Below are 72,089 nucleotides of genomic sequence, written 5' to 3' on the forward strand. Positions count from 1 at the left end.
GCATCAAAAGGCTTATGTTGTTTATCCATCCAAATAATATTAGTGCTATTCCTAAGCAATGTTGTAAGATGTGGAGCAATAGCATGCAACCATTCTATTGCATTGCAAACTTTATTATAATTCCTTCCTTGAATATAATGAACCCCAAGTGCTTGCTCTTTTTTCCGTAGAGCTTATGCTCTCATAAGGTTCCATAATAACCTCCAGACAATGATGATATTCAATAGGTTTGGAGCAAACCAAAATGGTAGATATTCATAACATTATGAAATAAACATCAAGTGCAAATCAATAATACTCTATTCTTCAAATCTAAGTTAACTATAAGGGCATGAATTGAAGTTCATAATACACATTGGTAGCACTCACTTATTTCCTTTTTGCAAATGTTTAAGGATCTAAACTTCAATAAATTAAGGCCCCAAATAAACTCGTAATGTAATTGGCCAGCAAAAAGAAGATCTCCACTCTATATAAACTTAGGGATATAGGATTCACTTTAGATGGTCATTGCATGAAAGCATTTTTCAATGTCCAATCCTTAGGACATTATGATACCATACCAGGGATGGATTGGCTTACCAAGAATGATGCCCATCTCACATGTGCTTATCTAGGGCAATTAACTTCAAATTATGAGTAAATATGGTCAAGCCCAATAAACGAATGTGTGGGATCCACAAAGAAACCAAATGGATAAGTTTAGAATTGACTTTGGACCATCATGGCTTCAGGACTATGATGAGATTTTCCTAGATTTTTCAAAATCGCCATCTATTAATGAGGTTGACCATAATATCAAATTGACATTTGGAGCAAGAGCAAAGAGTCCTTATATCCAATTGCATAAGCAGACGCTATTAGGCTTAAAAGGATTCATTAGTTGTAGTTTATCACCATAAATGGATTGCACTAGTTATCTTTGAAAAGAGGTAGAAGAGCCCCTTACACTTTGCATTGATTATTGTGGCTTGAATTAAGAAATAGTCAAGAATAAACATCATGTTTTCAGAATTGCCTGGTACGGTTGTTATTTAATTTCAAACTGTATCATTTAAACTAACCAATGCAATTGTTGCTTGCAATAGACTTGTGCAATAAAATTTTTTCCCCCGTACTTGTACGAATATGCATTTGTCTTATTTGATGTCATTTTGGTTTAGAAGAAGGAAGAATCACTTAAACATTGCAATGGTTATTGCGGCTTGAATTAAGCAATAGTAAAGCTAAACCAAAATGACATCAAATAAGACAAATACATATTCATACAAGTATGGGGAAAAATTTCTAAATTCTAAATTCTAAAATATTGTGAAACATAGGTTTGCATGTAGGTTGAGGAGAAGAGTACCAAAATTGAAAGCTTTACACTCTCAACTTGTAACATTGAGGTGTTTACTAGTTTAGCTCACCCCAACATTGGCATTGTCTAGGTGATGAGATTGTTACCTCAATAGTGATGCCATTGAGGTGATGAACAAGAAGGTGGTTTCCATTAAAGTGATCTTCATATCAGGGTGAAGGTTTTATCAATATGAAAGGTTGAAAATGGCCTAGATTATGTTGGTCTAATCCTAAGAGGTCTTCATGCCATCATACTAAGTGATAAATTCCCTTGAGTATCTTAGCCTTCTTGAAGTTAGTCAAAACTTGCCACCAAGGTGAAAACTTTCACATCAATAATATTGTAATAAAGGTGAATAGTTCAAATTGTCAACATTTTTCCAACATAAATGTGAGAATTTGATAATTAAATTTTTGAACTCTTATTAATGTTAGTTCAGATACATCATTGAGAACCTTTGTGTAAGGAGAGAAGGGCCTTTGACTTTGCTAGAGGAGCTAAACGCCCCAAAATCAAGGTGAAGGATTTCACCTCTACAATTATTGTATGGAGGTGAAGAATACACCCTACTATAGATGTTGCGTAGAGGTGAGCAAATCTTCTCTAGAAATGTTTTAGCTAGGTGAATGGTTCACCTCAATAGACACTCTTACAACAAAGCATTCTCTTCAATACACACACTCTTGATGAAATCCTCACATCGAACTTGAAATGAATCAAGATTCAAGGTGACTAGTTAATGAAACTATGTAAGCACAATGACAAGGGAGTCAATGTTCTCATCAATTGATGCTAGTTGACTCAAGGGTTTTTACATACATATTAACTTCTTTATGAAAGACTTTAATAGATAAGTCCATCGAATTCCTATCCCTATTATGATTGTGGTGCCCTCCTTTCTAAGACCATCCATGACGTAAAAATATATGACAATGTTTGATTTGTCTAAGGCATACAAATCTTAATGCAATGCGTTAAACACTCAAGAATAAACAACCAACTATTACCATTTTGAATTGCTAATCATACATGTCTCATTTGTGTATCCATTTTGGACAGCGAATCATCAATTCGATAAGAAAAAGACCTAAAACAATTGTTTCACATATGAGAATTTGTTTGTTTAGGTTAACACAACATGAAGATTTTGAAACCCATTGAGTTCAAACCATTTCATGGTTTGCAAATTTGAAGATGCCTTCACACTGCTAAGATATTTGAAGTTAACCATTGATTTCAAAGAATTTAATTGTTTGGAATTTCAAAGATGAATTTAGACTTGGAAGCCATCCAATGTTTAGAGAGAGAGAGAGAGAGAGAGAGAGAGAGAGAGAGAGAGAGAGATTCGTAATACATTTTTCTATCAATCTCCACTCTAGAGTGAACAATCAAGCAATCAAGGTGTTAGGATGACAAATGAATGAATGAGAGAGAGAGAGACAAAGAGAGAGAGGGGGGGGGGGGAGGTCTTTCGCTAGAATGGAGAGTCAATATGCATGCAAGCTGTGATGCCTCAACTAACAACAGTAAAAACAAACCACAAAAATGTGCAAGAGAAAATGATGGGAATACTTTTGGGGAATCTATTATGACTTGTTTTGCAAAGGTGATGCAACTATTCTTCTTTTTTTGGGCTTTCAATGAAGCAGTTTGACTTAAAAGTAGTTTATGGCAAGCACATACGCAGATTTTCTGGTAGGTTCTTATGATTACCAGGATTTCGTTTATCACAGCACAAATAGATTTTTATTTATTTTGTCAATATCAGTTTTCTATTATTTTTGACATTTTGTTTGCTTGTCTCTCAACATGGATGGGAACTTTACTCAGCTGTCTTCCCTCAAGCTTTGCTTGTAGTGAGCTTCTCTCTCTCTCTCTCTCTCTCTCTCTCTCTTCTTCTTCTTCTTCTTCCTCTTCCGCTGCTGCTGCTGCTGCTGCTGCTGCTGGTGGTCTATATGTTTCCATATCTCCTCCGCCATTTTTTTCAAGGACATCGGAGCACATTGCTTCCCGTTTAAGCAAGATCGTAAGCTCACCTTACATCGCGGCATCATCAGCTCCATCGCTAACGCCTCTTCTGTCCAGTAAGTCTCTTCCACGTTGTCTTAACGTTCAGTTGTCAGTCTTCCTGTTGGAAAACATTTACTGTTCCTTCTGCATTGCCACATTTACTGTGAAGTAACAACTGCTTCCCCTCCGAAGGATCTCGTTCTTATATGGCTCGAAGAGAAGCTTGCACCTCCCTAAGAAGAGCAATGAGATCGTCTCCATAAGCAGAGCCAGTTTTACTTTCTCTTGTTGATCATTTTTCGATCGCCTATTCCGTAAATGCCTGTGCATCAGCCATTACTTATTTTAATTGCTCTTTGATTCTTGGTTTTATCCCTCATTTTCTTCACTAGCAGCATTTAGCACCAATAACTTGTCATGGTGAAGTTAGGATTACCTATTCATGCCAGGTTATGTCCAAGGACAGAGCAAGTCTCTGCTCTGCACCAATGAAATACGGTTGCGATTGATCTATTAAACTGACACGTGAAGCAACATCTAGTGCGCAGGTAGATAATTGATTTAGCGGTAGTCCTTCCCTGATCTTTGTGCTGCGACAACAATCTCTGGATTTGCAAGGCGTGCCAGAGTCTCTAGCACCACATGTGGACAAGCGCGCGCACTGAAATAAGTCGCTGTTTAACTGGCACACACAATAGATGAGGAAGATACTAAAGGCTTTTCTATTTCTTCCGTTTCTCCTTTTTCCATGTGACTAGCAGAGACTGTAGCTCTTGATCTGGCTGCTGGTAGCAGGAACAGACTGCTGGTTTCAGCATAACGTGATTTTAAGATTAGATCATCAGTGGGACCTCAACTTGCTTCCATGATCAAGTGGCTAGGCTTAAGATGGAGATATTACGATACATTTACAATACAGATATATTTGGCAGATGAGAGTAATAAACTCATTACAGATGAACCATTAAATGCGTTAGTCCATTTGGTTCAACTACGCCCCTCCATCTTTCACATGCAAAAGGAAAAGAGAGGAACGCCTCTTTTGCTCCTTTTCCAAGCCATTGCAAATTTTCTATTCTTTATAATGATGCAAGCGAGGGCATTCTTTTCTTTGATTTGCATCTTTGAAGACATTGAAAGCTTTGTTCATCAAAGTATGTCTGATGATTTGCAGGTGTGGCCGGAATAGTTGCATCTTTAATCTCCAAGAATGCAGTCTTCAAAGTCTCCAAAAATGGAACCTTCAACTCCCCGGTCCAGCCTCAGGATACGTACAAGGTACAAGTGTTTGTATTTTGAGTGCTGACATGGAAAACTGATTCAGGAGCTTCATGGCATCAAGTCAGCTGCTGGCTATATCTGAGAACATATTATTCGATTTGTCATTATTACTTTGTATTATAGGCGTGATTTATATGTTTGTGTTTCTATTATCTGCTTATAAGATCCGAATAGTTCAGTGTTTGATATATAAACTTTCAGATAGTGGATCATGTGCTATATATTTGACATATATTTCAAATAGTTGGGCATGGTTGTATCCTGGGTCCTGGCTTTTTAATGTGTCATGGCTGTGCTTTTGCTCGCCTTGCAGCCAATGTTTCAAAAGTTTGATTAAATTTTCCAGAAGAAATTACATTGTTATCGTTTTGTTACTAGGTTTGACTTTTTATGAGATCAGGAAGACTAATGGTTTTGACCAGGCAGAAAAGGATCTGTATATTCATCTCTCTAAAAATGAAGATCGTCAAATATTGCACAAAAACAATCCGCTTAAAATTCACTTGAGCTAGAGGCTTAAGTGTGCTTGTATTTTTGAAATTATTTTGGGATGGACATAAGTAACTCAAACCTATTGTAGGCTTCTATCTTAAGCTGAAAGACAGGTGTGGCAATGCTGGACTGGGGTGGGTTAATGATTTTTCTAGTTTTACTGGTTTTGCTGTTGCATCTGTTTGACCATCTTTATCTGAATTTTGTCAAAACTAAAAGAAAGTGTACAGTTCAATTAAAATTGGATTTTAAGGCACTGCAGGGTCCTACCACATGTCATGTACTTCATTTGTTGGGAAGATGAAAAAATCACAACTGAACTGTTCACCTCTGTGGCAAATAAGATAGTTGATCTTTGCAGAAAATGTGAAAGGGCTGGCTGAAGAGGTGCAGCATGACAAGCAAGAGAGTGCTTGACATTGTGCACATTGCATTGATTTTAGGAAGGTCACAGAAAGCACTCTGAACAGAGAATATCCCATTCAAGGGACTAAGTTAAAGGAAGAGAATCTGCATCGCAACAACACAACCCTGCTTAAATGTTGGAACACTTGCTATTTTCACTCATTCCACAGATCTTTCCCTTAGTTGCACATCTATTTCCACTTTAGAAGCAGTTACCAGAACTGTGGTCTTAACCGTTTTTGTGATACTCATCTTGTTCCAGCCTGGCATTGGTTAGTATTACTTCCAGTTGGCAGCAAATATGATATGTGGCAGCAGATGGGTGTTTTGGAGAGTCAGAAATGCTATCCTAACTTGAATAAGAGTAGCATATAGTTTAATCTTTCCATCTGTGTAGAAACATGTGGGTGTTTCTGAGAGTTAGATAAGAGCAGCATGCAACTTTAACTTTTTCTTTGTGCTCACAGCTTTCTCTGCAGTTTTGAACACACCTTTTGCACAGGTGCACTCACATACATATAGAAGGGGGCCTGGGGGGAAGTGAGGGAGGGAAGGATGGAGGAAGTCTCACCGGTAGGTATTTTCAGGGACTGGAGCGGGACACAAAATATGGACGATCCAGATGGAATCTTTACAAATGTTGCCCAAAGCATCGAGAAACTACGGACAAATGTATCAAGTCCCAATGAGAAGGAAATTATTTCTAAGCAGCTTCTTGAGCTTACAGAAACCAGGAAGGAAGCCAGGACGGCCATAGGTACTCACACTCAAGCAATACCTTTGTTTGTAGCGTTAGTCAGGTCAGGAACACTGGCTGCAAAAATTAATGCTGCAGGCATATTAGGGGCACTATGCCAGGAGGATGAGTTGAGAGTAAAGGTGCTACTGGGGGGATGCATACCTCCTTTACTTGCCTTGTTGAAAACTAGCTCCAGAGATGCTCAACTTATTGCTGCTCAGACCATCTTTGCTGTCTCCCAGGGAGGGGTTACAGATCATGTTGGCTGTAAGATTTTTGCTACAGAGGGTGTTGTACCAAAATTGTGGGAACAGTTGCAAACTAAACAGAGGCTTGAATCCTCTGTTGAGGGCCTCATTACAGGGGCATTGCAGAATTTGTGTGATAATACTGAAGGGTTTTGGCCAGCAACACTTGAAGCAGGGGGTATTGAAATCCTTGTGAGGTTACTGCATCATGGAAGTTCAAAAGCACAGGCAAATGCAGCATCTCTCCTTGCAAGTCTTATGATGGCTTCACAACACAGCAGCCGGCAAGTTCTTAGCATGGCTGCCATTGAACCACTTCTCAGGCTTGTCGGTGGTGGTAATGATTTAATAGTTCGAGCAGAAGCAGCTGGGGCCCTCAAGGCATTGTCACTGACTTCTAAGGAAGCCAGGCGTTCTTTGTCAGAAGGTGGTGCCATTTCTATCTTGATTGGTGCTGTGGTGGCACCTTCAAAAGAGTTTATGCAAGGGAGATTTGCTCAAGCCTTACAAGAAAATGCCATGAGTGCATTAGCAAACATATTTGATGGAATGTCTGCAGTAATTCTGTTCATTGCAGAAAATATTGAGTCTAGCAAATCAGATGCTCTTATGGCTGATATAACTGGTGCCCTGGCCTATGCCCTTATGGTGTTTGATGATACTGCAAATACAGGTGGTAAAGTGGATGCAGATGTGATTGAACACGTGCTAGTAAAGCTGCTAAAACCAGGAGTCCCACCACTGATTCAGGAGCGTGCTATTGAAGCCCTTGCAAGTCTTTATGGTAACTCCATTTTGCAAAAAGATCTTACCCACTCTGAAGGGAAAAGAATGCTGGTTGGTTTGATCACGATGGCCAACGTGGATGTTCAAGAAGACCTAATGAAGTCTCTCCGGAATTTATGCAATGGGGGCATGAACCTGTGGCAAGCTCTCCGTGGGCGGGAAGGTGTTCAGCTTCTTATATCTTTATTGGGATTGTCTTCTGAGCAGCAACAAGAGTATTCGGTTGCTCTGCTTTCTATCCTCACTGAAGAAGTTGATGGTAGCAAGTGGGCCATCACAGCTGCAGGTGGAATACCTCCATTGGTACAATTACTAGAGACAGGATCGGCAAGAGCAAAGGAGGATGCTGCCCTTATACTGGGAAATCTTTGTACTCACAGTGAGGATATCCGGGCCTGTGTTGAAACTGCAGAAGCTGTTCCTGCACTTTTATGGCTATTGAAAAATGCAAGTTTGAAAGGACAGGAAATTGCTGCAAAGGCATTAATACAGCTGGTACGTGACTCAGATGCTAGCACAATCAGTCAGCTGGCTGCTCTACTTCTCGGTGATCTGCCACAGTTGAAACTTCATGTGCTAAATGTTCTAGGGTGCTTGCTTTGTGTTGCCTCTGAAGATGATATCTTGAAAGAAGGTGCTGCTGCATATGATGCACTTCAAGTTGTTCTACAGCTGCTCAGTTCAGGAAATGAGGAAACTCAGGAACATGCTGCCTCAGTCCTGGCTAAGGTCTTCCATGCTAGGCAGGACGTTCGTGAAAGCCCTCTCATTGTTGGTGGACTGGAATCCCTCATTCGACTATTAAGTGGGGAAACTGAGAGAATCGCGAAGCAAGCTGCAAGAGCCCTTGCTGCACTCTTCATATCTGTTCACAAGAATCAAGAGGTTGCCCAACTTGCAAAAACATCTATATTGCCATTGATTGCCTTAGCTCGATCATCTGATATAGCAGTTGCAGAGATGGCTGCAACTGCACTTTCCAACCTTCTGATGGATGCAGACATGTTTGAGTATATGCCTGCAGAAGACATGGTCATGCCTCTGACCAGGGTTCTATGTGAAGGCACTTATGAGGGAAAGGAATATGCTGCAGGAGCATTGGCACGGCTTTTGGCATTTCATCCCGTGGATAATATTTTGTCAGAAACTATACAGAGCTGCAGCACTGTTATTGCACTTGTGGCACACTTGTCAGCCACAAGTCTTGAAGCGTGTGAAAACTCAGAGGCTTTAGAAGCTCTTGCATCTTTGGCTAGGGCAAGGTATGCTGGAACTTGCACTAGGCCTCCTTGGTCAGTCCTAGCAGAGGCCCCGGGCAGCTTGGGACCTCTTGTGACTAGTCTGTCTGTAGGAAGACCATGCATGCAGGAAAAAGCAATTGAGGTCCTTTCTAGGCTCTGTCGAGATCAGCCAATTGTCCTAGGTGACTTGATAGCAGGTACCCCAAGGTGTATTGCTGCCCTTGCAGAGCATGCAATCAACTCTACCAGGACTGAAGTAAAAGTTGGAGGAACTGCTCTTTTAATCTGTGCATTTAAAGAACACAGGCAGAAAGCCATGGAAGGTTTAACTGTGTCGGGTTTTTTCTCTCCTCTAATCCAGTCCTTGATTGATATGCTTGGTGTAAAGACTTTTGAACCTCATCCAGAGAGCAGTTTTACCGATTTTCAAGATGGATCATACATGAGGAGGGGGGAGAAAGCTACACAGAGTTCCACAGATGACTCTAAATTCAATCTGGAGCATGATCCTGCTGTCATGCTAGGGGGGACAGCCGCACTATGGTTGTTGTCCATTATAGCATCTCATGATGACCAAAGTAAAGTTGCAATAATGGAGGCAGGTGCGATTGAGCTCCTCACTGAGAACCTTGCAAATGTGGTCTCCAATTCAGCTCAGGTAAACTGCTGACTTTTTATTTCTTTAGACAAGTGGATTTTCTCTGACTTGTAAACACCAGACTATACAGCATATTTAACTGCAAGCCTTTTACTTCTCAATACAGATCTGTTTTCCCTGCAAGCTTTTAAATTGTACTCCAGGAGGTGCTTTTAGTTATTACTATATTCCCTTATCACTGTGTAGATTTGTTGATGTGGAGAAGGAAAATTAAGAGTCACAAATTGTTGAGAAGATAGCCCAGTTGGAAAGAACTATTCTTGTGTACTCTCATATATTCATGCTTTTTCCTCTATGTTGTTTCAAGTACATCAATTGAATCCAAAATTAAGTCAATGTTGTCAGACGTCTCAGATAATAGAAAAAATTTTGCAATTGCAATCTGTTTTCTGTGGTTGTTTTTTGATGTGTATCGTGTGAGACTTCTGAAGCTTCAAGAGGAAGTATCATGTTTTGCTTCAAATTTTTTTTGGCTTGATGTTCAGCATTGTGCTTCTCACTTTTCACGAATCTGATTTATTCCTGACGCTTATGAACAGGTAGATCCTGAAGACATTGGAAGCAGTTGGGTGAGCATGTTGCTGCTGGCTATACTTTATCAGCATCGGGATGTTACTCGCTCTCCTGGAACTATGCGTGCAATACCTTCTCTTGCCATCCTTCTCAGGTCTGAGGAAGCTATTGATAGATATTTTGCTGCACAAGCGCTTGCAAGTCTGATTTGCAATGGTAGTCGTGGCACTCTTCTTGCTGTAGCAAACTCTGGGATAGCTGGGGGCCTCATATCTCTTCTTGGAAGTCTGGAATCAGACATAGCAAATTTTGTTGCTCTGTCGGAAGAGTTCTCACTTGTACCAAATCCGGACCAGGTAGCTCTTGAGCGGCTTTTCAGAGTGGAAGACATCAGAGTTGGGGCAACTGCTCGCAAAGCCATTCCTTCTCTAGTCGATCTGCTGAAGCCGATTCCTGAGAGACCTGGTGCACCTTCTCTTGCTCTTGGCTTATTGACACAGCTTGCAAAAGGAAGTAACACAAATAAGCTCGCAATGGCTGAAGCTGGAGCACTTGATGCCCTTACTAAATATCTGTCTTTGGGTCCTCAAGATGCAATTGAAGAAGCTACAGCTGATTTGCTGCGGATTTTGTTCACCAGTGCTGAGCTTAGAAAACACGACTCTGCATTTGGAGCTGTAAATCAGCTTGTTGCAGTGCTGAGGCTAGGGACTAGGGGCTCAAGGTTTAGTGCAGCAAGGGCACTGCAGGGACTTTTCACTTCCGAGAATATCAGGACTGGAGAAGCAGGAAAACAGGCTATCCTGCCTCTAGTAGAAATGCTCATCTCAGGTTCTGAGAAGGAGCAGCGTGCAGCAATTGGAGCACTTATCAGTCTCTCTGCTGATAATCCACCAAAAGCTCTAGCAATTGCAGATGCTGGAGCAAATGCAGTGGAGGGCTTATGCCATGCCTTGACATCTGATTGCTCACTAGAGCTGAAAGAAGATGCTGCAGAATTATGTCGGGTTCTTTTTGGTAATTCAAGAATTCGCTGCACCCCGGCGGCATCAAACTGTATTGAACCTTTGCTGTCACTTTTGAATATAGAATCAAGTTCTTTACAATGTGCTGGTGCACGTGCTCTGGACAACTTATTGGATGATGAACAGCAGGCAGAGCTAGTTGCTGCACAAGGTGCTGTAGTTTCTCTTGTTGGGCTTGTAGGTGGTAATAACTATGCGTTACATGAGGTTGCAGTTAGTGCACTAACTAAATTGGGGAAGGATCGACCTTTATGCAAGTTAGACATGGTGAAACAAGGTATTGTAGAAAGTATTATTGAGATTATACCAGATGCTCCAGATGGTTTATGTGCTTTGATGGCAGAACTGCTTCGTATTCTCACTAATAACAGCAGCATTGCTAAGAGTGCGCCAGCAGCAACAGTTGTTGAACCCCTTTTCACTCTTCTAGGTCGTCCAGGTCTCAGCTCAGCAGGACAACATAGTGCAATGCAGGTACTAGTTAACATCCTTGAGAAGCCGCAACGGCTGGAAAGTCATAATTTGACTCCAAATCAGGCTATAGAGCCCCTTGTTCCATTATTAGACTCTCCCTCTCAGACTGTGCAACAGCTTGCAGCTGAACTGCTTTCACATCTTCTTGTACAAGAACAATTTCAACGAGATATTATCACGCAACAGGCCATTGTTCCTCTTGTGCGAATTGTTGGACTAGGAGTACAGAGTTTGCAGCAGAAAGCAATAAAGGCTTTGGAGAGAGCTTCTAAAAGTTGGCCTAATGCTGTAGCTGATGCAGGGGGAATTCTTGAGCTTTCAAAAGTTATTGTCCAATCTGACCCACAACCACCTCATGCAATGTGGGAATCAGCTGCTTATGTACTGTCAGACATCCTGCGATTCAGCTCACAGTACTATCTGCAAGTGCCTCTTGCAGTACTAGTGAGGCTGTTGAAGTCCAGTTCTGAGGCCACGGTTGTAATCTCACTTAATGCATTACTTGTTCTAGAGAGGGAGGATGCCTCTAGTGCAGAGGAAATGGCTCAGGCTGGTGCTGTAGAAGCCCTGCTTGAGCTATTGAGATGCCATCAATGTGAAGAAGCAGCAGCACGGCTACTTGAAGCATTGTTCAACAATGTAAAGATACGGGAGATGAGAGGGGCTAAGCTAGCTATCTCTCCACTTTCACAATATTTATTGGATCCTCAAACAAGGGCTCAGCCTGCTCGACTTTTGGCAGCTCTTGCACTTGGTGATCTTTTTCAACATGATGGTCTAGCCCGTACAACAGATGCAGTCTCTGCTTGCCGTGCTCTTGTCAGCCTTTTGGAAGATCAACCCTCAGAAGAAATGAAAATGATAGCAGTATGTGCACTACAGAACCTCGTTATGCATAGCAGGTCAAACAAGCGTGCAGTAGCAGAAGCTGGGGGAGTTCAAGTGTTGCAAGAGCTGCTAAACTCGAGCAATACTGAAACAGCTGGTCAAGCAGCAGCCTTAATCAAGTTACTTTTTTCAAATCATACTATTCAAGAATATGCAACCAGTGAAATAATCAGGGCCCTTACAGGTGTGCTTTATTATCTCAGTACATGAATTGTCTATTGTGGTCTTGCATACAGGTGAGCTTACATGCACATGCATGTGTATGCCCGCGTGTGCATGTGTGTGTGTTGGGGGGGAGCAGGGGCAGAGAGAGAGAGAGAGAGAGAGAGAGAGAGAGAGAGAGAGAGAGAGAGAGAGAGAGAGAGAGAACCACTGTCAATTAAATCATAAGTCACTGATTTTGCTTTTGTGGAACCAATGCTCTGATTTGTGCTGTCGTGTCGTGTAGCTTCTCTGGAGAGAGAGTATTGGGCTACTGGAACTGTCAATGAAGACATGCTGAAGGCAATGGACATCCTCTTTTATAACTTCCCAAGGCTTCGAGGCACTGAAGCAGCAACATTGTGCATCCCTCAATTAGTGGGTGCTTTACGAGCTGGGACCGAATCTGCCCAGGAGGCAGCATTGGATGCTTTATTGAACCTAAGGGATGCATGGTCATCCAGTGGTAATGCAACTGAAATAGGAAAAACACAGGCCATGGCTATGGTTGATGCTATTCCTGTACTGCAGTTATTGATTAGATCGGGTCCAGAGCACTTTCAAGAAAAAGCTGATGCATTATTGCAGTGTCTACCGGGCAATTTGGTGGTAACAATAAAACGTGGTTTTAACCTTAAACAATCAATGGGGAGTACAAATGCATTCTGCAAACTTACGCTGGGGAATGGAGCTCCACGACAAACAAAGGTATCTCCTTTTTGGTGTTTGCGGAGATAGTGGCCCTTCTAATAGGTTGTTTGGGGATGGAATTCCTAAATTAAACTCGTACATTGGAGAATTGTTTGAGAATATGAGATTTCTGTATTCCATCATATTTGAAGAAAATTGAAGTTTAATGCTCAAGGACCTTATGTGACACTGTTAGATAATACAACTTATATTCATGGCTGTTTTGCAGGTTGTGCCTAGCAGTAGTTCTCCAGAATGGAACCAGGGGTTTGTGTGGGCTTTCGACACCCCACCAAAAGGCCAGAAGCTTCGGATATCGTGCAAGAGTAAAAATGCGTTTGGAAAGGTACCAGTGAGCATCTGATGGGACACACCCACCTGAGATCCATCATGTTACTTGGATCTGTTAGATGTTTCAATTGGCAATAACCTCTTTTCTGCTGGTCATGGTCTTACAAACACAACTCACTAAATAATCAGGATCTTTACATTGAGTGGATTGATGTTTGGATTTCACTGGTTTAAAGCTTTGAAGCTCATCTTAGGCACTGCAAAAGTAGCTAGTGATGCTTTAGAACCTTACTTTGTGGAAACTTTCTTGAAACCTGAAGAGGAGTGTAAAATTCAGCGGATCCATCAATGGTCAACTGCCCACTCAGTATCTTAGAGCCAAGAGGCTTTGTTAGCAAGGCCTGCCTGCCTTTGTAATGTTTCACTTGTATTTGAAGCAATCAGCTGACTGCCGCCTTGCCTAATTGCAGCTAACCATCCACCACCTGGAAGTTGAAAGGACAGACCTTGCATAGTTGTTGCCCTCCAATCCCTACATGCTGATGTTTAACATCTGCAGTCCACCCACCATGTTGTTGCAGCTGTCCTTGCCTTGTCATTGTCTTCCATGCAGTGGCTCTATATCTAGTCAGGTGTTTTTTTTGCAACAATGATACAGACATAGCACTTGTTGAGCAATTGCCTTGTCATTTTCACTACAGTGGCTCTATATCTAGACAGGTGGCCTTTTGCAACAATGATACTGACTAACACTTGTTGAGCAAAGAAGTTAAAGGCCTTAATTATTGTGAAATATCATGAGTTTAGGCCTACTTTAACTCCAGGAAAACAATGCTGATTGCTGTGGTGTACCAAGTTCTGTTCCCATCTCAGCTACCTACACCAGAGGACTGTTGGTGCTGCCTACGTGATCTCTCGGCTATAACATACTGTTGGAACTATTCATGGTGTCTCTGACACTCTCTCAGCTTACCTCTACCCCAGTCCTCAAGACACAGAGGCTCAAGGCCCTTTGTATCATTCTCATCTCTATACTCCCTTTCTCTTCGTTGAGCATTCATCTCTGACAATCTCTGTTCTCTTCGTCTCACAACTTCAAGGTATTCATCACAGATTGCCGAATAAAGAGCTTGTTGGGAGAGATTCCCTTCTTCCCCGGGTTGGAGAGCCAGGGTACAAATCTCTTAAAGAGTCTATAATGAAGGGCAAGTGGTTCTGTAGGAGTAGTAGGAGTAGGCTTTGAGGGAGTGCTTTGGTGAGGTTGGTTGAGATGTATCTATAAGTGTTTTCGTGTGCTCTTAAAAGCTTTCTGGATCAAGGCTTATGTGTCACTCAAGAGCACCCGGTTTTGATACCATGTAAGGAGAGGTTGTTAAGCTCAAAAAGGCGCATCACACATAAAACCTTCATTAGTTTATTAAACAGCCCTAAAACTCAAATTCATTTAGTGTGTGTCTCAATGTCCCATAAGCCAACTCTCCCATTCTTGGTTGGTCCTCATCTATTGTATCCCTTCTTTTGCAGGTTATCCTAGTCGATCTGTAGTTCCTCATTGTGTGGCTTCTAGCTTTTCCTCATGTTGCTACCCACTCATTTCTCATCACCTCCAGCTGCTGCCATGATTATTTGTAGGCTGCACACACTTGCATTGGGTTCGAGCTGCTGTCACCATCACTCCAGCCCTCTCTTCAACTGCTGCAGCCCTTGTTTGAGTGTCCCTAGTTGCTACCTACCTGTAAGTCGCAAAAACGGGATTAAGGTTGGATGGAGGGTAGCATGTCTATTTATAGAAAGTTTGGGTCTTGCCAGTTAGGGTTTGTCCTTACGGGACACAAGCACTCTCTAGGAACATATTTCTTTTCAATAAAAGATTTAAATTATTACTTAATCAAGTTTTGGGGTTGTTTTAATAAAGCTAATGCATTTTTAGCTCAACATCAGTGACTAGGCTTCTTCGTTCTAGGCATTGAGGAAAAAGTTTTGCTCTTGTGAAAATCCCTTTACGGGCTAAAGCAAGCTCCCCATTCATGGTACCATAGGATGCATCAATCTCTTAAAGAACATTCTTTCTATCCATGCTCCTATGTTGCAAATCTTTACATTCATCACTCTTCAAAGGGATATGCTGTGTGCTTTTGTATGTAGATGATCTTATTATCATTGCCTTAGATTTTGCTACTATATCTTCCATTATAGCACAATCAAGCTTCGCATTTGAGATGATTGACCTTAGTCACCTTTCTTATTCTTGGGGCATAGAGATTGTGTAGCACTCTTGATGGTATTTTTTTGTCAAAACAAAAATACACCATTTAATTAGTGGATGAATTCCTCCCTTAAGTTGTTCGTCTGGTGGCTACTCCATCGGATGCAACTTTCAAATTGAGGGGTTTGGATGCTCCACCTTTTGATAAGTATAACTATTGTTAGGTAGTTCGGAAACTTTTTTAGCTTTTTCACATTCATCTTGACCGTTCTTATGCAACCTCCGTCCTTAGCTAGTTTCGATGTACCAATTTCCAAAGCAGTCTCATTGGAATAGTTGTTTGTGTGTTTCGAGGTATATTGATGGTACTTATGCTCATGGCTCGCATTTTAGTTAGGGATTAATGTTGCAAGGCTACACCAACTTTGATTGGGCCAAGGACTTGGATACTTGATGCTCTCATAGCGGCCCCATGTTCTCTCTTGGGTCAACATCCATTTTATGGTTAAGATGAAAGTAGGAGATTGTTGCTGTATTGTTTGCTGAGTCTAAGTATTGGGGATTATATGATGGTGCCATGGAGGCCGTTTTCTTGAGGAGGTTCATTGCAGAGCTGCAGTTTCCTTGTGAGGCTCCTTTGGTGCTCTACTACATCAACTAAGGTGTTGTAACACTTGTTGGCAACCCTATCTTCTGCAACAAGACAAACCACATGGGGACTGATTACCACTTCACCCAAGAGCACGTCGATCAAGGAACCATTTTCCTTGTTTTTGTGCCATCATCCAAGAATAAAATTGATTTGCTATGAAGTGATCTTGGAGCATCTTTGCAAGCAAATTGGTTTTGCTCCACCCTTCCCTTTAACACTGAGAGGGGGTGGTTTCTTCGCTTGGTACTTACAGAGATTTGATCATTGTATCTGTTTCATGATCTCCTTGTATCATCATTTGTTTGTATTAGGATGATTGTTGTTGTAATAGGGCACTTTGATATGGGAATAATTTTCCTTGGTGAGGGCCTTGTTCAGGTGATACGTGTTGCATTGATGCTTTCCATTTTGTATTATCTCTTGCATTGCTTTGTGTTTTGTAAAATAGCATGTTTGGAAAAAACCTATGAGAGTAGTAATCCCTCCAAAATGAAGACCCTTGCATTCTCCCTTTCTCTCTTCAAAGAATGATTGACCTAGATCAACGCGCGTATCAATCAATACTTGTGGCATTGGCGGCTTTAGCTTATCTATGTAAAGAAATGCTCAACTACAGAATACAAACACAATCATATGACAAACGCTCAGACTGATAAAGAAACACATGGTTAGGGTAACAATGAGTGTCAGAGACAATGAACATAGAAGATGAACAAATGTGGATAATGAATAAATACAATGCTCAATGCAGCAAACACACTATGCAAATTGAATATTGAACCTCAAACTCTTGTGTCTCAAGGACTAGGGTAGAGAGAGTATGAGCTGAAGAGTGTGTTGTACTTTGATGGATCTTGAAATGCAGCAGGCAGCCTTCGAGAATGTTTGGCAGCAACAATTGTAGCTCTGTGATGGTTGGATCAGTGTTAGATAGGTAGGGAGTGCAAAAAACAGCAAGATAGGTAGGGAGTGCAAAAAACAGCAAAACGCAGCAATTGCTGATGTGGCAGTTAGTCAAGGCAGTTGATCAACAAAATGCAGCGGTTGGTTCATGTGGTAGCATAGATGATGATGTAGATAGTAGAATCGTAGTCTCTAGCTGGTCGTACAACTCGATCATGCAACATATTAGCTATGTTGCGACATGTGACAAACTTTGATGAAGTAGAGTGTAGCAGCTTGCGTGAACAAGACTATGGAGGCACGGCTAGGGTTTGCATTGAGCGAACACATTGTACAACCACGACAGAAGCACAATGAGATAAATGCACACACAGAAAGCAAAACTCAAACCCTAAGTGCAAAACTCAAACACAAAAGGAAGAAGGGATAGAAAGAACACAACTCAGAAGTGAATGAATGCCATAAATGAATGTAAGAGTGTACAGTGTGCCCAAGGGCAAGGTAGTGTGTCAGAGAATGACGTCCACTGAAGACGGATCCCAAGTCTATGACCACGAGTTAGAGTGTAGGATGAAGAGGATGCAGCAAATGCAAGTGTCAGGAGGACCGGAGCACCAAACGCAAGTTGGATAGGTGTGAAAGAGGGTTAGTAACTGTTGCCTCATGTTGATGGATACCAAACGCAAGTTGTAGAGGGTTGACACATTCAGTGCATTCTATTGCCAAGTTGTGGTAGCTCCAAATGCATGCAAAGGAGGGTCAGAAACCTGTCGCCAATGTTGATGGAGGAGCGCTAGATGCAGAGGAAGGTGTGGCAGCAGTCGTTGGGGTTGGACAGTTACGTGTGTGGAGTGATGGCTGAAATCTGCACTCAAGGATGAGAAACTTGCATAGAAAGGGATTGAGGCTGAATGGGGGACAGCTTGTCTATTTATAGATGAGGATGGACCCTCCCAAATTAGGGTTTCATTGAACTCTCTCGAACTTGTTAGCAGATATGTCAGCTCATGTGTGAGTTTGTGCATGCAGAGGTTGGGCACATTATTTAGGATATTTAGGCATTTTTATTTGTCATTTGATGGTCATATTTAGCATTTATTGCTGGCCGACCAGCATTGAATGCTGGCCGACTTGACATATTTTATGGCATTATTCATGCCTATATATTCTGGGCTCCTCCTCCTCAGTCAGTCAGTTCACCATCTGGAGGTCTCATGGAGAGAGGAGCCGGTGCTAGTGCCCATGCAGCTAGTGACTCATTGTTGTATGCAATAGCCTTGTGTCTAATATAGGGATTCCACTTCATGAGCATACATCTGAGTTCTCATCTGTATTGTGTTCTTCAGTGTTCTTTCTTTCCCTTTCTCTTTTGTTTTGTGTTTTAGTAGTTTATTATAGCATATGTTTACGCTTCCATTGCTGCTCCACTTTTGACAGAATTGCTCCCTATTTTAGGGTTTTCATTAAATTAAGCTTTTTTTGGGGCTGTTTAAGTGGCTAATCAACATAGAATGCATTTGAGAGACATCAACTATTGCCCACCCTTGGCTCAGCTTGAGCCTCACCTTTCCCACCCTCCACTACTCAAGTTCGAGAGGCCACCTCTGGGAGTTCTTTGACATCTTTGATATCCCAGATACCTTCTCTAGTGCGACCGACGGCACTTCCTTTGCAATCAGATGATTCAGAGTCCGTGATCCGTGAGTTTTTATATTCTCTATCTCTCGCAAAGAGGAAATGTACTCTTTTTGCCCTCTAAGGGAGGTCCTACTTCTTCTTCGGCTTCAGAGGGGACCCCTACACCTCTACCCTTAGGGGAGGCACCTACTCATCTCATGAAGTTCATCACCCATCATTTACTCTTTTAGAATGGTTGTCCTCAAGTAGTCGTTTCACCTATTGATACCTAGGATCTTCAAGTACCACCTAGATCAAGGCCTTGGAGATTTAGGCACGACTTGGTGACGAGACCTTTGAATTCCTTCTAGCATAAAGTTACAAAGCTAGTGGCTTCTCTCCTGAGGTGGAGTCAAGTTCTACAGTTCATCCCATCTACTGTTCCCTACTACAGGTTCCCTTTCAGATGGCAATCTTGGATCTCTGGGATCCTCTACATCTTCGTTGTCTCTCTCTTCGCTCCTCTTTCTTCATTCCTTTTTAGGCCTCAAAGGGGGTGTTGAGAAACCACTTCTTGAGTTTCCATTGACAACCCCAAAAAAGGTTGTGCCCACATTTTGGCTGCTTTTTCAGTAGGCACCCACACAGTGGTGCGCCACCCTAGATAGCTTATGCCTATAAATGGGAAGTCACTTTATTCATTCTTCACCACCACCAAAACCACCTCAGTCATTCTTCCCCCGTCTTTCTTTGTCACTTTGACACTCTTCCGTCTTCTCTTCACGACTGTCCGTACCCCTACTAGAGAACATTGCAGTTCATGGTCACCCTTCCTCTTCTCCTTCAGGTGCCCTATTCCCTCATCATCAAGTCTACGCTTGGAGGTCTTTTGTATAGGTGGCGACCTTCTTTCCTTGCTAGTGACATCTCTTCTCCACCAGATGGCATTAGTCTGTGTATGTTTTGGATCTTCTCCACTTGGCAACAGTCTCCACCTATTGGCGTCAACATCTACCTTGCGTTTTGCACAAAGAAGGCTCCCACAATGTGCATTTTCCATCATCAGGCATCGCCTCCACATCTGACAACCTTTCCCACATAGGCATCAACATTCTACAGTCTGCATTTTCCGCATTTTAAACTCTGGCATTTGTACTACGATTCGCTCCCTCAATAGTTTGTGATCTAATATCCTCTTTGTTGATGGCATCAAAGGACTGCGTTTGCTCCCTCAACAGGTGTCCTTCATCTTCCAGTGATTACCTTGATAGCCCAATTAGCTAAATAGCTTGAACTGAGATATGGTTTGCAAATAGGGTGTGCACAGTAGAGATAAGACACTTGCAAGCTGCAAAAACGAGATTAAGGTTGAGTGGTGTGCAATCTATATATTTATAGACGGTAGGGTCCTCCCAAATTAGGGTTTGGCTTATGGGACATAGACACTTTCTAGGAAAACTTTTTGTTAAATGATAGTTTTGTAATTTAGTTAATAAGCTTGTTTTAGGATTGCTTTAAATGACTAATTAGCATATAGTGCATTTTTAGCTCAGCACCCCCTCTTAGGTGCAAAACTTGAAAAAAAAGGCATTGTATAAGTCCAAGTCTATTTATTTTCCTTTTTATCCCAAGGCATCCTACCCCCTCTTAGGTGCAAAACTTGAAAAAAAAGGTATTGTATAAGTCCAAGTCTATTTATTTTCCTTTTTATCCCAAGGCATCCTACCCCAAAGCAATTGCGGCATCATGCAAAGTGTGCACGCCAGCTGCCTAGTGACCTATCAACACTATAAAAGTGATGGTTATCTTACCAAGGGAGCCCAAGTGACCTACCAAGACTACAGAGGCGATGGTTATCTTGCCAAGGGAGCCCTAGTGATCACCCTAGAGAGGCCAAGGTATCAAATAGAAGGTACTCGTTAGCTGCTGAGTGGTCTATGAGAAACTATAAAGATAGATGAAACCACAATGGATTTTTTTTTTTGGTAGTTTTTTAAGGCCTTTTAACCTTTAATTTGATTTAGCATTGAGTGAGGGTTTCCAATCAATGTTTGTCCTATTGAGTAATTTAATCAATGTTTGTCCTATTGAGTAATTTAATCAATGTTTGTCCTATTGAGTAATTTGTCTCCTTAAGGGAGAATACAAAGGGATGATCAATAAGCTTAACCCAAACACCATTGGGTGTTGGTGATGAAGGATAAAATAGCGAAGATGCTATGGCTATGGGGGTGTGACATTAATGTGACATTAAAAGTGATATTTAATGTCACGTTAAGGTCATAAATATGGAATGTGACATTAAAAGTGACATTTAATGTGACATTAAGGTAAATCTAGGGGAATATGCACGAGAATGACCGTCTGGGCTCTTGGGCGCCTGAACGGGGTTAAGGGGAGCCTAGAGAGTAAGAGAGTCGAATAATAGTAGGACTCCAGAGAAGTGGACGGCTGGCAAAGGAATACGAGTGAGAGGTGCCAGCACTTATCTAGGCGTGGTTGGGAGGAGAAGAATCACTCGTGCTCAGAGGTTTCATCGTTTTTTTCCTGTCTTTCCCGAAGTCATCTTTCATTGGTATCAGAGCCTATGGTTCAATGGCCAGATTCGTCGTTCGTCAGATCGTCAGTCATTCGTCAGATCGTCAGTAGTCCGCTAGGTCGTCAGTCGCTCGCCAGGTCGTCAGCCCTTCGCAAGGTCGCGTGAGTATCTGGTGCCGTGAAAATGCGACGGGCCGTGAAGAAAAAAAGTGAGACGTGCCACGTCACATAAATGTGACACGTTACGGGCAGGAAAAAGGTTCAGACGAAACGACCAGGCGTGGGTCGCGAGGACCAGGCGTGGGGTCGCAAGGAAACGGGACACGACTGCAGTAGACAGAGGCGAAATGTGAAACGTGACACGATTGTTGTCACGACTGCTGTGAGATGGACATGACACGACTGTTGTCACAACTGCTGTGAGAGGGACAGAAGAATGTCATACACGACTGAAGTCAGGAAATTGAATTTCCAGCATGACTGCTTTACTGCTCTAGTCTGGGAAGATAAAATTTGTTCATTGCTCTTCGGGGTTCTTTCCAAACCAGCAACCACCGCCTGCCATTAAAAATCAGGGAAGTACTTTACTTTGACACGACTGCTGTGAGAGGGACAGAAGAATGTCATACACGACTGAAGTCAGGAAATTGAATTTCCAGCATGACTGCTTTACTGCTCTAGTCTGGGAAGATAAAATTTGTTCATTGCTCTTCGGGCTTCTTTCCAAACCAGCAACCACCGCCTGCCATTAAAAATCAGGGAAGTACTTTACTTTGTATGCAAATTTCTTATTTTTGCTTTCCAATTCCAGTGTATTAATGGCAGAAAAAGGGAAAGAAAGGGTAATGGAAAGCTCTAGTTCTGGGGACCAACCTATGGTAGATTCCCATGAACTAGAAATACAAGAAGAACAATGGGAATAATTTTTTGCTATGCGAGTGCAATTCGATGATCTTACTGCTCGTGTGCAAACTCAGGGGGTTCAAATGGAATTTTTAACTCAAACACTTACTGAAATAAAATCTCAATTAACTTTATTGTTGGAAAGAGATAAAAATAAGATAGAAATCTCAGATGTCCCATCTTCATCGAAAGATTTAGATGTGACTATGCGAGATCCTAAGGAACCCTAACCTTACCATAAATTGAGGGATAATCCAGTTCTAAAGGATATGAAACCACCTCAATTTTATGGGGAGGAAAAAGATAGGAATAAAGACACAATCTTTAATTTCCTCCAAAAATGGGAAGATTTACATAAATTAAAAAATACCCCACCACATCTCCAAGCACTGGAGGCTAGTTTAACTTTGGGGCCCAAAGCATATAAGTGGTGGCGAACTTTAAAGGAGGCGAATAAAATACCTGAAACCTGGGCTCAATTTGAATCTGTCTTTTTGAAAGAATTTCTTACTGAAAATGAAATGGAAAGAAATTGGGAAGATTGGGATTATGTTAGACAAAAGGGAAGACCCCTGCTGACATATCTGGAGGAATATTGTGAGATAATCCTCAAACTGGAAGGAATAGATGAATTCCAAAAAACAAGAGGATTCGTTAGGGGACTAGATAAAGCCTGTAAAAAGGAAGTAAAACGGAGTTTACCTAAGACGCTGGAAGAGGCAATTAAATTTGCATTAATTTATGAAGATAGTATGTGTCCAGGTACACTCACTAGTCTCACTGATACGGAGCCCAAGTCTAAGGAATTGGAAACCTCAAAATTTGTGGAAAAATTTAAAAGGAAAATGCCATTTTTAAAGGGTAAAAAACAACCTTTTGAAAAGAAACCATATATGAGGCCAAAGTTAAGTCCTGATGACTTTGATAAGGCCAAAAAAGAAAAGTTGTGTTTCAATTGCCTATCCCCTAACCATGCTGCTTGGAATTGCCCTCAAAAGAAAAAGAGGGAAGACAAAGGAAAGGATAAGGACAAGGGCAAGGGAAAAGAAAAACAAATCCATGTAGTGCAGACCTTAGAATTAAAGGGCCATGAAAAGTATAAATCTTTAGAGGTCTTGCACATGGATGTACAACATAAGTGTTGTATGTCAACTTCTATGTGGCAGCCTACTTTTGGGCCACATGATTTACTTAGAGTACATGGATTGATAGCTGGAAAAAGGGTTAGAGTCATGATTGATGACTCTGCCACACATAATTTTATAAATTATGCACTTGTCAAAAAATTGAAACTTCCCCAACAAAACAGTGAGCATCAATATGTTGTTCGTATGATGCAAGGCCAAGACAATAAAATATGGGATACAATGGTATCCAATTTGGAAATTGAGATTCAAGGATATAAAGATAAGCTTGATTTCCAAATAATGAACGTGGAAAGAGTTGATATTGCTCTAGGGAGGGAGTGGCTATGGGGATTGGAACCATCCTTAAAACGTAGCTATCACCATAATACACTGGAATTTGAAAGGGATGGTAAGACTTTTGTCATTCAAGGTGAACATGAAGTATCTGATAATCCTTTGCTGTGTTCTACTGAAGTTCAGAAGCTGATAAAGAAGGAAGTTTGTGAGGTATATATGCTATGGTCTCTTCCTGTACATAATACTTTTACTTTCTATAATATAAAGCAACAATTTTCTTATGTTTGTGAGTTGAATGTTAATAATGAATTGAATAGTTTGTTAGATGATTTTAAAGATGTGTTTCCTTCTGATTTACCAAGTGGCCTTCCACCAGATAGGGGTGATATAAATCACCCAATTGATATAAATAAGGATACACACCCAATTTCAAAACCACCGTATAGGTTAAGTGAAACACAGCATCAAGAAGTTGAAAGACAAATTAAGGATTACCTGGATAAAGGGTTTATTCAACCCAGTAATTCACCTTGGGCTTCACCAATTTTATTGGTAAAGAAAAAAGATGGTTCTATGCGACTTTGTGTTGACTATAGACCACTTAATAGAATAACGGTGAAGAATAAATTTCCTATGCCCAGAATGGAAGATCTTTTTGATCAATTGCAAGGGGCAAAATTCTTCACAAAGATAGATTTAAGATCAGGCTATTACCAAATAAGAATTAAGGCACAAGATGTTTCCAAGACGGCATTTCGTACTAGATACGGACATTATGATTTTTTGGTGATGCCTTTTGGCCTCACTAATGCACCAGCTACCTTTATGAAGCTGATGAATAGTGTTTTACGGCCCTATCTAGGACATTTTATAGTAGTCTTTTTGGATGATATCTTGATCTTTAGTAAATCAAGAGACGAACATTTGGAACACTTACAATTAGTATTTCAACTGTTAAGAACACATTCCCTTTATGCGAAGAAAACTAAACGTGAATTCTTTGCACAAGAGGTCAAATATCTGGGCATATTATCTCAAAAGAGGGAATCAACATGGATCCAGAAAAAGTAAGGGCAATTATTGAATGACCACCTCCAAGGAATCTGGAAGGGCTGCAGATCTTTCTAGGTTTATCTGGATTTTATCGTAGATTCATTCGAGATTATGCCAAAATGGCTGTTCCAATGACAGACTAACTTAAAGGGAAAGGGAAAAGTTTTAATTGGGGAACAGACCAAAATGAAAGTTTTCAAAAACTTAAGGTAGCTATTGCTACAGCTCCAGTACTATTAATAGTGGATCCCAACAAACCATTTGTGGTTGAAGCTGATGCCAGTGATAAGGCAATAGGTGCGGTCTTATTACAAGAAGGTCGATCAGTTGCTTTTGAGAGCAAGAAATTAGACCGTGCAAAACAGAATTATTCTGTTTATGAGAGGGAGCTGTATGCAATAGTACATGCAATGAAGAAATGGATGCACTATTTGTATGGTGCTAAACTTTTGATTTTATCGGATCATGAAAGCATTAAGTGGCTTAATGATCAATCGGATTTACACGGGCATAAAGCCAGATGGGCTGAACTCCTCCAAGAGTTCGACTATGAGATAAGATATAGAAAAGGAAAGTATAATATAGTAGCTGATGCACTTAGCAGAATGCCCATCATTAATGAATTGAGTTTTACTGAGTTCACTTTCAAGTTGCTTGAATCTTTAAAAGGGAAATGCCAGGTTGATCCGGCATATTCCAACATATGGGAAGCAATAAAAAATGGGGATCCAAATGAAAGTGCTTCTACTGAGGAAGGAAAATCTGAGGATGTTCAACAAGGAAATGGAGCATCAGGGGTTGCTGAAACTGGATTCAAGTGGAAGAATTTTACCATTGATAATGGTTATTTACTCTACAAGGGTAGGGTATGTGTCCCGAAAGATACAGAAATAAGGCGCCAGATACTCTTTGAGTGCCATGATACCCCTAGTGCGGGACATCCAGGAGTTAATAAGACTTATAGTCTTATTAAAAGGCAGTTCTATTGGCCTGGAATGAATAAGGACGTCCTTGACTATGTGGTCAAATGTAATAAATGCCAGGTTAATAAAGCTGAAAGATTAAAAATGGGAGGACTTCTCCATCCATTAGAAATTCCTTCGGGAAAATGGGAGAGTATCTCCATGGACTTTATTGTTGCTTTACCTAGAACACAGAGGGGGCACGACTCTGTGTGGGTGATTGTGGATAGGTTAACCAAAATGGCTAGGTTTATTCCAACTTCAACTGATGTTAAAACACTAGAATTGGCTAGATTGTTCATAGAGAACATATACCGATTGTATGGCCTTCCGGCAAATATAGTTTCTGATCGGGATAGAAAATTTGATAGCCATTTTTGGCGTGCGGTATTTAGGAAATTGGATACTAAACTTAGCATGAGTACGGCGGATCATCCGCAAACAGATGGGCAAACTGAAAGGGTTAACCAAATTCTTGAAGATATGCTTAGTGCATATGTAAGTAAAAGGCAAACTAATTGGGAAGAGTATTTACCGATAGCAGAGTTTGCATATAACAGTGCCAAGCACTCTTCCACTGGATATAGTCCATTTATGTTAATGTATGGGTTTTAGCCCAGAGCTCCTTTTGTAGTAGGACTGCATAAGGAAAAGGTTTAGGCAGCTAAATACTTTTTGGAGGATATGAATAGTATGTTAAAATTTGCTCAAGAAAATATTAAAAGAGCTCAAAATCAAGCTAGAGCATATGCAGATCCTCACCGAAGAGACATCTCCTTTGAAGAAGGAGAATTGGTCTATCTTAAGGTGCCTGAACAAACTAAAACTATGAAAAAGGGACAATGTCCAAAGCTTTCACCAAGGTATTGTGGTCCTTTCATAATACTCAAGAGGGTGGGAGAATTGGCTTACAAGCTCCAACTACCTGTTGGTAGTAAAATACATCCAGTTTTTCATGTAAGTAAATTAAGGAAGAAGCTGGGTGATTTGGATAATCTAATCTTAAATGATGTTATTGAGGAGCTATTCTATGACCAATCTAATCCACATGAACCAGAAAAAATATTAAATGTTTGTAATCGACGAACAAGGAATACTATTTATCAGGAATGTTTGGTTAAGTGGAAAGATTGTTCAGAAGAAAGCTCAACATGGGAGCGAGTAAGTACTTTAAAGAAAAGGTTTCCCGACTTACAGTTAGACCTTCCAAGTATCGTTTTCGAGGACGAAACCGATTCTTAAGGGGAAGGAAATGTGACATTAATGTGACATTAAAAGTGATATTTAATGTCACGTTAAGGTCATAAATATGGAATGTGACATTAAAAGTGACATTTAATGTGACATTAAGGTAAATCTAGGGGAACATGCACGAGAATGACCGTCCGGGCTCTTGGGCACCCGAATGGGGTTAAGGGGAGCCTAGAGAGTAAGAGAGTCCAAGAATAGTAGGACTCCAGAGAAGTGGACGGCTGGCAAAGGAATACGAGTGAGAGGTGCCAGCACTTATCTAGGCGTGGTTGGGAGGAGAAGAATCACTCGTGCTCAGAGGTTGCATCGTTTTTTTCCTGTCTTTCCCGAAGTCATCTTTCAGGGGGATGTGTGAAGAAGCAAAAAAGATGGATGGAAGCAAAGGGAAACTGCCCTAGCAGACTCCTATATGAGTTGCCACAAACATGGTGGTCGAAAGTCGATCACTCTAAAGAATAGAATGCCAATGCATGCGGTAATGCAAATCATCATGCTCATGCAAAATGCTATGCGATGGTGTCACTTAGATAGTGCTCTTGTAGGGGAGTTATTCACTTGTGGAAGCACCCTTTTATAATCATAGCCAATCCAAAGGATGTGGATAATGATATAATATGTAAAAAAAAAAAAAGTGGGTGTAGCAAAAAATGAACCAAAATCTTGTCACCCTCAAGAAAAGAAGGTTGCCCTCTAAGTGTGGAAGGAAAAGCCAGAGGGAATCGCCCTCTTCTTGTCAATCTGAAGTAGTAGGGAAGGGTGTATTCGCATCGATCTTGAGTAGAAGATATTAAGGTGGTAGTGGATGTTTGCCCACAAAGATTAACATGAATGAATCTCAAGGGTGCCTCGACTCTGTGGAATGGTGTGTGGTGCTGTTTTCGGAATCGACAAGTTTGAAAAATATCCTTCGATAGTTTAAGGTGGGGAAGACTCTCAACCATCTAATAGTCTCATAACTCATAGAGTGAGTCATACCCAAGGTATCTGAAGTGATAATGCCAAATATGCTCATTGTTCGTAGGCTTCCATGTGGTGGCTAAATCTTGGAATCAACGAAACTCTTGAGTCCTCTATGGTTGGTTGGGAAAGGAATCGAGTCATCATGTAGAGGCCATTAGGATGTGTCTTACCTTGCACAATCACTAAACCAGTCTAAGAGTCTATGATCTCGATTGTGATCGCAGTAAAGAAACCTACTCGCCCCAATCGGTAAGCTGGTGAACGGATAAAATATCGCACTAAGTTGGGGGACATATACATATCGTCCAACAAAGCGGGATTCTGACCCTTGTTGGTATCAAACTTGAAGTGACCTAGACCACGGATCTTGATGGAGTAGTTATTCCCACACTGAATATTCCTTGCTGGCTATAGGGGCTTGGGAGACAAAAATGTCTTGGTTAGGGGGCGGATCCATTATTGACAATTCAAACAGGAAAAGATGTGCTCACTTGGATAGAGTGGGCCTCTACAATCGCCTCTTTAAGAGGTAACTCAAAATGTGGACTAAACACTTTAACGAGACGACTCAAAATGTGGACTAAGCACATAGTTTCTAATGCCTGATGAGAAGGGCCTCATGGCATGCTGTAGACAAGGTGGGCCTTATGTCAAACACGCAAATCAGACATGTCCTTTGGAGTTGAGAAGGAAATTGGTTGTGATGGTTGACTAGTGGCAGTGTGGGTTTGACCTCTCCATTGCCCCTGATTTTGGTTGCCATCACCTTGCTTCCTTTGTTGAGGGTTCCCAGAGTGAGGCGTGGAGTTTTGAGTTTTAGGTTTGGGTTGGGTATCTCTTGCCTTTTTTAAAAAATAATTCTCATCTATCCTCGTCTTCTTTCTAACGTGGATTCCCATGCAGATCGTAATATAAGAGGCTATTTCCTATTCTTATCTCGTCATTTTCACCACAAAAATGGGACGTGCCTACTATGGCCATTTGTTTGAATAGTTTTTCCTTGTCCTTTTTCAACGATGGTCTTTTCAGAATTCCTCAACTTTGAAAATTAGAATCAAGTTGTGCCTCCGAGAGAGAGAGAGAGAGAGAGAGAGAGAGAGAGAGAGAGAGAGAGAGATGTTAAAATACTGAGAATGCATGCTATGGAGGATCATTGATAACCATAATGAGATAGAAGCATTGACAAGGAAGAACAACTAATATTATCCAAGCAAAATGCAAGTACAACTGATTGATAATGACTGATGAATGAGTGTGGGGATGAGTGCCTTTATAGGCTTACAGTAGGTGGTATTGGTAGGTGGAGATAGGTGGAAAGGGACCATGGTATTCAACAACCGTGGTTTTAATAAACCGTGCATACATGACCTAGTCTAAAGCTTTATTTGCAGTTTGTTTATTTGCCTTGTTTGTCCCATACAAAGAGGCTATGGTGGATGTGATTGCACATTTCTTAACGAGAGAGAGAGAGAGAGAGAGAGAGAGAGAGAGAGAGAGAGAGAGAGAGGGAGTTGGTGAAGCGATGGCAGATCTGGTTCCCCCCTGACCTGGTGACGTGCGTCTTGCCCTGTGCGCTGCGGGAGATCTCCCCTCAGACCTGTGTGCAATTCATTCTTGTTAAGAAGACTGCTAGGGTTTGCACTGAGGACACACGGAGTGTACAACCACGACAGAAATACAAAGACACAGACACAGACACAGACACAGAGGGCAAAACTCAAACCCTAAACGCAAAACTCAAAACTCAAACCCTAAACTCAAAACTCAAAACTCAAACACAAACAGAAGAAGGGAGAGAGAGAACACAACTCTGAAGTGAATGAATGCTGTAAATGAATGTAAGAGTGTACAGTGTGCCCAAGGGTAGAGCAATGTCGGAGTGTGACGTCCACCGAAGACGGATCCCAAGTCTATGACCACTAGTCGGAGTGTAGGAGTGCTGAATAGTGAATGGTAGCAGGCTGGTCACCAAAACGCAGCAGTCTGGAGACTGAAAACTGGTAAACGCAGTAGTGTACCACCGATGGGGGGCTGGAAACTGTGCACAGTCTGCTGTAAACAGCAGGCTGAAACAGTGTCTGAGAGTGTTAGGGCCTGCAATGCTGAAAACACAGGCTGGCTGACCCTGGAGATGATGGACAGCAGGCTGAACAGCAGTCTGGGACAGGTTGGAGCAGTTGCCAGCAGCTGAGAGCTGTCGCCTACAGCAATGGATAGGCTGAAGATGATGTGGCTGCAGTCGATGATGGCTGGACAGCAGATGGAGGTGGGCTGCAGGCTGCAGGCTGGAAACTGGGCGCCAACAGCAGCAGAGGGTATGTGGGCTGGTGTAACCTGCAAAACAAGGATAATTGCTGAATGGGGGCAGCCTGTCTATTTATAGATGTGGAAGGGTGCCCCAAAAATTAGGGTTTCTACTAAACTTTCTCGAACCGCTCCCCGTTTTAGGGTTTCCACTGAACTCTCTCGAATCGCTCCGCGTTTTAGGGTTTTACTCTAAAAGAGCATTTTTAGTGTGTTTTGGGGCTGTTTAAGAGGCTAATCAGCAAGTAATGCATATTTTAGCTCAACAATTATGCCTTGACGTCAACATCGAGCCGTGTCCTCGAGTTTTCACCCTGCCAACTTGTAAGTACCTTGCCGACCTGCATAGCCTACTGGTGTGCGACGTGCCGTTCTGGGTCACCTTGCTGTGAGAGAGAGAGAGAGAGAGAGAGAGAGAGAGAGAGAGAGAGAGAGAGTGGGTCCCTGCTTGTGTGCTCCCGTTTGGCTCATTTTGATCTGCTCGTGCCCTGCCCTGCCTGCGAATAGCTGTCGCCTTGTATTGCATGCCCTTCTTCCTTGTGCTGCCTTGCTCTGCGACAGTGTAAGAGAGAGGGAGAAAGAGCGTGAAGGCCACTTCAGACGCCCTGCTTATTAGCGAATTGTCAGTTCGCAGTTCCAAGACCTGCGCAGAGAGCCTGTAGCATATCCTGAGGTTGTGCAGAGTGAGAGAGAGAGAGAGAGAGAGGAAGAATTTTGGGATCGGAATCTGCTTCCGCTATGGCAAATCTGTAGGAATCTAATGGTATCGATATGGCCTTTCTCGATCAGTAGATCGGGCAAGGGAATGACAAAGACTTGGTTGACTCGGATGGTGATTTGTTGGCTGATGAACCCGGGCCATTGCTGGATAGTGAAGAGATGGACAAACGTCATAGGATATCGGTTGAAGAACCTGCGTTCGGCTCGACTTTGCCTCAGCCTGAGGTTCATGTTTCGTGTCCGCAACCTAATGGGTCTTTACAGTTCATGCTGGCCACTGCTTATGTCCACTGCAATGAGGATAAAGCTAACACATTACCGGAGGGGGATCAAGTAGTAGTAGTCATGGGAACCGACTTGGTCCTACAACAAATAGCTACTTTCCATGAGGGGGCAGCCATATTTTATTTTACTGAAAGTACCCCTTTGATCACCAGAATTCGTAGTTGGCTACAGTCTATGCTTGCCAGTTCTGAACAATGCCCAGATGATGCTTCAAGGCATATGCAGGTTCCCCTGGTTGAAGAGATTTATGATGGCCCAAAGGGGTTCTTTGAGGTTCTTTTTCATTCTGCGGAAGTACGGGCTCTTGTTATGCAACACGTTCCTTTGTTTATGGATGGCAACTAGTTCATGTGGTCCCTTGGAGGCCCATGTTTGAATTTCAAGACATGCTGAGACAGGTATGCCCAATTTGGGTAGAGGTGGTGGATTTTCGTGCGCATCTTTGGAGGCTCCTCCCTATGGTACTAAGAACCCTTGGTGAGGTTTTGGTGGAACCTCAGCTGGCTTCGTGCAATAGGAATAGGGCATGTATGCTATGGGATACAGGCAAACCTCGCCTGACAAAAAATCGTTTTGAAGTTTCAGGCTTACAAACGTTGGTGTATGAGTTGAAATGGGGTACTTTTGCAGGACACTGTTTCAGATGCGGCCAGTTGGGCCATTTCGTTTCGGAATGCGACAAAAATACGGAGGTAGTGCAGGGCCCTATGGATCAAGATATGGAAATGCAAGACCACCACCCTCAGCAGATGATTCAGCGAACAATACCTTATCCAGAGCAGCTTCCCCAACAAGGTCGTGAGGAAGGCAAGAAGAATGATCCTTAGGAGGGTGGGGAGCGTCCTTCGATTGCGGTGGGGCGGAATTCGTCTCCTCGAGAGGATTCTTGGGTCATTGTGGTTTGTTGTAATGCTAGGCAAGATTCTTGATTGAATCCTCCCCATCCTCTGCCGCCCCCAATCACTCAGACCTTCCAACGTAGAGGTAAGGGGTCTTATATGAAACCTCAACCTTTGCATACTCTGGCAGTGGAAGATAGAAGGACTTCTGATTCAGCCTTGCGATTTGATGCTCGTGGAAGGCTTGTGCCTCCTTGGGACGTTTTTCGCTCCCAGCAATTGCAGTTTCCTTCTCGAGCTTTGATTGCAGGTTTGGAGAGGGCAGATCTTGTAGATGTTATACATACTGAAATGGAGAGATTCCAGGCTGCCAAGGCTATTGATGTAAAAGGGAAAGAAAAAGCGATGGTTCAGTAGTTTTTCTTATTTTTTGATTGATCATTAAACTTGCTTTGTGGAATGTGAAAGGTATTTCTTCGGGCAGCAAGCAGTATCGGTTGTGGAAAGTTGTGCTTGCGGGAAATTGGGATGTTTTTTGTGCTGTGGAGCACAAACAACATTCTTTGGCTGGATCTTCTTATGTGTATAAGGATTATGTGGTTTTTTTTAGTGGTCGTGCTCCACATAAATCGGGAGTTATGTTGGCTGTCAAATCCTCCCTGCAACTAGCATTGGTTTCTCGAGATACTCGCGGCCAATTTCTGATCCTCGAAATATGTTATGAGGGGGAGTTTTTGTGGATTGTAGGCGTGTATGTTCCTTCTAATGCAAGGGATCGTCGTTAGCTTTGGGATGACCTGCAATGGCTTGGCTTGGCTCGTCAAGGCTTTGTTATGTGTGATTTTAATGCTTGTGTTTTTGCAGATCAGGTGACCTCTCCGCATTCGGTTATGGATGGTCTTGCGCTGGCTTGGGATGCTCTTGCAGCGGCATCTTTGAAACAGGACATGTGGTCTTGGATATATCCATCACAAGCTGAATATACTTATCGCTCTTTTCAGTATCCAGATACTTGGGCCAGATTGGATAGGATCTACATCTGCCAAAGTGACTCCTTTCTTCCTCCAGTAACTGATATGCGGGTGGAAAGGCAACATGTTCTGTCAGATCATTACCCTTTGGTCCTGGAAATGAGCCACAGACCTGTTCATGCGTTCAAGGCTCTCCTTGCCCGTTTGCCTCTTCGATTTAATCAATCTTTTTTGCAGCAAAATCAGTTTTTGAAAGGTGTTCAACACCTGATAGCTTCTTTTAGCTTGAAGGTTCTATCTAGAGGGATGGAAGCATGGGCGGTTTTTAGGGATAATGTGCGAGCATTATCCCGACAATATGGTATTCAACATGCTTCCTCGTTTCGAGCTGAATTGCAATATGTTGAAGCTTTATTAGCTCATTCCTTGTCTTTGTGTCAGACTGGGGATTTGGATGATGACTTGCTCACTTGCATTGAATGGATGAAAGGCAGGGTCCAATCTCTTTAGGAAGAGGAATATGCAAAATACAAACTGTTAGCTAGAGCCGAAGCTTTACACGATAACAACTGTCAAACTCATCAAATTTTTACTCGTTTGCATCAGAAATATGCCCAGGAAAATATTGTGCGCATGGGCAAGGTGATATGGTGATTGATCTTGCCTCCATTATTCGGATGACTGTTGACTTTTCTAGGGCCTTGTTGGGTTTGCAAGAGATTCTTTCAGATGCTGTTTTCTCTGCTCGAACATACATTTGTGACCTAGTTAGTAATTAGGTCAAATGAGAATGGGTGAATTTAATGGAGGTTGATATTTCTGAAGAGGAAGTGGAAGAAGTGCTGACTCACTTGCCTCAAAGGAAAAGTCTAGGCTGGGATGGGCTTCCTGATGAGTTGTTTTCAGCCAATGTGCAACTGCTTAGGGACCCATTAACTTGATTGTGTCAGCAGGTGTGGAACTCGGGTATGATGCCTTCGGATTGGAAGATTGCAGTCATCAGGTTGTTGCTCAAGGTTCCCTCTCCGACCTCTTTAAAACAACAGAGACCCATTTCAGTGATGGGATCATTATATAAAATCTTCTCCAAGATTATTGCCAACAGATTACAGAAAGTATTTCCGCACCTCATTCATCCACGTCAATACGGTTTCATTAAAGGTTGTTGCTCAAGGTTCCCTCTTTGACCTCTTTGAAACAATGGAGACTCATTTTAGTGATGGGATCATTATATAAAATCTTCTCCAAGATTATTGCCAACGGATTACAAAAAGTATTTCTGCACCTCATTTATCCACGTCAATACGGTTTCATTAAAGGTCTGAATATAATGCACAACATTTTGAATGTCCAGTTGAGAATTGATTATACCAAAGCTTCTAGCCAGCAGGTTGTTATGCTTCAGCTGGATATTGAGAAGGCATTTGATCATGTTAGCTGGTCATTTTTGCAGCAATCAATGTCTACAATGGGTTTTGGGCCTCGTATGATTTCTCTAGTTGATACCATCAGTCAGGGTGCTGTGGCCCATATTGCTCTTAATGGAGGGATTACAGAGGAAATTGCCTTATCTCGGTCTCTTTGTCAAGGCTGTCCACTCAGCCCCTTGCTGTTTGCTTTGGTAACTCACCCGATGCTCTCTATTGGGATATAAAGGCCCGATAACCTCCGTGTATATAGTACACGCACATTGTACATGTGAACGCACCCTTTATGTGCCCTAAGTATAAATACATTTTATTCTTTGTGTACCAACATATTGTTGGTACACTCTTATCGTCTCGTACTTTCACTCTGCTCATACTCTCTCCAGTCGTCACACTCATTCGTTCACTCCTGCTCGAGCTGCGTCCCTATCGCTTCCAACAACTCGTATCAGAGCCAAGACTTTGCACGCTTTCCAAGATTGAGGCGATGGCTGCTGGGCTTGCGGCAGCAGGTGTGTAGCAGCAGTCAATAGGCGAATGTAGCAAGGAACCAGCAGACCAGTGTGACGAAGTGCTATCATTGTGGTCGGAAGGGCCACAAGAAACCTGATTGCAGGTATTATAAGAAGGAACAAGAGAGAAAGAAGAATGCAAGAGATAAAAAGAAGGAAGAAAAGACAGATGCATCGGAGACAACCAAAGGCAAAGAGAAGGCCAATGTGGCCTCCAGCGTGGTCATAGAAGAGCTTTTAGATACAGAGGCTGATGTATTATGTGCAATTGATTATGATGCCCTTGTATGTCACATGCAGGATATACAGATTACCAAGGCTGATGTGATTGATGCACTCTTGTCAGTTGATGATGGTGTCACTCAGACTTGGATTATAGACTTTGGTGCCTCTTTCCATGTAACTCCTTGCTTGGAGTGTTTTGCTATGTTCAATGCAGGCAGTTATGGAAAAGTGTATCTTGGAAATAACCATGCTTGTAGCATTGATGGGATTGGCACAATACACTTGTCTTTAGACAATGATCAAGAGCTTGTGTTGAAAGATGTCAGATATGTGCTGGCATTAAAAAGAGTTTACTATTTGTTGGTCAGCTTGACTTGCATGGCTACACCACATTGTTTGGTGGTGGTTTGTGGAAAGTGAAAAAGGGTTTCATGCTGATTGCAAAAGGAACCAAGAAGGGCACATTGTATTGTTTGCACTGTAAAGCCTTGAATGGCAAGTTTCTTGTAGGTGCTGAAATTTGCAACCACTCAGAGTTATGGCATAAGAGATTATGCCGTATGAGCCAAAAAGGACTTGATGCCCTTAGCTCTTTGAAGAGGGTTGATGAAAAAGGCTCTAAACTTGATTTTTGTAATGAGTGTCAGTTTGGAAAGCAAATAAAAAATTCCTTTTACTCTGGTATCTCTCGTAAGTCCAATGTCTTGGACTTAGTGCATTCTGATGTATGTAGTATGCTCATGAAATCCTTGGGTGGTGCTGCTTTTTTTTTTCTCCTTTATTGATGATTGTTCCAAGAAGATTTGGGTGTATTTGCTGAAAAAGAAAAGTGAAGTGTTTGCTGTTTTTAAAACTTTTCATGCATTTGTGACCACTCAGACAGGTAGAAAGCTGAAATGCTTGAGAACTGATAATGGGGGTGAGTTCACATGGACTGAATTCAGGTCATTTTGTGACTTACATGGTGTTAGGAGGGAGCTTACTGCCCCCCTTTCTTCAAATGGGGTGGCTGAAAGATATAACAGGACTTTATGTGAAAGAGTGCGTTGTATGCTGTCCACTGCTAATCTTCCTCATGCATTTTGAGGAGAGGCACTCAAAACCGCAGTTCACATTTGCAACCGCTCTCCAAATAGGTCCTTAAATAATGGCATCCCTGAGGAGGTTTGGTCTGGCAAATCGGCCTCATATGACCATTTACGTATATTTGGCTGTGATGCTTTTGTGCATGTTAGGGATGAGCTGAGGAATAAACTTGACCCAAAATCTACCCAAGGCATTTTCACGGGCTATGGTGATGAGGGTGAATTTGGCTACAGAGTGTGGTTACCTCAGTCTAAGAAAATTATTTGTAGCCGTAATGTTGTGTTCAATGAGGCAAAATTGCTGAAAGCCACTTTAGCCTCTAATGAAGATCTGAAAAAGGTGAAATTTCAGAGTTTGCAGCCACCCATTACTTCAGAAAATGAGCCTCAAGGTGCTATACCACAGGTTGAAATTGATGATCGGCCGGCTATTTTTGAGCTAGATGATGATGGACAGCAAATAGAAGCACAAGGAGGTCATGGACAGCAAGATAGGCTTGCTGATTATGAAAATGCAGGTGCTGGAAATGAAAATGAAGGTGCTGTACAGCATGAACAGCATGCTGAAAATGGTTTATAGCAGCAAATGAATGCTGAAAATAATATACCTCCAGATGTAAACCCAATTGCTGAAAATGTTGATCATTGGGTACGTAGGTCTACACGCGTAAGAAGGCAACCACCTAGGTTTGACCCCTCCTTGCATTATGTGATGCTTACAGATGAAGGTGAGCCTCTTACATACAAAGAGGCCAAGTTATGTGAGTTCAGCAGTAAGTGGGAACTAGCTATGCAGGAAGATATTAAATCTCTATATGCAAATGATACTTGGGATCTTGTGTCGTTGTCAAAGGGAAGGAAGCCACTTCCAAACAAATGGGTGTACAAAGTCAAGACAGTTGATGGGAAACCCAAGTACAAGGCAAGGCTAGTTGCCAAAGGTTATGCATAAAAGGAAGGGATTGACTTCCAAGAGGTCTTCTCACCTGTTGTGAAGATGACCACTTTACGTGTGCTTTTTGCTCTTACTGCTGTTTTGGATTTAGAGCTGTATCAAATGGATGTAAAAACAATTTTCTTGCATGGTGACATTGATGAGGAAATCTACATGAAACAGCCCGAGGGTTTTGTAGTTCGTGGAAAAGAGTAGATGGTGTGTAAGCTAAAATGCAGCTTGTATGCGCTGAAGCAAGCACCACGGCAGTGGTACAAAATGTTTGATACTTTTATGCTATCTCATGAGTTTACACGCAGCCATGCAGATCATTGCTTGTACATGAAAAAGGATACAGATGGCGGTCCCATCATACTTGTTTTGTATGTGGATGATATGTTACTAGCTGGGAAAAGAAAGACTAGCTTGGATGCTCTAAAAAATCAGTTGAAATCAGCTTTCTCCATGAAAGATTTGGGGAATGCAGAGCATATTTTAGGCATGAGGATTTGTAGAGATAGAATGTAGAAATTGCTATTTTTATCTCAAGAAAAGTACATTGGAAAGGTACTAGACAGATTTAACATGGTTGAAGCTAAGCCTTTTGGGGTACCCTTACCTCTTTATCTCCAGCTTAGCAAAGCCAACAACCCAAAAGATGACGTGGAAGCAAATGCTATGAACGGAGTTCCTTATGCATCAGCTTGTGGCTCTCTTATGTATGCTATGGTTGCTACTCGTCCAGACATTGCTCATGCAGTGGAAGTTGTTAGCAAGTTTATGTCAAATCCTGGCAAAGCACATTGGGAGGCTGCCAAGTGTATTCTTCGATACCTTAAGGGTACACAAAGAAAAAGTATTTGCTATGTGCAGGGTGCACTTAGTTTGCAGGGTTATTGTGATGCAGATATGGCAGGTGACTTGGACACTCGTAGGTCCACCAGCAGTTATGTCTTTACAATTGTTGGTGGGGCTCTTTCTTGGTGTTCCAGGTTGTAGAACATTGTTACACTGAGTACCACTGAAGCTGAATACATATCAGCTATTGAAACTTCTAAGGAAGCTATATGGTTGAGCAGACTTGTAGATGATCTCAGCATGTCTATGGGTAATGCAGTTTTGGGATGTGATAGTGAGAGTGCTGTGTATCTGGCTAAGAATGCCATGTATCATTCACGTACAAAGCATATAGATGTGCGATATCACTTCATCAAACAGATTCTAGAAGATGGCAAATCACATTGACCAAGATTAAAACACAAGATAACCTTGTAGATGTTCTCACTAAAAGTCTAAGCAGAGCTCAGCACGAGCGTTGCATTCGACTAGTGGGAGTTGGTTAGCTAGAGGTTCATATCGAACCTTTAAGTGGGAGGTTGTTGGGATATAAAGGCCTGATAACCTCTGTGTATATAGTACACGTACATTGTATATGTGAACGTACCCTTTACATGCCCTAAGTATAAATACATTTTATTCTTTGTGTACCAACATATTGTTGGTACACTCTTATCGTCTCGTAATTTCACTCTGCTCATACTCTCTCAAGCCGTCACACTCACTCGTTCAGTCCTGCTCGAGTTGCGTCCTTATCGCTTTCAACACTCTCCTTATTGGATAAGTTGGCAGCTCAAGGTGAGATAGTTCGCTTATTTCTTCCTAGCGGGGATCAGCTGGTGGGCCAATCTTTGGCAGATGATTCTTTTATGTTCCTCAAGGCGGATCGTATTAATGCCAATCGAGCAATGGTGGCTTGGAACCTTTTTGTTTTGGCATCGGGTCTTCACATTAATACTTAGAAATCCACCCTTCTCTCCTGTACGAAGAATGATCTCCAGGCCTTGGGATGGGATGGAATGGAATTGTAATCCCGAGGGGAAATATAACCACACTTGGGATATCCTATTGGTGTGGAGGTTTCTCCCCGTGCCTTGCTGGATTGGATGGCATCCCAAATCCATGACAGGTTCATGTATTGGAAATCTCAGAGTTGGCCTCTACATGTTAGGTTAAAAGTGGCTCAATGCATTATGATTAGTATAATTTCGTTCTTTTTGCCATTGTTGCCTTGGACTAAGAAGTCCCTTTTGGATTTGGTCCAACGTATTAGATTTATGCCGTGGGAAAAGAAAGACAATTGTTTGGGGCAGGTATGGATCTCCTGGCAGCATGTGACCACTCTGAAAAGGATGGGGGTGTAGCTTTGTTGGATGTTAATTTGCATATGGGCGCTTTGAGGTTGTCTCTTTTGCAGAGTCTATGTATTCAGTGTCATCCTTGGTCAGATATTGCCAAATTCTTCATAGAAAAGACTGACATCTCTCATGGAAGCATGGTTATTCATGCTTCCTGGTGGCATATGCTTAATTCTACGAGGCCTGTAAAGGTCTCCCAGTCTTTTCTTCTTTCTCATTTAATTGCTTCTTGGCAGGAGATGCTTTGTTTTGCAGTCTGGCGTTCTCCGGATATTCGTAAGGAGGATAATTTGCTGTAAGGAGAAATATTGGCTTCCTTAAGGTTGTTGGATTGGCCATATAAAGATTTGCAGCGACACAAGTTTAATCGGATGGCTAGGTTAGGGTTGAAGACAGTCTGTGATGGTGTTATTCCTGGGCAGCCTTGCCTTTATTCTTTTAGGCGTATTCGTCAGTACTTTAGGGTGTCTCGTGGATACAGGGACATTTGGTCGTCAATACAAGACTGTCCTCAAAGGTTCTCTCCTTTGCTTGTGTTACAGCCATTGCATCCATGGCGTGATTGGAAGTTTGTGCTTCTTGATGACTTTCAGAAAAGGTCAGCTAATCAGATATACCATCAGATGGTGGAAGCTAAGAGATGGGTCATGGGGAAGGTTAATAAGTTCTGGCATCTCAAGGGTAGCAAAAAGAAGTGGCATGAAAGATTTATCCAGCTTTGGAAGTCTAAGGTTCCATATTAGGGTAAAGTGTTCATGTGGAGGCTGCTCATTGGGGGTCTTCCAATGGGAGAAGTGCTCCGTGCCCGAAAGATCTTTGCAGGGCACTGTGTTTTCTGTACTACATGCGATGAGACATTGCTTCATCTCTTTGTCTCTTGCCTTGTTGTGTGACAGATCTGGAATTTCATTTCCCGTGTGTGGTTCTCGGTGACCCAGCACCGCATATCAGTTTGTTTGTGGATTATGGGAAATATGTCCTCTATGCCCTCTTTGCCTTCAGATTGTTCCTACCTATATTCCATTTCCTTAGATGGACAGCCCTGTGGCATATATGGCATACTTGCAATGCCTTTATTTTTGATTCGGCATTGGGCATCCATGGGCATGTGGCCCGTGTGCATGGATTGGTGTTATGGCAAATCACTTCTATGATGTCAGCTGATCTGGTCCTTCCGGATATTGCTACTCCCTGGTTGGCGATTGTTCACTCTACTCCAGCTGTTCCTTCTGTGTGATTTATTAGAATTGGTTATGTAATAGGTTGTTCTGAGAGCCTGCACGCCTCATGTAAAATTCTACAAAGAGAGTGTGAGAGACGGAGTATGCTGACCTGATGGTCTCATGTAATAGAATGTAAGAGATACAGAGAGAATGTTGACCTGATGGTCTGATGTAAATATTTACTACTTAATTCAATTATCTTCACGAAAAAAAAGAGAGAGATAGAGAGTGTGTGTGCGTGGGAGAGAGAGATTTTCAAGTTGTTTTAGACTACAAGATATTACGAAACAAGAAGGAGAGTTTCTCAAGTTCTGGCTTTTGCAGGGATCCTTGGGAAAGGTAACTATTCAGATAGATCGTGTTGTCATGCTTGGAAAGATCAGTGGGCAGTATCCTCTGGTTCCAGACTCGAACAGGGACGGCACATCCCGAGCCCTTGAGATAGAGTTTGAATGGTCAAACAAATGATGTATAGGAGTCAGACTGTACTTGCCTGTAATTTATGTAACAATATCTAAAGCTTGTACGGTCAAAGGTAAGCTTATTCATTTTTTGGTAATTCATATTCTTTTATGTCAGTTTCTGCCACGTCTTGTCCCCTATTTCCATTGTCTTGAGTGAGTTGTACTTAAACTGGACCGTTTTAAGCCATTGAGGTGAAGTATATGAAGGTAAATTTGTCGTTGATGTACTATGGTTATGCTTCTTGTTAAAATGTCTGCATGTAGGTGTGCTCGAATTTATCTCCTGTGGTTTTGTTTGAAGGTTTTACTGAAGGTCTTTCAAACCAAAGAAGGAAACAAGACAATGATAAAGAAAGTGGAGAAAATCACCAAAACAGGGTTAATAGTCTTATTTTAACCAAATCTTCAAGTTGACTTGAAGTAGTTTTATTAAGAACTACTGGGGCTTTTTGAGCATTTAAGAGTGGACATGGAGAAGAGAGAAGTAATGTGGGAAGAGTGATGTGCACTTAAAGGGATTTGAAGAGAGAGTAGTACCAAATGCTTTTTAATTTCAAAATGTAAGAGTTCTACGAATGTAGGCCAAACTTTCTCTTAGGATTTTAGGGTTTTCTTATTTTTTGTTGTGAAGATACCATAACCAACCTCAGTCAGGCCTTATGGGAGAAACAAAAATCATTGAAGTCACACTTCCAACCTCCCCACTAAGGATTTGCAAGGGTCTTTGCCTTCAATAGGCCAATAATACTTTTACCTATCTGCATATTCCACAAATATCATGAAGAAAGGAACAAATTTTCGCAAATTATAAAAGGAAACTTGGAAATGATTGAAGTTGAAGGTTTTTGTAGACTCTTGAAAATATATATCGTTTGACCAACTGTGATTGATGTTTTAGGTAGAATAATTAATGAATCATCGCTTCTTAATAGTGTGATGATCAATGTTTATTGCATTACATGATATGGTGGAGTGATGAAATCACCTTTACCTTGTCTCAAAGATTCGGTATACTAAAAGCATATGAGACTTGAAGAGCTGTTAATATCTTATTGTTTTTCTCTACATTTCAAAACAACTTTATATGCACTCATTTTTGTCTTGCATGTAAGCATGTGAAATTACAAAGTTTGGAAAGTGCTATTTTGTAAGTTTCACTCGGCTACAAAAAATATTTAGAGCTCTTGCATGTGGTATTTAGAAATTGTTAGCATTTGCCTTGAAACAACTTATCTTACAAAATAATGTCTTAAAGAACGTTGTGTTGCACCATACATCCAATCTCAACTTTTTTACTGTAACATTAGAATCTAAAAGCTCAAGGTCAATCTTATTATCATGTTGTTACCATTTGTTCATTTGTAATCAAGACGAGTTTTGATTAATTGTTGATTAATTGATGGGACTTTAGGTGCAAGAGAGCAAGGGACAAAATACCTTAGGGAAAATTTAAAGAAGTTTTAAGTATGTAAGCAATTAGAAGGGACCATGTTTTTAGGGAGAACCATCTCTGTAGATGAGATAACTAGAAAAACCATCATTGGAAGCTTGAAGGATCATTGAGGCAACCTTGAGTCCTTAAGATTAAGGTGTGTTCTTTTGGGATGTCTACATTGAGCATAGAGACAATTGTGGAAGTTTGCTAGCATTGCCCTTTAGGGCATGTGCTATTACAATTGTGCAGTGACAAGATGGTGCTTCTCTAAAAACTTTTCCCTAGTTAGCTAGAGTTAAGAGCAACTTCACATGCCCTTGGGTCCCCAATCATGGATACAATGGACATAGAAATAGATGTCAAGAACAAATTTTCTATGTTTCACTTTAGATGCTTTGGCCCATTATTTTGCAATATATGTATAGTGAACGCTTATTTTGGCAAATGGTGGAAACTATTATGAGTTTTAAGCTTTCAACCTTACAAATAAAGGTTTTGATGGGCTATATAAAGTTGACCTCGTTTCTAATTGCTTGGAGCAATGGTGGAGAAATATATGGTATCCATGAAGACATTAAGGTATTATTTTATCTATTTCACATTTGCATTGGTATTTCTATTATGTATTGGCTAAATTGCTCCTTAGAAGACTTACGAATAGGTTTTCCTAAACTTACGCAAACGTATACATTGTTGCAAACTTTTTAATGAGTAAATAAGCCCATGCATTTTTTTCCACTTTGCTTAAAGCATATTTATGAGAGAGAGAGAGAGAGAGAGAGAGAGAGAGAGAGAGAGAGAGAGAGAGAGAGAGAGAGAGAGAGAGAGAGAGAGAGAGAGAGAGAGAGAGAGAGAGACTTTCCTTATCCATTCCTTTTTACATTGTATATAAAGGAGGCATCTTTACCTAGAGAGATAGCTTAGATGGCATGGTATCTCACCTCACCATTATTCAATGTGTATGCATTTTTACCTCCATACTTTCAGCCCCACACAAGTTACGTAGTTCTTTAGATTTAAGAACTAATGTAGTGAAAGACAAATGGAATTGAGGCTTTAGTGTTTACCAATATATCTAGTACTTCACACTTGGAAAAATATGAGCATTATGTTCAAAAGGTGTGGTGTAATTGACTAGGGATTGTACAACAATGATTACACATTTGGGAGATTAATACAAAAGATTCTTTCATGCTTTAAAGTGAGCATTGTATGTTACCAAGATTCTAAACAACACAGACAATAATATGTGTTGACAATTTTGATGGTTTTTGTCAGCATATTTATATCTATTTATAGAAAAGAGGTAAACATATTTCTCGAACCTCCAAATATTAGACCAAACCTATACAATAAGTTTTGGGAGGTAGCGGATGAATTGAGAGTGAAAAATATATTTAAAAACCATGGAAGATGGCATCCATGATTTTTACCATTTCTTGAAGACCCTTTGATGCTAATGCATTGTAGGTGGAACCTATTGAATTACTCGACCCTTTCATGTTAATGAAGTATACCAACTATCCTCTCCAATTTATACTACTATAAATTTATCATTTGTTGTCAAACAATGATATGGAACTATTGCGTATACATCCACTCGAAAAACTTTATGCTTGGGATGCACACTGACTTGTTAGCACAAAGCATTGTATTATTGAACAAAAGGTTTCTAGTGGGTGCACGTAGGCCATCACACACGTGCGTGCATGTGTGCGTGCGCGTGTATTCTGGCACATGTAATGAATTGTGATTTTGTGCTTTGCATGGGTTAACACAAAGTTCTAGTTATACCTTATAGGCAATACTTTAGAGTGACAATAGTTTTGTTGGCCCCCTTACCCTACTCCTTTAGGATAACAATATTTAGCAAGAGTCAAGTTGCCAACAAAGCATAGACGGCCATCATGTGTGCGAAGGCCAATGAGGGCCGAAAGAGAGAATAACTCTAACACACCTGGAGTATAAAGAATGGTGTGTAGACTCATGGACCTGGAGCGAGTATAAAGACGTTGGGAAACTTGCCATGGTCACCGCAGTGAAGTCGAGAGAGGGCGAGGGACCAGGTGGATGGAGGTCGAATAACATTTGGACCTAGGGCGAGTATAAAGAAATTGGGCTCGTTGCCATGCCATCGTGGTGAAGCCAAGAGAGAGGGCGAGGGACCGGGCAGATGGCTTTGATAAACTTGTGGACCTGGGGGAGTATAAAGATACTATCGGGGGCACCTGCCATGGCCACCGTGGTGAAGCCAAGAGAGGGCGAGAGGGACTAGGTGGATGGAGACTCAAGACTCGTGGACCTAGGCTGAGAACAAGTATGATGGTATGGCCCTCAAAATCCTGTGCGGGGCACTCCCACGACCTTGTCTAAGCTCCCAATGAGCACTAGACCTGTCGCACTGCATCATGACTTCACTAACTCAACATGTCACATCACGAACTCAACACGATACGGAATGTGTCACAAAACTCAAAGAATATAGGCTAGTTTGGAGAATAGCCTATCTTGAGGGCAGAAGCTCATATTCATAGCAAGGAAGCATTTATAAGGTAAGCCGGAGGCACAGCAAGGGACCATGTCATGGGTGAGGGAGTACCTCTAGCTCCCTCATCCCCCAGTGTCGAGTCATATTGGTAACATGTGCGTTGTGAGTGAGCTGCAATGCGGGGGAGGGATATCAAGGCATGACGGCATGTGATGCAACACAACACGGAGGTTGCATGTTGTGACACGATGGCATCTTCTTGGCATATCTTCTAAGTTGACTTTTGTTGCATGTTCCAGACGCGATGCAGTGCTGCATGCTCGCAGACCATGTTACTTGTGTGGATTCTAACGTTGCGGACCCATGGGACTAGGGAGCCACCGTGACACTTGGTATCAGAGTAGGGGGCTGGACTGCCTCGACCAAATAGAGAACCTTGCACGTCAGGAGGCAAAAATGATGGTTGCTCCATGTGGCACAACCACCTTGGAGGAGGGGGGGAGACATGGGGTTGCCCAAGCCTGACACTCCCTTCCCTCATAGAAGGCTTAGCCATTCATGGGGTGCGATTTGAAGCTAATGTATGATGGAAATTGGGTTATGAAATTATGGGTTAGGTTTCATGAGTAAAAATGCCCCTAAATCAATAAAAACTCTCAATATAGATTATACTTGTGCTCATCTCTATCTTTTCTTTCTTTTTCCTCTTGCTAAATTCTCATAGCCAAAGATCTAGTATCTTCTCACCACACTTGCAAATTTCCTTGATATCTTTAGTGTACTTATGTAAAACTAGCTAGGTTGAGGGTTTGGATATGAGATTCCCACTAAATGAAGATGTGGTTTATAAAGGGGATATAATGCAATTGAGTCAAACATTTGCAGTTTATATGCAACAATAAGTAGCAAACAAGAAGCCGCAAAAACTTTGAAAGAATAGAGGATTCAATAATAGAAAGAGTTGAATGAGTTACAAATGAATTGGGTCTCTTTGATAGGTGGGATATAACCGAATATCTCAGAATCTATGATAGGGAGATGTAACTATGAGGTGTCCCATAAGACCAGAGGATGGTATATTTTGAATGGATTGTAAAAAAGAAAAATTGAGATGTAGGTTCAAGACATACGGTTGAAACATGGTTCAACCTAGGACCATGCCAAGCATGTTCCTAGAAAAAATATCATAGGCTAGACCTAGAGCAAGACGATGGTCTAGAGATTGAGTAGGATGAACTTGGGGATTTTTCTATTGCTTCCTTGGATGATGTTTGGGATGCTACGTTAACTATGAATGCAATTGATGCTTTGACTAAGGATGGAGATGATACATTAATTGTGAACACAAATGATATATTGTTTGAGGAAGCACAAGATATGCATACTTTGTTTTATGATGCAGATATGCTATCTATCGATGTTTTGACAATGTGTGCTGATGCTACGCTGATTAAGGATGCAAAAAATATGCTGATTTGATTGAAGATGATGATGTGATGGTTGCAAATGCTATATAATCTAATGTATGGGTAGAGTGCATAGAAAAAATTGAGATGGCATCACCACTTATGCTTATTCCAACTATTGCACATGTATCGAAATGCTTTCAAGAAGATTGAAAAGATGATAAAAAGTTAGTAGGATGTAAGGAAAATATGCGTGGTATTTGTGATCATATTTCTTTGTGGGTTGAGGAAACTTTAGAGGGAATTTGTGGTTCACATGATGAGCATTAGCCTATGTAGCTATTGCATGTGCCAGATAAAGATGCTCTTCAAGGTGTTTTACTTGTTCCAAATGCTATGGAGTTTTGTTTCCCTATGGATGTATAATGCCAGCTATAAAGCTACAGGGGGAGAAAATACTTCACATGCATTTCTATTTTTATTGTAGGGCATGTAGACATAGATGTTGGATACAAGGACAATATTCTTTTATGTATATGATGATAGGACAAATGTCTATCAAAGTGCAAGTTGATGATGATGATATAGTGGCTACATTCTAGGTGAGGAGTACAAGCATTTCCAAACTTCCATAAACAAAAGTAATACCATTCTTGATTTGCAAATTTGATATCTATGGTGATAATAAAAGAGAACTTGGATCTTGTGGCAACTTCATCACAAAGCAAGAATAATTCAAAAGAGATGCTTTACTCTAGCACAATTAGAGGTAGAGGTGGTGGTGCTAGAGGCCAAGGTGGTGGCTATTATTGGCAAAGCTAGGGGTAGTCTTATGACTTGCAAGAGTAGTCATCTAGAGGTTATAAAGAACAATCTGTAGGTAAGGGGAACGGTAGAGGACATGGTAGGCAAAACAAAGGTTATGATAACATGGAATGCTACAATTTTGGCTAGAAAGGTCATATTGCATTATGACTATCTAGAAAAGGAAAAAAGTAAAAATAACAATTATTTGTCAAGCAACAATTATGTTGATAATTAGAAGTCTATTATTATGCAATACATGATAAACACAATAATAAGTACAAATGCATTAGCAATGATTGATGATATGGTATTTGAATTTAGGGGCCCTTGACTATATGATGTCTCATGGAAAATGATTTAGAGAGATGAAAGTTTGTGAAATGCATGCACTTAGTTTTGGAAAACATGTGGCAATATAACACATCCTATTGCTCATGTTGGAAGTGTCCCATTATCTATGTAGGATGGAAAAGTTAAGTATTTAGTTTATGCATTGCATGTGCTTTGAGTAGGGATTGCAAGTAAAATTTTATCAAGATGGCTGCTTTATGGAAGATTTCAAGGATAGAAGTAAGCTAATTGCAAAAGGCAAGCATGTGGATAGAATATTTACCCTAGACAAAAATATGCTCAAGGTTAAAGTTGCTTTATTTACATAGGGTGCAAGAGTTCTGGTTAATATTGATATTGACATAAAAATATTGGTCATGTAAATGTGCAACGCTTGAAGATATGTAGTCATATGAATTTTTGACACGCTTTCCTTAGTTTAGAGTGCCAAATATGTAGAAAGTTTGAAAAGCATGTCAATTTTGAAAACCACTATCAATGTTTTTAATAAATATAAGGAAGATGTGCTCACTACCCTAAACATAGCTAAGCACCTCATCCCTATTTTCAAGACCCTACATAGGAAGATAAGTCAAAATCATAATCCTATAGATTTACAGCTTCAAGCCTTGATGCACACACTTTTTGTAGTAATCTCTTTTACTTTACCTTAATATAAAATTTAAATTATCGAACAAAAAGAGTTTTTAGCCATAAATAACCGACACTACTAAGTATAACATAAGACAAGAAATATAGACCACAAGCCCAACATAAGAAAATATGCATCCAGAAGCACAACCACACAAAGAAATTTCAAAGTGATAAGATTGCACTCTAAAAGCCATGCTTGATTGTGGCTCTTACACTATTTCTTCCACATGGTCTTTAAGTTTCCCAAACTTGAGTCTCTTTCCCTTTTATTAACCTTGTTTTAAATCAATTTAGTTTGTGCCTTAGAGTGGCTAAGTTAAGAAATGAGTTCTACATGGAAAGTAATAGTATTAAAATGGGTATGGTGGATATATATATGTATCGTGTATTTTGGGCTAGGGTGGTTTTGGAAGCATATAGTGGCTAGGTGCTTCATAAAGCAATAGTATAGTCCATGTGCAATATTTTGATACAATGTAAACTTGTGTGTAGGTCCTCATTTGCAAGAGCCATAAATTCTACTAGTTTTTACCACATATCTGGCCTAGCATGTTGATGGATGCATTGGAAGCATTTTACTTTCCCCCCTCTTGTTTTGATATTGGTGTGCATTGCTTAGTAACTAGAAATCTATATTGGATACTCAACTAGAGACTTTTGGTACTTTTTATTGATCTTTAGTTGTTTATCTTTATTTTGCAAACCCTTTTACATCCAAGTATATTACATAACACCACCTTGGAAAGCAAAACATTCAAATTCAAGCAAAACAATACTAGGATAATCCATAAGAGATATGAGATGAGTATTCATAAACAAATTTTAAAAAATTGAGACAAGTGGAGTATTGTCTAATCATCATAATCATTGAATACATTGTCATATGTAGCCGAATCCACATAAGTTCATGTTTTTGACAAACCCATCACATGCATCTTCCTAGACTTTGTAAACTCAATGTCCTCACCAAACTATGCAATCGGAGGATCCTAGGCTTAAGCTAGAACCAATACATCATGAGTTGATGGCAATTGAGCATGTGTGTAAATAAAAACCTACAAGGGTGCTTGAAGAGAAAGTCAACAATAAGAGACAACATAACCTTTGCAACAAGGCAGCCCCATCCACTATCAAGCTCCCAAGCAATTGGTGCCACATTATCAATGACCTTGAGACAGATATGACAAATAAAGCCACATATGCATGTAGCCCATAGTCCAACCATACCAAAGGAAAATCCGAAGCTAGTCATTGCTACTTAGAGATCCTCACGTAGCATATATCTCCAAATCCAAGCCTTCGCTCAAATTTTTTGATCACCATACCAACCATTGGGGATACAATTAGCTTTGCTGCAATAGTCGCAATGTTGTAGATTAGTTGGAGGAGTGAGCAGCAGTTCGAGGAGTGAGAGTGAGAGAGAGAGAGTGAAAGTACGATTCAATTTGAGTGTACCAACAATGTGTTGGTGCACAAAGAATAAAATGTTTTTAGACTTAGGGCATATAAGGGTGCATTCACATGTACAATTGAATAATGTGCGTGTACTATACAGGGAGGTGAAAAGGGGCCTTTATCCCAACAACCTCCCACTTAAACCCTAACCAACTCCCACTAGTTGTATGCAATGCTCATGCTGACCTTTGCTTAGACTTTTAGTGAGAACATCTGCACGGTTGTTCTATCTTTTGATTTTGGTCAATGTGATTAGACCATCTTCCAGAATCTGTCTGATAAAGTGATATCACACATCTATATGCTTTGTATGTGACATTCTTACCCAGATACACATCACTCTGGCTATCACATCCCAATACTGTAGTACCCATAGACATGCCGAGATCCTTTGCAAGTCTGCTTAACCATATAGCTTCCTTAGAAGCTTCAGTAGTAGTAGTTGATATGTATTCAGCTTCAGTAGTACTCGGTGCTACGATGTTTTGCAACATGGACTGCTAGAAATGACCCCACCAGCAATTGTAAAGACATACTTACTAGCGGACCTACGAGTGTCCAAGTCACCTGCCACCGTGTCTGCATCACAATAACCCTGCAAACTAAGTGCACCCTACCCATAGCAAATACACATTCTTTGTGTACCCTTTAGGTATCAAAGAATACACTTGATAGCTTCCCAATGTGTTTTGCCAGGATTTGACATAAACTTGCTAACAACTCCCATTGGATGAGCAATGCGTGAATGAGTAGCAACCATAGCATACATAAGAGAGCCACAAGCTGATGCTTGCATAAGGGACTCCCTTCATAGCATTGGCTTCCACGTCATCTTTTGGGCTGTTGGCTTTACTAAGCTTAAGATAAGGAGGTAAGGGTACCCCAAAAAAGCTTAGCTTCAACTATGTTAAATTTGTCCAGTACCTTTTCAATGTACTTTTCTTGAGATACAAACAACAATTTCTGCATTCTATCTCTGCGAATCCTCATGCCCAAAATATGCTTTGCATTCCCCAAATCTTTCATGGAGAAGGCTGATTTTAGTTGATTTTTGAGAGCATCCAAGCTAGTCTTTCTTTTCCCAGCTAGCAACATATCATCCATATACAAAACAAGTATGATGGGGCTGCCATCTGTATCCTTTTTCATGTACAAACAATGATCTGCACGACTGCATGCAAACTCATGAGATAGTATAAAAGTGCCAAATATTTTTGTACCACCATCGTGGTCCTTGCTTCAGCCCATATAGGCTACGTTTTAGTTTACACACCATTTGCTCTTTTCCAAGAACCACAAAGCCCTCGGGCTGTTTCATGTAGATTTCCTCATCAATGTCACCATGCAGAAAAGCTGTTTTCACATCTATTTGGTACAACTCTAATTCTAATACAATAGTGAGAGCAAAAAGCACATGTAGAGTGGTCATCTTCACAACATGTGAGAAGACCTCTTGGAAGTCAATTCCTTTCTTTTGCGCATACCCTTTGGCAACCAATCTTGCCTTGTACTTGGGTTTCCCATCAACTGTCTTTACTTTGTAAACCCATTTTTTTGGAAGAGGGTTTCTTCCTTTGGGAAACGACACAAGATCCCAAGTATGATTAGTGTACAAAGATTTAATCCCTTCCTGCATAGCTAGCTCACACTTACTGCTGAATTGGCATGACTCGGCCTCTTTGTATGTAAGAGGCTCACCCTCATCTATAAGCATCACATAATGCAAGGAGGGGTCAAACCTGTGTGGTTGCCTTCTTACGCATGTAGACCTGCATACCCAAGGATCTACGTTTTCAAGAATTGGGTCTACATTTGGAGGTATGCCATTTTCAGCATGTTGTTAATTTTGTACAACACATTCATTTTCATTACCAACACCTGCATTTTCATAATAAGCAAGTCTATCTTGCTGTCCATGGCCTCCTTGTGCTTCTATTTGTTGTCCATCATCATCTGGCTCAAAAATAACTGGCTGATTCATCAGATTCAACCTGTGGTACAACACCATGAGCCTCATCATCTGAAGTAATAGGTGGGTGAAATTCTGAAATTTGACATTTTTCATATCTTCATTAGAGGCTAAAGTACCTTTCAACAAATTGACCTCATTAAACACAACATTACTACTGCGAATAATTTTCTTGGACCAAGGTAACCACACTTTGTAGTCAAATTCACCCTTATCACCATAGCCCATGAATATGCCTTTGGTGGATTTTGGGTCAAGTTTGTTGCAAATGTGAACCGCGGCTTTGAGTGCCTCTTCCCAAAATTCACGAGGGAGATTAGCAATGGATAGCATGCACCGTACTCTTTCACATAAAGTGCTATTATATCTTTCAGCCACCCCATTTGAAGAAGGGCTGTAAGGAGCCATAAGCTCCCTCTTAATTTCATGCAAGTCACAAAAGGACTTGAATTCAATAGATGTGAACTCACCCCCATTATCAGTTCTCAAGAATTTCAGCTTTCTACCTGTTTGAGTGGTCACAAATGCATGAAAAGTTTTAAAAATAACAAACACTTCACTTTTCTTTTTCAAAGGGTAAACCCAAATCTTTCTTGAATAATCATTAATAAAGGAGATAAAATATTCAGCACCATCCAACGATTTCACGGGCATACTACATACATTAGAATGTACTAAGTCCAAGACGTTGGACTTACGAGAGACACCATAGTAAAATGAAAATTTTATTTGCTTTCCAAACTGACAATCATTACAAAAGTCAAGTTTAGAGCCTTTTCCATCAACCCTTTTCGAAGAGGTAAGGACATCAAGTCCTTTCTAGCTCATATGGCCTAATCTCTTATACCATAACTCCAAATGACAACCAATTTCAGCAACTGCAAGAAACTTGCCATTCAAAGCTTTACAGTGCAAACAATAAAAAGTGCCCTTCTTGGTTCCTTTTGCAATCAACATGGAACCCTTTTTCACTTTCCACAAACTACCACCAAACAGTATAGTGTAACCATGCAAGTCAAGCTGATCAATAGATAGTAAACTCTTTTTGATGCCAGGCACATATCTAACATCTTTCAACACAAGATCTTGCCCATTATCTAAAGACAAGTGTACAATGCCAATCCCATCAATGCTGCAAGCATGGCTATTTCCAAGATACACCTTTCCATAGCTGCCTACATTGAACATAACAAAACACTCCAAATAAGGAGTTACATGGAAAGAGGCACCAAAGTCTACAATACAAGTCGAAGTGACACCATCATCAACTAACAAAAGTGCATCAATCACATCAGCCTTGGTAATCTGCATATCTTGCATATGACATACAAGGATATCATAATCAACTGTACATAATACATCAGCCTTTGTATCCGAAAGCTCCTCTATGACTACATTGGAGGCCACATTGGCCTTTTTCTTGCCTTTGGCTGCCTCAGATACATCTGTCGTATCCTCTTTCTTCTTTTTGTTTCTTGCATATTCTTCTTTGTCTCTTGTTCCTTCTTGTAATATATGTAATCAGGCTTCTTGTGGCCCTTCCGACCACAGTGATAGCAAGTAATGTCACTCTTATCCTTTCCTTTGGTCTTGCTTCTATTTCTCCGTCTAGCATTTACATTTTTCTTTACAGCCCTACCTCTTACATATAAGCTGAGTTGCTGCCTTCTCCACTAGATATACTTCAAATTTCTTCATTCAAGATTGAACCCCTCACCGCATCATATGAGAGATTGGGGTTATGCTGAGAGAAACCACCAAGGTCTCCCAAGAATCAGGTAGTGTCATGATAAAAAAGATCGCCCTCAACTTACCATCGAAATCCAAATTTACATCCTTGAGCTGATTTAAAATGACAGTAAATGCACTCAAAGTGCTCAACTATAGGCTTTGACTAATCCAATCGCATATTCACCAACTTGCGCATTAAATGCACCCGATTAATAGGTGTGGTGATCTCATAGTTAGTTTTTGGCTTCTCCCATATTACATAACCTGTATCTAAACTCTTAATGTCTGTCAAAATGTCATCGGTGACACCCATCTTAATATAAGCCATAGCCTTTTTGTTGACTCTGGCCCAATCTGCATCAGACATTTGTGTGGGTTTATCTTTCTACAAAGCATCCTCAGAATCCTTTAGGAACAGTATGCCCTAGATATGGTCTTTCCAAAGGTCAAAACCATGACCATCAAACCGTTTGCTTTCCATCAAACTCTTGATGTCTGAACTGGAAGAAGTTGCAACCATTTTATCACGAACACAAGAGTAAATGCCATGGATTGTAGAAGCACAAGCTGAACCAGCAAATACACTATTGTTTTTCCTCAAACAGTAATAAATCTCTACTGTTTGTACATGAACCAACCACCACACAAGCAAAAACTGTAGAAATTTACCAAATTCTACACAAAGCCCCAAAATTTTAGGTCCAATAGTGCATAAATGTCAACCAATCTGACCTAGCTGAGCAAATATTTACCAATGAATGAAAAGCCCCAATTTTTCGAGGTCCAATGCCAAGAAATTTTACTCAAAAGAGCGAAATTCCGATAAATTTGGCAAAATCCTCAATTTGATCGAGGTCAACACACACAATGTCTACAATTTCTAACATGAATGTCACTACTAGGCATAGATGGGGTTAAATCTGAGAAAAGCCCAAAATTTTTGGGGTCGAATTTGCACAGAATTAACAACTGTGCTTTCACGCACGAACTCCTGTCAGTGGAAGGGAATGAGAGACATTTGGAATTTCAGTCTTAAAAAAAAGAGATTTTTGTTTTAAAAAAAAACAAACAAAACAAAAGGGGTCCCTAGACCTACTGTTCAGGTCCATGACCTATCATGCGTCATGTCGCCTACTCGTGTTGGCACCTAGTCCTTGGCGTGTCGCATCTGGTGCCCGCGTGCCTTGCAAGTTGCGACTGCTGGTCGTGCTAGCGCCCACTGCCCCGTCGCCATTGGTTTGCAATGTTGCACCTGCCCAACCAATCGTGGCACCTGCTGGCACATGCCTACTACCTCATGCCTGCTATTGCCCGTCACCACGTAGCCTGATTGACTGCATGTCACACGCTCAACAACTGTACATCTGCCTATGGCCTTGTTCGCAAGCAGACTGTTGCCTGTCAATTAGTGGTATCGGGAAGCACGCACAATCTGCGCTCTAATACCAGTTGTAGCTCAAGTAGAGTGAGCAACAGTTCGAGTGAGTGACTGTGAGAGAGAGAGAGAGAGAATACGATTATATTTGATTGTACCAACAATGTGTTGGTACACAAAATAAAATGTATTTATACTTAGGGCATATAAGGATACATTCACATGTACAACTGAATAATGTGCATGTACTATACATGGAGGTGAAAAAGGGCCTTTATCCCAACAAGCAAGAGGTGTCAAAACAAGATAGGGCCATCACCAAGTCGAGGGAATCGTGACGAATAGGAAAAAGGGTTCAACATCATTACTATATATGATTTAGATTAACTCCACCATATCTTGTAGTGTACCCTAGTAGATGAGCCCCACCGCATTGAACATGTATCTACTCCAATGCCAAGAAATCCAATGTCATGGGGTACTATGCTTCTCCATCAAAACACTTGTAGCTGCATTTAATCACAACACATCAATAATATCCCATGCAACCTATATGGCAGTGGGAATTACACTTAAGAGTCTCCTAAGGCACACAATCTTGTTCATAATCTCTTTGAACATATTAGCTCCAAGAATATACTTATAAATGGAAGGCAAACATGCCATTAACAATTTATATATGAGTATATTGTGTATCTATGTGTACAATTACAACCTAACACTAAAACAACCTCCATGCATACCTTAATCCAATGCAATCCTTTACAACCCGTATCATATAATATTTTAATTTAATATCCCCACCAAATTCAAAATATCATAGCAACAATGACTACACACATAGATACAAAGAACAAAATGTTTTTGGGGATAATTACTTTGCTCGCTCTCCTAAGAAAATACCTCTTGAGTGACACATAACACAATAATAATTGTTGGACCTCCATATCACCATCATCCTTGCTGACCAGTGTGTCATCAGATAAGCAAGCAAACACCCATATTCACATTTAATCAAGAACTCAATAAGGCCATGCATAGTGGCTGTGCTGGAAGATGCAATCATTGCATTAAGCAAGTACTTTCAAAGTAATTTGCATGGCACAATACTTTATCTTCCACTAGGTACTAAGAGTTCATATTGTAACTACTAGAAAATTTGCCTTCATTATGCTAGCGATGGAATGCAGAAAGAATTACTTCTCTTGTGGACAAGCTTCAACTAGACTTCCAAATGATAATCACCATCTTGCTTATACTCTGTGTAATACATGTAAGAGCTCAAAAGTCAGTCAAAGATGTTAACAGCAATTACTTGTTCTTGCTTAGTAGCAGACAAATTACATGTTTTCGCGAGTGTTTCAAAAGCATATCTGCAAGTGTCACCTCAAAAATCCATTCTTCAAGGACCTCCTCCGCCGTGCAGTCTCAGTGCAGTCTGCCTCTTCAAGATATGCAGTGCCATCATGGAAAGAAACACTCACACCGATAGTTGTAATTACCTCAAAATACCAATCAATTTCAAGAGATCAAGATACATTGATTTTCCTGGGGAGGTCAGGTAAAGCTTGATACAAAGGGAGTGGAACAGACTCTAAAGTCTTCAAGTACAGAGATCTAATGTTCTTCCATTTCTTAGGCACTGTGTGGGCAAGGCCACTGATAACAGCATGGACATTATCAGCAACCTCAGCTTGGGCTTGCGAGAGCCGTCCAACCTTCACTACGGAGCAGGTGCCCCCTTTGATATACAGAAAAGTAGAGCCGCATGCAGCCTCAATCTGCTGCTTCCAATCTTTTTTATTGAGATCAACAGGTATGGGGTGCTTTTTCTTCTTGAAGAAACTCTTACCTAGAACCTTGGGCAACATGGGGAGCATCCGTGCGGAGCCGGGACAGGCCAATGACCTTGGCAATGGGGATGTTCTCGGCAGCGAGCCGCTGCTTGGCTTCGGCCTTGCGGTGGGGGGTCCTGCGGTCATCGACGAAGAGGCAGGCCTCATGCGTACCGTCAAGTGCGAAGATTGGGTGCGGGATTGGGATGCGGTAGGGGTTGGTCCTGCAGAGCTCAGGCATCTTCTTGAGAGAGATCACAAGGTAGAGGAGCTGGTCGTCCTCGAGTAAGAGGGGTCTCTCTCTCTTCAATTTCCTGGAGTGTTCCCATTTGAACAGGGAATCAACAGCCTTGGCCACCAGGTCCCTCGGCACACGCTCTGCAGGGGAGCCCTTCTCGGCCTCTGCTGCTTCGGCCATGATCAAAACCTCTCTCCGTGCCTTGCCTGTCTGTCTTCGTCGTCTCGTCCTCCTATTCCCTTTCCCTCTCCCTCTCCCCTCTCTCTCTCAATCTCGCTCGCTCTCTAGGGTAACAAACACGGTTGAATGAAGTCCTCCTCCCTCAGGACTTAAGGACCGACCCGTAATCTACCTGTCAAGTCATTATGTAACTTGTCTAGTCATACCATTCGCACTACTAAAATTCTTAAACGCCAAAATATTTGATAATACTAATAATGGTTCCCAATACAATTAATTCAGAAAAAAGCTACCATTTTAGGTCTTTTTCTCTTAATATTAATAATGGTCCCAACTCAAAGAAAAGCTACCATTTAGGTCCTTTTTTCTTATTTGCCAAATTTGACATTAGTGGTTACAAACCCAACCGTATTTTTAATAACACCCCTCACTAATTTAGGCCCTTGCCTACCTTTCATATTCTTGCATTATGGAAAATTTTAAGTTATACAAGAGCACCTCTGTGTCTCTTAGAGTTGTGATGTGCACAAGTCAAGAGTCAACATAGTCAAGAAAATAGCGTGTGGTTGACTTGAGTTAACCACATATCCAACAAAAACGAAACTTGTGCTAATAAATAGAGTAGCATCAAAAATAGTGAGTACTGCAATAACTAGCAAAAGTATCAATGATATGAAAGACGACCATTGGTAGCACAACCACTCTCTTCCCATAAAGGTATCTTCTCTCTCTTGCTCAAGTAGATTTAGTGGCTTTATACAACCAAGTCTATTCAGTTGATTACTTGCGGGCAGACTATTAAACTTTAAGCTAATGGTTCGACCACTAGTCAATTACTTGTGTGTGTTGGGGCTCTTATCCTGAATCTCCCTAGCCTTGACATGCATATCTCATACTCTTTGGCCATGTCCTTTAGATTTGACCTCTAAAGTTGCAAATACCACCTCTTTCTCTCTTACTCTTACTTTGTTTGGTCTTGACATAAATATCTCACCCAAGGGACAACTACATATATTTCTTATTAGAGGCCAACTTATCTATGCCATGCTTTCTATCCCAATATCTTTACACACATTGGTACACAACGTGTAATTATGGGACAAACATAGAGGAAAAAGGTATGTGAGAATTGCATGCTTTTAATGTGTTTGAGATGAGATTGTGTCATAACACATTGCATTTAGTACATTTTCAAATGAGACCATCATAACATATTGCCCCTAAATTGTACAAAAATTCAAGCTTGAGCATTATATAAAATGTGAGAAATGATGCAACAAAGATGTCATACATATGTAGGTGCCTTGCCTTTAGTGAACACAGAAGTTATAAAAAGATCAATTAACCTCCCAACCACTTGAGACGATAGCCTCTTTTAGCAGTGCACTAGTATCTTTAGGCAGATCCATATACTATTTTTAGATCGACTTTTAGTAAGTCTATTCACATTGATTGTATATCCTTTGACCCTTTGGTCCATATACCCTTGTGCCCTAATGTAGGCTATTTCATGATCCCTTAACCCCATCAACACCTTAACATAGTGGTCAATTACTTGCCATTAGCACTATGGTTGAGATAATCCTATGGACCATGCTTGCTTAGGACCCTTATCCTGACTTTATTCTCCCCCTTTGGAAGAGTTTTCATCCTTGAAAAAAAAAAAGTGTAAAATCGCTTTTTAAGTACAATAATGTTCTCCCAAGTAGAGCATTCTTCAAGTCTACCTTTCCACTTGACCAAAACTGATTTGTCAAACATGATGGTGTATACAATGCTCATGGAATTCCAAGATTTGTTTTGGCTCATGAGGTTGAACTAATGTTTTAATAATTTATCCTAATGCTCCTTGGTCCACCAAACGATCATCATTACTAAGTTACCTTCACAATTGGCTAACATGAAAGACTGGATGGACTCTATTAGAGAATGGTAGATCTAATTTGTATGCAATTTCACCAACACATTTAAGGATTGTAAATGGGCCACAATACCTTTGAGATAAACTTAGGAATTGGTACAGACTTTAAACTTCTTGAATGTCCTAGAACACGTAAGTAGACCTTATCACCTTTTTCAAAAGTGACCATATGTCTAGATTCATCTACATATTTCTTATAACAGTCTTGAGCTTGCTTTAATATTCAAGCATGTTACTTTTAGCATATCAAAATGATCTTGAAGAAAGTCCTTGATATGTTGGATTTTCTAATTGGCTAATCCCACCGTAAGTGCTGATTAAGGTTGAAATCCATACACAAGCATGAATGGACTAAACCCTATAGTTGCATGCTTAGCATTATTGTAAGCAACCTCTAATATGGGTAAATAATCTTCCTAATTAGATTGTTATTTTCTTACATATGCTTACAACATATCTTCTAGAACTTTCTTTACCCCCTCAGTTTGCCCATCCATTTGAGGATGATTTGTGGTACCAAGATTAAGCATTGTATCTAGCTTGTTGTATATAGCTCGCTAAAAATGGCTATTAAACTTTTGATCAAGATCGTTTAAGATATTGGTTAGAAATCCATAGAGCCAACAAATATTCTCTACGAATAGCGAGGCTAATTCAGGAGTTTTGACAATCATCTTTATTGGAATAAATCTAAACATCTCAATGAGTCTATCTACTACTACCCAAATGGCATCATGACTACGATTTGTAATAGGAAGTCCAACAATAAAATCCATAGAGATATTTTTGCACTTGCCATTAGGAATCACTAATAAAGGATGTATGAGCTCATCTACCTTCAGGTGCTTGGCTTTATTCACTTGACAATTTTGACATTGAATAACATATTATTCTACATCCTTATGCATTCTAGGCCAATAAAAGTGTCTACTTACATGTGCATAGGTCTTTCTTATCCCTGGTTGACCTGCACTAGGACTATTGTGATAGTCATAAAGAAGTTGGCACTGCATATCTAAGTCCAAGGGTACACATATTTGACATTTGTGAAGCATGTATCCATAAACAATGGTAAAGTTTTTCCATCGATGGAGCTCATCATTGATAAGAGAGGAGCCCTTTGTGGAATTCACATCTTGCGCATGAGTTTGTGAGGGATCCCTTCTTTAACCACATTCCACATTTTTTCATAAGACAGATCATGCTCACATTTGCCTCATAAATATTCTAATAGATCACTCTTCAATATTGTAAATGAGAGAGTGTTAATCTCAGGCATTCTACTTAGAGCATAAGCTACAACATCATTATGTACCCTTGCGATACCACAGTGTTAACCTTAGCACAAGAAGAAAGCAAAAAAAGTGGAAAAGCGCAAGTTGGGACCTGAAAGAGGTGGTCCAAGAGGAAATCGGACACAACGGAAGAGACAGGATGGAGAATGACTAAAAGCACAAGGGTGACCTAAAAAATCAAGTCAAAGGCAAAAGCACATTTTTAAATGCAAGGCGCCCCTAAAACTGTTGTAAAACAGCCCCAAGCTCTCTCTTGTGCAAATTATAAAAGGTAGATGGGCATAGGTAAGAGAGAAGGCAAATAGAAGGCACATAGAAGGAAATGGAAAAATTACCTTGCCAACAAATTCAAGCTTGAGCGCTTGCGCGCCTCAAATCAAGCATTGAAGTAAGGGTTTCATCCCCGAATCGGAGCTTGAGTTAGAAACAAGGTTTTGGATTTTTAATATGTGCTACAAGTAAGTATTTTTGGTTTTTGATGATTAGTTGAGTGGGAGAAATCATTTCAGTACTTTGCTTTTGATTTTTGTTGCATTTAGAGTAGGTTAGGATTGAGAAATCGGAGTGGAAAGCTTAGGGTTTGCTGATGTAAAACATGCCCAAACAAGGCATAACCAGGGAAAAAATGGAAAAAATGAGTGCTTAGGTGTGTTGGAATCGCAAGGGGAGTGATCGAGAAGGCCCAGACAAGGGTGTAAGACCTACCTTGGGAGGCAAGGAAAAGCCTTGTTTGCAATCCTAGCAGAGAGAGAGAGAGAGAGAGAGAGAGAGAGAGAGAGAGAGAGAGAGAGAGAGAGAGAGAGAGAGAGAGAGAGAGAGAGAGAGAGAGAGAGAGAGAGAGAGAGAGAGAGAGAGAGAGAGAGAGAGAGAGAGAGAGAGAGAGAGAGAGAGAGAGAGAGAGAGAGCTTATGTGATCGATCGGAGTGTGCTTGAGTTTTTTGCAAGATTTAGGAATAATAGGCCCTTGCCCTACACCCATATTTGATTTCTCGAAAGTTTTGCTAGCTATCATAGCTTGAACCTCTAGATTTTGATCAAATCGTAGTCAAAAGTAGGTTTTGGCCATCGAAATCGGACAGGTTACTAATGTCTGATTCCTAGAATCGAACACTCGCACCAAAGGCCTTGTCTCATTTTGAAAATCGGACTTTGCAACGTCACCACTCAAAACACCTCATCCTATCTGATTCTAAGTAAAGTCACCATCCTTGTGACCAATAACTACCAAAGAATAATACCAAAGCACTATCAGTGCTCCTCAGCAATGGGCACCAAAAAAGATGTTTTACGAGTGGTGATCGAGAGAAACCCCTATCACAACCCAAAAAAGAGAGAGAAAAGGAGTGCAAATATAGGTTTGTGACTTGGTGTAATGCCTCTGATAATCCAAGAATACAGCTTCTTCAATCCAAGTAGCTATTTCTAGAATACAATAGAACTCAACTTTTTGATGTGCATCCCCTAACAATACCACCTTGCCACCCAAAAAAGTATTACAATTCTCTATCCACAAAGAAACACTTATAACATCTCTTTCATAAATAGATAAACATGTTAGGTAGAGGAAGAGGTAGAGGCTTAGGAGGACATACCCAAGAACCAATCACGTGTTGGTAGACTTGCGGTCACCCAGGACACGTCTCTTTGCACTGCCCCGAAAGGAAGCAAGAAAATCAAGACAAGGCTGATCTAAGATGCGCTAAATGTAGAATCACACATCTCTTGGTGGATTGTCCTAGACAAAAGCCATCCTCTAATTCGGCAAATGAGCCATTAGCCCCATTAGGGTTATTTGGTGTCGAGACACTCGATGGGGAGGCCACGCCTATCGCGTTGCATGTCATGACCCAAGCACAGACAAAGCAAGTTGTCATATCATTGCTAGGGCCTAGCAACTTAGATGCAACCTCAATCGGAAAGAAAAGCCCCACAGGAGAAGAAAGAAGAAACCAGATGCAAAAGTCACGCTGAAAATGGAGAGTGCTACAACGTTGCTTGCTAATGCAGAAGCAGAAACATTAGCTCCAAGGACAGTTGAGAAGGGAAGTGTGAAGGTCAAGGAGTACCCCAACCCAAAGCACCAACTCGAAGCCATCAAAACAGTGAAGGAGTGGGTGAAAGAATCCCAGAAACACTTAAAAGATGCTAAGCCTGATGAGATTGATGATCTCTCAAGCATAAGCACACCAGTGTCGCCTCCACGACCAAAATCGAGAGATGCGACTGCACCACAAGCAGTGCCGTCTTAGACAAAGCCTAAACGCTATGGGCCAGTGAATTAGTCAAGGCCATTGGCTAGAAAATGCAAGGATAGGAGAGCGGCAAGCAGCTAGCAACCTCCTTAACACTCTAGTGACCATCCCAAAGACTCTAAGCCTAGGAGATCTGCTTAGGCAACATTTGACACTATGGCAAGAGTTGAAGCACTGGGTTGAAGGGTCAATGGAGCAAGTTGCCGCTAACTTGCACGAGAACGACATAGAAACGCAAATACCGAGTCTGACACTGCACTCAGTGCCAAAATCCTTATATGTCAATGCTTTTTGGGAGGGCACTGAAATGCATGCTGTCTTGCCAGTCTTAGCTCTAGGTGATGCCACAAGGAAAGGAATTGTAGACACAGGAATGGTAGTCAGCGTGCTGAAACATGCAGTGCTCCAGACCTGGGGTAACCCACCGGTCGAGATGACCAGGCTTAACATCACACTAGCTAGTGGGATGAAAGTGAAGCCATTTGGTGTGTTAAAGAATTGGCCAGTAAAGATCGCAGGAGTTCAATTCTCGGTTGATTTTATAGTCATGAAGGGAGTGGACTATGACATCCTGCTAGGCTAAACCTAGATGCACAATGCAAGTTATAGAAGATTGGGGAAACAATCTAATCTTCCTAGGCAATCAAACGGAAGCCGTAAGAGTAGAGATGGACACCTGGAAGACCACACCAGTCGACCTAGATGCCATCTCCACTATGCTAAAGGGTGACGGCCAGAATAGAAATCTTACTGGCCACTGACTAAGTATATCCCTTGTCCTGAGGACGAGCAAGACTAGATGCACATCCTTGCTACAATCAACCTGCCATTCTCGAACAACAAGAAACACGAGCAAGCTGCTATGGTAGTTGGCAAGACCCAAGAAGAGCCCTCAGTGTCAATCTGTACAATGGCTAGGAGTGCGCAGAAGAGAAGACCCAATTGTATCATATTCCAAGTGTTGAACAACAAGCAAGAGCTCCAGAAGATCTTAGAGCACCTAACCGATAAGCCCATCAGCAAACCTTAAACCACTTGAAGATCTCTTGAACGGACCCAAGTGGCGATGGACCAAAGTGCATGACTTAAACTTGTTGTACAATTGGGCCTTAGTCATCGACAAGAAGGACGAGACATATCAAGACTTAGGAGATCACAAGCAATCGGGATGAAGATAGCTCTAACGACGAATATGAGGACTACTGTTCCTTCATCAGTGTGACAAGAGTGAAGGGAAAATTGACACGATAGAATACAGCAGTGAGGGATGGGTGATAGAGCAAATACGAGTAGACTCCAAACCAAGCAAGGGAAATGCCTTTAAAATCGAAAGAGGAGTCATGCACATGGATTGCGATCGCACTTGGTTAGAGCACATAGGTGCAATAAACTTTTAGCAAGGAAGCCTAGCCCAACCAAGTGCCATGCCATTGCTTAGGACATATTCACCATCGGAGCTCCAGGAGAGACTCCCTTTTCTACAAAGACAAAGAGTTTGATTTCACATCGGAAGCAAGCTTAGATAGTGATCCCAAAATACCTCGACCTTCTAGGACTAGGCACACCAAAGGGGACTTACCTGTTCACCTAAGGCACCGAAGGTTGAAGGAGGAAGGAAGGAAACATCCTAGGGACGCGTAGGCAGAGAAGCACAGAAAATTGCAAGACCTACCAAAGAGATTCACTAAGTTCAAAAAAGCCAATAGGGTAGTGATCTTGCTAGGAGCCAAAAGCTAGGGGCAAGCAAGTGGACCAATAGAAGGACCTGCCAAGGTCAAGGAGGTCAATTTGGCCAAGGGGGAGACACCCCGACATGTCTTTATAGCCGATGACCTGACCGAGGAAGAGGAAGCAAGTCTCATTGCTCTCTTGTGAGAGTATATAGATGCATTTACTTGGTCCCTAGAGGAACTCAAAGGGGTAGATCCGAGTGTAGTGACTCACAATATGCCCATGACAATCGACGCAACGCCGCACATACTGCCATAATCAATCTCGAATTAGCTTTCCTGAAGAAGAAAGAACTGATGAAGTTATCATCAAGGAAGTTGATTAGTCTGCTAATCAAGAAGATCAGATACATATTCAAGAAGATGTTGTTTTCATGGATGACAAGCATGAGGCTAATGTTTTTCTCAATGAGGATGCTATTGTGGATGATTTCCTTGGTTCTCTTACTGGTTTTGAGAAAGATTATGTAGCCAAGGAGTCAGATTTCACTGAAGTGGATTTACAAGCACTTGAAATGCCACTACATGTAGTACAAAATCCATCATTTTAGGATGTATTTTTGCAAGATACATATATTTACAGCATGTTGAATACTATTCCAGGTCATATCACTATTCAGCCTGAAGAAATTTAGCAAGTTACTACTGCTGTAAACTCTCAAGTTAATTGCCTAAATGAGCAATTTTTAGGATAGCAAGTGATGAGTTTTCAGCAAGTTTTTGGGCAGCAAATGAACAGTTTTTAGCAATGTCCAAGTTTACAACAACAGGCTAAAAGTCAAGAATTGTAGAGATCACTCGGTTTGTGTGGTTTCCATGATGATCTAAATGAGTTATGCTTTATGAATCAATCTTCAATTGAGATGATTCAATGGATTTCTTCCGAGTTCGAAAAGGAGAGGAATGCAACAAAAATTGCAGTAGTTGAAGCTTTGTCTATTATTCATCAATTTCAGGCAGAGAAATCATTGCTTCAATGGGAGGTTTCTTATGTCAAGAATGCAATGCATTTGCAAGTTTCTCATTGTTCAGAGGTTATTGATGCTCTTGAGAAAGTTGTTTTGCTAAAAGATAATGAAATGACTAATTTGCATACTCAGTTGGCTTATTCTTGTATTCCGAGTCAAGATGTTATTCTTGAGGATCTGTATGCAAAATAGTTAATATGATTGATGAAGTGGAAGAAGATGAGGAAGAATTATGCATGCAAGCAAATCTTTCTGTAGTCCCTATAGGTCTTGGAGATAGATGTTGAGGGCATCATTCAAGAGAATCAGGGTTTTCCCATAATTGAAGGAAATGCAGTTTTGGAATAGCAAACTGTTCATTCTGCAGTCCAAAACTTGTTAGGACAGCAGGGAGGCAGCTTTTCTATAGATCAGGAACAACACTTAGGGAATTTTCTTGAAGATCAGGAGCAGCTTGAATTTCAGGACAACAAGTTAGGGAATGAGTAGAATAAATTAATTCAGGACTTAAGAACAGGTTATCCTAAAAATAAACTCAATAGAAAACCTGAAAATCAACATTCTACATATTCTAAGCAGATGGATAAACCTGATATGCAAGAAGAGGAGGGACAGAAGGTTATTCTTCAGGTTGAGTAGAGGTATGAGCACACTATGAGAGGATTTGTAAGAGTAGTTGAAGATGAAGTTCGGAAGGTTAACCTAAATGAGCAAAAAGAAGGCAAGTCTATTACAATGAATATTTACGAGAAGAATTTTTTTCTTCACGAAAATTTATCCATAGTGCCAATGTTTGGAATGGATGTGGATATCATGATTTAGAGGTAACAGGAGCAACCCAACATGGCTGAAAATGAAGTTCCTACACAACAAATTGCTATTTCTACAATTTATGATGATTCATGATAACATCTTGAAGTCTTTTTGGTTGAGCAAGAGTTGTTTGAATTTCAGGGAAGTTTAGGGACTGAACTGGATAAATTATTTCAGAATTTTGGATTTATACAACTTTATCCTGAGCAGCAAGCAAAATCTCTAGATCATGATATGGAAGCATCTCAGTCTATAGTGAACAATGTAGATGTGAATGATTAGGATAATGATTAGGTTGTTGATATCTCAGTTCAATTTGATATTTTTGAAGTTTTTGAGTATTCTAATAAGTTTGGAGATGAGGTTGAAGTGAGTAGAATCATGCAAGTACCTACATTAGTTGATATCTATGCAATTGATGCTATAGAAGGAATGGTTGATATGGGTCATATTAATTGGATTTTGAGCATGGCTACGAGGATATTGGATGAGTTAGATGACAGTTTCAAAAGTATATTGTGGTTTTCTTCATCAGGAAGTGTTCAAATCCTTTACCTACAAGATTGTTTTTAAGGTTGACAGTAGATTTCAGCAACTCAGGATTGTTCAGGTTTGCTGGTAATGGCAAAATTTCAATATGGATTGCAGCAACCCTGCAAATTGAATTTTTGCAATTTGAGTTCCTACACCAGCAATCTAGTTTCCTATAGCAAGATATCGTGTGGCAGCAACCAAATCAACAAGAAATGCAACACGAAGTGTCTAAGCAACTTGGAAAACAAGTATAGTAGCAACTTGAAGATCAAGTTTTTCAGAAACTTGAAAATCGACCTGAAAGTCAGGAGATATATGCTATATTAGTTAGGATTGATGCAAAGCAATATTGTTCAGATGATATGGTGCAGATTGAAGCTCTGAATGAGTATGATGCGAATGCAGTTCTGTTTTGTTTTCTTTTACATGTTTTCTTGGATTATCTTGCATATTTCTTTGGAGATGCAATTTCTTGTTTGAAATTCAAGTTGTGTGGTACATTGCCATAAATTAATTATGATGCAGATGCTGGAGCATCATCGACATGTTTCTTGATTATTGTTCTTACTCTTTACCATTGGAGTAGTGATTTACTGATTCAGTCATGGCTCTATATCTTTATTCTCTATGATGTAGTATGGATGTCATTGTACTTAATGAGTTCTCAGCCTTGGCATGTTTACTTAGATGTTATTTTAATTTCATTGACACTTAGGACCAATTATGCAACTGCACAAGAGGACTATGAGTATCCTAGAGGGTCTCTACTCATGGTAGCTCAGTGTGGCTTGTTAAGAGGTGCAAGGCCTTTGGCAGGGTATAATTGTGTTCTTTGAGTTAGTCTTCATCATAGTCAGTTGTTTATCTTTCGTGTCGTTAGCTACATGCTTGTGGGTTCGAGTCATGACTGTTGTCCCAGTCATCCACTGGGCTATGCCAGGTGTTAGGGCTCAAATTCCACCATATATTTGCTATTTTATACCTTAGTATTTGTGTGCATGTAGGCTTGAAGGTTCATCATATGTAAAGCAGCCTTTATCTTTCATGTGAGGTTTCACCTGAAATACAGGCGCCTGTCTTGGTGATCAGGTAGTTGTGTCTTTTGAAACCCTGTATAGTGCAAAAATGTGGATATGTCAAGACAACACCAGATTCTAATTGTTGATGTCTGATTCTGATTATATATGCTTGTTTCCTGAATATTGGTGTAGTCTACTTCAAGTTATTTGATTAGGAATGGCCGTGATGGTGTAAATTTGTTTGGTAGATAGCAATTCTACACTGATGAATATGATACATGTCTATGTATTTCTCTTGAACATTATGTGTGTTTAATGGCAATAAGTTCGTTTTGTTAGACAGATCATAGCCTGCACAGTCAGTCGGACTATGCAGTCGGACTGCCACGTGGCAGTCCGACTGTCAGCAGCCTAGTCGGCTGCATTTAATGCAGCCGACTTATTCCAAGCTGCGCCCTATTTTCTGGCGCCCCAATTCATGGCAGTTTTCGACTATTTATAGTCGACGTTTCCAGCAGTCTGGTCACTCTTCTCTGTCGCAGATTACAGACCGGTGCCGTGCAGATTTCTGTCTCTGTTCACAGATTTCAGACAGTAGACAGTGCAGACTGCAGCAGACTTCGAGGTGGACAGCAGGTTGCATTGTCGAGGTGGAGACACGCAGTCCAGCGCACTGCGCCCGTGTATATCTTTGTATTCAGCATTCTTTATACAGCAGATCTTCATCGTCCACTGTCTCTTTCTCTCCCTTCTCTCTCTGCGTTCTCTCTCTCTCAGTCCTACGCTTTCGCACCGCTGCACTCTGACATGGTATCAGAGCAGTGTTTGAGGGCTGACTGAGCGCAGAATCAACCTGAAGAGGAGTTTCCATCACGACACAAATTTGTGTTTTTTGCATTTAAGGGCAGACAGGAGGGCTGCGCCTTGGAACAAGGCTGAAACGAGTGTGGGCGCACAGGAAAGGAGTACAGGTGGTGGATTTGCTGCTGTTTGACGCGGAGAAAGTTTGAGTTTTCAACCTAAAAGTGCAGGTTTTGCTTTTTCATCGCCTCCGGCGGGTGAAGAAGCTTCAGGATGCGGAAGAGCCTTAGCAGGCTGAGTTTACCCAGTCAGAGGGGGCTGCTTTTGCATTTGAGAAGGCATTGCAGGTAAAGATGTCTACAGAGATGGACTTGGAGTTCCAGGCGATTATGGACCGGAAGGTGCCTGTCTTACTGGCTCTTCCTACAGATCAGAAGCTCGACGGCGACAACTACCGCATTTGGCGCGTTATGATGTTGGCCATCCTTGAGTCCTATGATTTGGCAGAGTTGGTACAGGAGGATATTGACCGGCCTTCGGTAAGAGATGAGTCCAAACTCTCTTCCGATGCTCGTGCGGAGTTGGCCAGGGCCCAGTCTCATTGGGACAAACTGAATGCCAGGATTCGATCCTTTCTCTTTCTATCATGCACTACAGCCGTGATCGCTCACATCGAGCACTTGACGGTGGCTCGTGAGATATGGCTGGAGCTTGATCAAATGTACAATCGGATGACCCTGATGAAGAGGGTTTCTTTGGAGGTACAGATGCGGACCTTGTCCGTTAATAAGTCTTCTTCGCTAAGGGAACACATTAACAAGCTAAGGCAGCTACAGATGCAGGTTCAGAATGCGGGGAAGCCGATTTCCTCCGAAGACATGGCGATCACACTATTGTCCCAGTTGCCGCCACGATTCGGTACATTTTACTCTGCCCTTATTGCTTCAGGGCGAGAGTCTACTCTTCATTGGGAAGAGTTGGTTCCTATGGTCTTGGACCAAGAGGAACAGTTAAAGGGACATAATGCTTCCAAGTCGGAGGCGTTGACAGGTCAAGCCTCTCAGAAGAAGGGGAAGGACCAAAAGAAGAAGAAGGGGGATAACAAGTCCAAGAAGGACAAGGAGAAGGAGAAGGACAAAGACTCCACATGTCATATTTGTGGAAAGACTGGCCATTGGAAGAAGGATTGCCCTGACAAAGACACGAAGGGCACCAAGAAGAAGGATACCAAGGATTCTGGAGCGGTGGCTGCACCCTCATTAGCTGCATTTCTACATCTAGTTGTCATTGAGGACGCTTCACCGAATGCTTCTGATGCTGCGATGACGGTTCCCCAGGCTTGAGAGTGGATTGTTGATAGTGGTGCCTCACGGCACATGACTCCTTCATCAGATGGTGTTGCCCAGTCGTGACCTTCGCGTGGGCAGGTTCTCATTGGAGACAGCTCTTCAGTTTCTGTTGCAGGTCGGGGTAAGATGTAGCTTATTCTGGATGGATGAGGTGGCACCCATACCTCAGAGGTTTTGCATGTACCAGGATTAGGGTACCATCTCCTTTCAGTCCATAAGATTTGCTCCCTTGGTCTTTTGGTGGAGTTTGATAGTTCTACAGTGCGAGTCCTTGATCGTGAATCGAGGAAGGTTCTATCATCTGGATATGAGGAGAACGGCATTTACAAACTGAAGTCTTCCACTGCCCTCTCTACTCTTCTTCTTACCTCATAGTCACAGTCTGAATTATGGCATGCTCGGTTTGGTCACCTAAACTATGACTATCTTCGGCAGGTGTCACGTGGACAGCTTGTTCGAGGGTTGCCGGATATAGTGGTGAGCCAGCAGCCATGTGTCTCCTGCATACGGGGGAAGCAGCATAGAGATGCCATTCCCCACACAGCTTCGTGGCGGTCTACTTCACCGATGGAGCTAGTATCTACGGATCTATGTGGCCCTATGAGGAATGAGTCCCTTCGTGGGAGTTCGTACTTCATGCTGATCGTGGATGACTACAGCAGGATGACATGGGCCTACTTTTTGGCACTAAAGTCAGAAGCTTTCTCGCACTTCAAGGATTGGCTTCTCTTTGAGGAGAACCGATCAGGCCGGAAGTTGAAGACCTTGCGATCCGACAAGGGAGGTGAATTTGTGTCTAATGAATTTGCTCGGTTTTGTGCAGATAGAGGAATTCACCAGGAGTTTGCCAATACCAATACTCCTCAAGAAAATGGTATTCTAGAACGGAAGAACCGCAGTGTGATCGAGATGGCGTGCACCATGATGGAGCACCGACAGACCCCTCAGGTTCTGTGGGCCGAGGCTGTGGCTACTGCCGTCCACATTCTTAATCGATCCCCTACTTCGGCCGTGGAAGGGATGACTCCATTTGAGGCTTATTTTGGGACAAAGCTAGATGTTTCTTACTTTCGCGTCTTTTGGTGTGATGCCTATGTTCACATTCCCAAGGCTCACCGTGATAAATTTGAAGCGGCTTCCCGAAAATAGGTATTTGTTGGCTACAGCTCCCAGTCCCAAGGCTACCGACTGTATGATCCCGTCAAGCGGGATGTGTACACTAGCCGTGATGTGCGGTTTGTGGAGGTTCCGGCTTCTTCAACGGGTGAGGAGCATCCCGTTCTTGGAGATCCAGGGGAGAGTTGGGCTACTTCTACAGTTCCACTGGAGCCCGTGCCTTTTGATTATGATTCTGTTTCTGACACAGAGTCTACTGTTCCACCAGACACCTCTCAGGAGTTACCACTGGTGGATGTTCCAGAGTCTTCTGCTGATGGAGAACGACGTGGGGAGGTTCGGCCTCCTCCTCGCTGGGCCCGTGACACACTCCGTGATTCAGGGATCGAGGGGGTTCCTGAGGAGTGGGGACCGCAGGTTGGTCCGCGGTGGTCATGGAGGCACCAGGCGCATTCTTCGGAGCTTGTTTGCTCCAATTATTGTTTGATGTCCCGTGTTATGCAGGACCGAGAGCCCACCTCCGTAAAGGAGGCTTTACAGTCCGCCCCATGGAAGAAAGCTATGGAAGTTGAGTTGGAGGCTATTGAGAGGAATGGCACTTGGTCACTTGTGCAACGCCCCCCGAAGAAGAAGGTGATTGGAGTCAAGTGGGTCTTCAAGACCAAATATCTCAGTGATGGTACTTTGGATAAGCACAAGGCTTGCCTTGTTGCTAAGGGTTTTGCCCAGCGCCCCGGGATTGACTGTCATGACACCTTTGCCCCCACAGCTCGTATGGCAACAATTAGAGATGTTCTTGCTTTGGCTGGCCATAGGAGATGGCCTGTTTATCAGTTGGATGTGAAGTCGGCCTTCCTGAATGGTGATTTGAAGGAGGAGATCTACGTTGAGCAGCCTCCTGGCTTTGGTTCTTCAGATGGGAAAGTCTACAGGTTGAAGAAGGCCCTGTATGGCCTCAAGCAGGCCCCGCGAGCTTGGAACGAGAAGATTGATTCGTTCCTCCAGTCTCAGTTGGGATATTGGCGGTCCAAGGCCGATCCGTAGCTGTATGTTCACACTTCCGAGGATGGTTGTGTGCTGTTTGTATTATATGTTGATGATTTGATTGTCACAGGTGATGATGCACAGTAGGTCCAGGAGACAAAGTCAGCTTTACATCGGACGTTCGAGATGACGGATTTGGGGCTACTCCATTTCTTTTTAGGCCATGAGATTTATCAGTCTCAGAGGGGGATCTTTCTCTCCCAACAGAGATATGTACAGGAGCTCTTGGTGTCTTTTGAGATGGAAGATTGTCGGGCCCTCTCTACTCCTATGGATCCGAACTGGAAGGCCACTTCCCGTTCAGCTTCTCCTTTGGCGGATGCGTCCCGCTATCGATAGTTGATAGGGTCCTTGATTTGGCTTCTCAACACCAGGGTTGATCTATGTTTTGCTGTTGGGCTCTT

At 41.4% G+C, this 72,089-nt stretch overlaps 1 protein-coding gene and 1 pseudogene across 1 annotated transcript; one reads left to right on the forward strand and one right to left on the reverse strand.

Annotated features, from left to right (window-relative positions):
- Window positions 1–3,151: 3,151 nt before the first annotated feature.
- LOC148020916 (protein CELLULOSE SYNTHASE INTERACTIVE 1-like) lies at window positions 3,152–41,161 on the forward strand. Its single transcript, XM_087698735.1, has 7 exons — window positions 3,152–3,429; window positions 4,530–4,633; window positions 6,121–9,205; window positions 9,745–12,289; window positions 12,554–13,014; window positions 13,226–13,342; window positions 40,801–41,161. The coding sequence occupies exons 2-7, from the start codon at window positions 4,566–4,568 to the stop codon at window positions 40,942–40,944; spliced, it is 6,420 nt and encodes a 2,139-aa protein (XP_087554861.1). The 5' UTR covers window positions 3,152–3,429; window positions 4,530–4,565; the 3' UTR covers window positions 40,945–41,161.
- Window positions 41,162–56,107: 14,946 nt separating this feature from the next.
- On the reverse strand, window positions 56,108–56,969 carry LOC148020917 (uncharacterized; annotated as a pseudogene).
- Between the last annotated feature and the right edge of the window lie 15,120 nt (window positions 56,970–72,089).

This window comes from Lygodium microphyllum, chromosome 18, assembly GCF_053477565.2.
Source record: "Lygodium microphyllum isolate KBCC chromosome 18, Lygodium_microphyllum_v1.1.10, whole genome shotgun sequence".
Taxonomy (NCBI): Eukaryota; Viridiplantae; Streptophyta; class Polypodiopsida; order Schizaeales; family Lygodiaceae; genus Lygodium; species Lygodium microphyllum.

Coding starts and splice junctions, on each gene's coding strand:
- LOC148020916 (XM_087698735.1), top strand. CDS start 4,566: ATGCAGTCTTCAAAGTCTCCAAAAATGGAACCTTCAACTCCCCGGTCC. Junction 4,634..6,120: donor AGCCTCAGGATACGTACAAG/GTACAAGTGTTT, acceptor AGGTATTTTCAG/GGACTGGAGCGGGACACAAA. Junction 9,206..9,744: donor TGGTCTCCAATTCAGCTCAG/GTAAACTGCTGA, acceptor GCTTATGAACAG/GTAGATCCTGAAGACATTGG.